Genomic DNA, 72089 nt, shown 5'->3' with positions numbered 1-72089 from the left:
CTATGCTTCCATTTGATCCAACCGAAAAGGTGTATGTGGTATCAAAATCAATCGATTCGACGAGACGAATACAATTCGGGTAGAATATTTTCTCATATGAGGCCGTGTTAGAGGTTTAATCGTATGAACAGTACTCTGAATATAAAATCTTATTACTTTGAGCGCAGTTTCGGCCTTCGAGTTGACATCGGAGAGTGATGATCAATACTTCAAAGATGTTCACGCTAACACTACAGAATTTTTTCATGTAGAGAACTTCTTCATTTGAAGCCATCTTAACAATGTTTTTTCCATGATAAAATCAGGTGTCAACACACTAAACATGTTGTTGGCCGGGTGAGAAGTGAGAAACCGTCTATGCTTCCAATTTTCGGTGCTGGATCTAACTGGAAAGGTGTATGTGGTATTCAAGATTGATGCTCCCATGAGCACATGTTTTGAGAATACAAACTAAGTTATAAGCGTAAAAAAATTCAGGGTGTGTTTGGATGCTAAGTTTTGGATACCAAGTTATGTGTCATACTATAGTTTTTTTACGGTATCTAAAGAAAGGTCGGGGCCTCTTTTTTCTAAACCAAACTGAGAGAACCCATTGCCCCGTCTACGTCCAAAGATGATCAAACGTGATTGTCAGCGCCGATTATTCTATCAATTGTCTTTTCAAGAAAGTGCTTCTGATTATGAAGCGTTTCAGGTCTGGTCGTTAGTTTGTCTGCAGAGACGACGCACATGTTACGTTCTTCTCACGATCTTGCAAGCTCCTGTCTGATCACTAGCTGCAAAAGACATGAGTAGCGCAGGAGTCAAACAAACTTGCTCATGGAGTATATCGATTGCTCGTTGGAGCACTCGTACGCAGCAGGCTAGGAGTATATCAAACAAACTTTCTCAGGAACGGTGCTGCCATTTTACCCACAACTTACGTAAGGAACGTATTGGCAGGAGTCATCAACGAATCCTGAACTTTATATAAGTCGATGGAACTTACATTATTGCCACAATTAAAGTCATAGATCGTACAATAATAAATGCAGAGAATCAATAGGTAGCTGAAAATGTTAAAGGCATAGATCGGCCTTACAGAGAGAAGCTGATATATATAAGCTAGCTAGCAAAGGAGCACCGATCCATTTTGTGGCCAGTACACTAGAAGGCGCACACAATTTTTTGGTCGGCACCATTTTATGGTTTTGCATGTCCATCTTAAGAGCTTGTACCATCCTAATATCAAGAGAACCGGGATAGGGTAGGATTTGGAGACATTAGGAATGGCAACTTTACTGGAAGAGAAATCCGACCGCATGGAACAAGCTGTGGCAACTTTACTGGAAGAGAAATCCAACACGGGCAGCAGCTCCTCTGAAAGACACGGGCACCGCGAACTACTCGACACGTTCTTGCATTGAACGGTTGCGGCATGTCGGAGTATCTGTGTGACGAATACAAGCTGAACCTGCCTTGGTGTTACTGCTCCATGACGAATACAAGCTGAACCACTTGACCAGCCTTGGAGCCCGGCCTAGTCGCGTCGTGACGAAGTAGATAGTGTTGGTTGGGCGAGGACTGAGACGCGATGCCTCCCGTTCCGGAAGAGAGCAGGAAAGAGCAGCTATACCTGTTACTGCTCCATGTTTGTGTTCCAGCAGAAAGACGACCGGCCAGGGATAGGAGCGAGACCCGCATCTCGATGCCATGCCCGTTCGTCAAACCATGTTGTGTACACACCATGCCACCATCATACTTGTCTCTCTATTTTTATGCCCGTTCGTCAAACCATGTTGTGTACACACCAGGCCACCACCATACTTGTCTCTCTATTTTTCTCTGTTTTGTCATGTATTACTAGTCCGGTTACACGGTACTACATCGTGCTTTGCGACTAACAATAGCTGTTGTGCTCTTATATTATAACTAAACATTACATGCAGCTACCATCCAACCGATTTTTTTTTCAGTTTTATAGTTTATTTACGACGATTTAACGAGAATCGCGTTTTGGAGCTCGGCCTCCATGGAGACCGAAATTTTAAAAATTTAGTTCCAAATAATCTGAAAAACAAATATAGAACTAAACAAGGATGTGATCCACGTGTGCGTAAAATTTCTGGTCGTAATACTTTAAAACGACACCTGTACAACAAAGATAAATTTCTGGTCGTAGACGCCGACGGCCGGCTGCTACGCCGACGGACAAAGGTCGGGGCCGTCGGTGTAGGCCCGTTTCTAGCCCAGCCCACGAGCCGGCTGTGGGGGTAGGTTGGGCCGTCGGCATAGCGGGAACTGGGCCGAGAGCAGCCGTCAGTGTAGCGGTTGCGGTCAGCGTAGGCGTAGGTGGGACATCCGCGTAGCTCGGCAGCAGAAGACGGAGCGGGCACGGCGCGAATGACGTTAGTCCAGCAGAGGCTACGCCGACGGCATTGCCGTCGGCATTGCCGTCGGCGTAGCAGGCCGTTCGGTGGGCCAAAATGGCCCACGCCCGTGTGTCCTCTCCGACCACTCCCTCATTCTCCATCCGCCTTCCGGATGCGTCGCCGACGCTCGCCGCCCTCCCCTCGTGCCGCCAGCGCTCGCCGCCCTCCTCACGCGCTCCCGCCGGTCGCCGCCCTCCCGGCCCTCTGTCGCTCGTCGCCTGCCCTTGTCCCGACCCGCCACCGTCGTGCCCCCGTCCTCTCCCTGCGCCATCTCCCGAGGAGGAGCTGTCGTCCCGCATCGCCGCCGCCGTCCCCACCCGCCAGCGCCGCCGCCCTCCCCGGCGAGCCACCGTGGTGCCCCAGAACCACCATGGCTACCCCAGGGAGGAGTTGTTATGCCCTTTTTTTTTTCCTTTTTTCCTATTTCTTGCAGTAGATTTTAGGTTTTAATTCACACACTATTGGAAAGATCGCTATCATTTTTATATACTTGTAAAAATTGTTGTAAAAAAATTGTTATAATAGATTTGTATAGATTATGTATGGATTCTGATGGATAGCTATCATTATGTATGCAGGGCCGTTGAGGGACGCCGAGGACCATCGAGGTCCATTGAGGGCCACTCGTTGGAGGCACTGCTGTCTCGGAGCCCCCGCCATCCTCCTCCTCTTCTAGCATCGTCGTTTCGGAGCCCTCGTCGTCTGACTACTTCCTCTACCCGCCGAGGATGAGCTAGAACTCTGTATCCACCCTGGCATTTTGCTATGTCACTAGATTCCATTTTGCACGTCAAGTCGCGTAACCTAGGTGTCACTTCCCGTCCGCAGGGACGGATTCAAGGGGGGCGAGGGGGGGCGAGACCCCCCTCAACGATCGTGTTTTGCTTCGATGGCGTTCAGTTAATCGCTATTTTTTTGGATTCGCTAAGTGTACATAACGTACTTCGCCCCCCTATTGCAATTAACATGAAACATCAGCCTCCTAGCCCATGTATGGCCCAATCCTTTTTCTAAAAGCACAAAATAAGGTAAAGGATTGTCTCACAAAAGAGGTAAAAGAAAATAACAACCCATCGTGGGAGGCTGTTAGTTGCGGGCTTGCCGCACATAGCCACGACCTGGAGAGTTGGACTACTCACGCACATATCGCTAGATGCCAGTCTTCCGTTCATGTCGGTTCTATGATTGTAACAGACGCCTGCAAGTGCTAGTTGCTGATCGGATCTCTCAATCGCGCCTCCAGCGAGAAGGGGCGAAGGGAAGGGAATTCGGGGACAGGCAGGCGCCCATCCACGGAAAATTGACGCCTTGACGGCAGACCGGACGGCAGATGCAGCGATGAGCTCAAGCCTAGGGCAGTTCCGGAAGGAGAAAACTGGGACTGAATCGACGAGGTTGCCACCAAAATCGATCGCCATCGACGGCGATGTGACGATGCGTTCCAAGACGATGGAACGACATAAGGATATTGTCTGGTTAGTCTACTTCGCTGATGTATATTATGCAATGTTGATTCGTATACTGTTAACTGTTTTTTTAGAAGACAAAGTTTCCGTGTTTAGATGAAATTAGCTTATCTGCATAGAATTGTTTTACCATCAGTAGACCCCTGATGCACTGATGATATACTTTTGACCAAATGAATTATAAATTGTGTATGTATAGTCATGAATAGAAACTAATTTATGCATTATATGGCGGAGCTGATTTTACAAACTGAATCTGACCGTATGAGTGTAAGTTCCTATCACAATCAATGAGAACTAGTGAAAGAGTAGCATCGATTCTAATCCAAAAAATGACCACACTTGATCTTGGTGACGGTTGGAGATGCAAGGCTAAGGTTTAGATAGCCATACGGTATGTCTATCTTTTTGGCTTATTGTCTTTCGCCCCCCTATGTTTAAATCCGGGCTTCGTCCCTGCCCGTTCGCGAGCGTTACGCGGATAATATGCATTAGCGGTCAGCATATTATGAAGCGTAACTCTTGCGGCATTTACGGGACAGTCGTCAGATCCGTAGATTGGACACGTTTTCCATGTTTTCCTCCGGTCCGAGTTATGATTTCATCAGCGCCTCCCGTTGTTCTTCGGATGCACATCCTCTCGGCTTTTTATCAAGACATGTATCGAGAGAGCAGTGGGAAGGTGCTACTGAAATTTTGTCTTGGACCGGGATAAACCATGCAGAACGTACTCAATCTCCGGATCCGGCGGCTGCTAGGACCCTCTATACCTATTAGAGATGTAGGTTCATGCATGCGTTTTGCCCGGTAGAAAAATTAAAATGTGATGCATTTTGTTTCATGTTATTATTTACTATGAAATGCTATGTTTGTTGTTTGGCTCTCAATAAAGCAGAGGATGGCTGATAATGGGTGGATGTACAGTCGTCGTACTAGTGTTGTTGATAGAACAGATGAGTGGGCATGGAAAACCGATATGGTAGTGCATGAGTTAGGGCATGGTTCAAATCACTTGATCCCCGTTGCCCTTGCGCCCGTTGCAGGAACCGTCAGCGCGCTAAAAAGGAGGTTCTGAGATAACACCTTTGGTTATCTGCGTATATGCCGGGCTTTGCCACGACGGTTGACTTTACTCAGAACGACCACGACAAAGGTGACGTGATGCGGCAGCGGATCGATGGCAAAGAGTACGATGGGATGCGAAACTTGATGGAGGATTTCCGTGATGCCATGCCGGAATCGCCACCTTCTCGTGAACCAGAGGAGTCAATTCAGTTCCGCGATATCGGGCAAGTCGTCGCCGAAGAAAGAGAATGTCAAGTCATGCTCGACGATGAGCGAGGAAAAGTACGACGAGGTAAGTAAATTGTCGATGAGATTCTATGTTGATGCTAAGTTGCAATTGCATCATCTATTCTTCACATGAAAATTGATTTTTCAGGTTAGGCCCGATTGGGTCTATGGCAAGGAGGAGGCATGGAGGGCGTTGACTGCGAGGTGCCGCAAGGAAGACGACGAATGGAACGCCTTGAGGAGCGGAACAAGGCGAACCGCAGCAGCGGGGGGACACATCGGGCGGGAAACTGTTGGGGAACGTTGTATGGCGAACAAAAAAATTCCTATGCGTACGAACGCCTATCATGATGATGTTCATCCACGAGAGGGAGATCAGATCCACATACCCTTGTAGATCGTTAAGCGGAAAGCGTTAAGAAACACGGTTGATCTAGTGGAACAGCTTCGTGATTCAAATCACCGTCGTCCCACGATCCGTCCCGATCTAGCACCGAACCGACAGCACCACCGCGTTCAGCACACGTACAGCTCGATGACGATCCACACATGCATTATCAGTCGGACGGGGAAATAGATGAGTTCTCCGGCAGCGTGACGGCGCGTCGGTGATGATGATGATCTATTCCTGCAGGGCTCCGCCCGAACTCCGCAGAAAACGATCTAGAAGAAGAACTACGAAGTAGAGGTTTATGGTTGCACGTTGCAAAAGTTGTGTCTCAAAAACCCTAAAACCTCTAGTATATATAGGAGGAGGGGTGTGGCTAGCCTTGGGGCTCAAGGGAGCCCCTAGGGCGTCGGCCGAAAGGAGGAGGAGGGACTCCCACTCCAATTCGGTTTGGGAAGGAGGAGTCCCTTCCTTCGTTCCCATCTCCCTCTTTTTGTTTTCTTTTCTCCTTTGATTTTTTCCTTAGCCGAAATAGCCCTATTGGGCTGATCTCACCAGCCCACCAAGGGCTGGTGCGTCACCCATGGGCTATTAGGTTCTCTCCCGGGTGGGTGGCCCCTCCAAGTAAAACCAGGAACCCATTCGTCACTCCCGGTACACTGTCGGCAATGCCCAAAATCTTTCAGGAGGACAAATGAAACAATCCTATATATCAATCTTCGTTTCCGGACCATTCCGGAAACCCTCGTGATGTCTGTGATCTCATCCGGGACTCCGAACAAACCTTCGTTCACTAACACATATAACTCAACTATATTGAAACGTCACCGAACCTTAAGTGTGCAGACCCTGCGGGTTCGAGAACTATGCAGACATGACCCGAGACACTCCCCAGTCAATATCCAATAGCGGGACCTAGATGTCCATATTGGATCCTACATATTCTACGAAGATCTTATCGGTTGAACCTCTGTGCCAAGGATTCATATAATCTCGTATACCATTCCCTTTGTCCTTCGGTATGTTACTTACCCGAGATTCGATCGTCGGCATCCCTATACCTATTTCAATCTCGTTACCAGCAAGTCTCTTTACTCGTTCCGTCATACAAGATCCCGTGACTAACACTTTAGTCACATTGCTTGAAAGGCTTGTATCTGATGTTGTATTACCGAGTGGGCCCCGAGATACCTCTCCGTCACACGGAGTGACAAATTCCAGTCTTGATCCATGCTAACTCAACGGACACCTTTGGAGATACCTATAGAGCACCTTTATAGTCACCCAGAAATGTTGCGACGTTTGATACACACAAGGTATTCTTCTGATGTCACTGAGTTACATGATCTCATGGTCATAGGAATGAATACTTGACATGCAGAAAACAATAGCAACAAAATGACACGGTCACATGCTACGTTTATAGTTTGGGTCTTGTCCATCACATCATTCTCCCAATGATGTGATCCAGTCATCAAGTGACAACACTTGCATATGGTTAGAAAACCTTAACCATCCTTGATCAACTGTCTTGTCAACTAGAGACTTACTAGGGACATAGTTTTGTCTATATATCCACACATGCATTTATGTTTTCATTCAATACAATTATAGCATGGATAATTAACGATTATCTTGAAATAGGAAAAAGAATAATAACTATTTTATCATTGCCTCTAGGGCATATTTGCAGAAGTCTCCCACTTGCACTAGAACAATAATCTAGACTCATATTGCTATGCGATTTACATTGGAATGAATCTAACACCCATACAGTTCTGGTGTTGATCATGCTTCGCTCATGGAAGAGGTTTAGTCAGCAGATCTGCAACATTCAGATCCGTGTGCACTTTGTAAATATTTACGTCCTGTCCTTCGACATAGTCGCGGATGAGGTTGAAGCATCGTTCGATGTGTGTGGTCTTCTTGTGAAACCTTGGTTTCTTAGCTAGAGCAATGGCACCACTGTTGTCACAGAACAGAGTTATTGGATTTAGTGCGCTCGGCACAACTCCAAGATCCGTCATGAACTGCTTCATCTAGACACCCTCCTTAGCCGCCTCCGAGGCAGCCATATACTCCGCTTCACATGTAGAATCTTCTACGACGTTTTGGTTGGAACTGCACCAGCTTACCGCTCCCCCATTAAGAATAAATATGTATCCGATTTGAGAGTTAGAGTCATCCGGACCAGTGTCAAAGCTTGCATCGATGTAACCCTTTACGACGAGCTCTTCGTCACCTCCATAAACGAGAAACATTTCCTTAGTCCTTCTCAGGTACTTCAGAATATTCTTGACCGCCGCCCAGTGTTCCACTCTTGGATCACTTTGAAATCTGCTTGCCACACTTATGGCCAGGCAACGTCCGGTCTAGTGCACAGCATTGCATACATGATAGACCCTATGGCTGAAGCATAGGGGATGGTACTCATGTTTTCTCTATCTTCTGCAGTCATTGGACACTGAACCTTACTCAACTTTATACCTTGTAACACTGACAAGAACCCCTTCTTGGATTGCTCCATTTTGAACTTCTTCAAAATTTATCAAGGTATGTGTTTTGTGAAAGTCCTATTAGGCGCCTCAATCTATCTCTATAGATCTTAATACCTAATATGTAAGCATCTTCTCCTAGGTCTTTCATTGAAAAACATTTGTTCAAGTAATCTTTTATGCTCTCGAAAAACTCCACATTGTTTCCAATTAGCAATATGTCATCCACATATAATATTAGAAACGCTACAGAGCTCCCACTCACTTTCTTGTATATACAAGATTCTCCAACAACTTGTATAAACCCAAACGCCTTGATCACCTCATCAAAGCGCTTATTCCAACGGCGAGATGTTTGCACCAGTCCATAAATGGATCGCTGGAGCTTGCATACTTTGTTAGCATTCTTTGGATCGCCAAAACCTTCGGGTAGCATCATGTACCATTAAGGAACGCCGATTTGACATCCATCTGCCAGATTTCATAATCGAAAAATGCAGCTATTGCTAACATGATTCGGACGGACTTAAGCATCGCTACCGGCAAGAATGTCTCATAGTAGTCAACTCCTTGAAATTGTGAAAAACCCTTTTCCACAAGGCGAGCTTTATAAACGGTCACATTGCCGTCCGTGTCCGTCTTCTTCTTAAAGATCCATTTGTTCCGAATAGCCTTGCGACCTTCAGCTAATACTTTTAAAGTCCACACTTTGTTTTCATACATAGATCCTATCTCGGATTTCATGGCCTCTAACCATTTGTTGGAATCCGGGCCCACCATTGCTTCTTCATAATTCGCAGGCTCATTGTTGTCTAACAACATGATAGATTACACAGGATTCCTGTACCACTCAGGAGGAGTACGTGATCTTCTCGACCTGCGAGGTCCGATAGTAACTTGATCTGAAGCTTCATGATCATCATCATTAGCTTCCTCCTCAACTGGTGTTGTCTCGACAGAGATTTCTCTCTGCCCTGCACCATCCTGTTGGAACAGAGGTTCCACAACCTCATCAAGTTCTATCTTCCTCCCACTCAATTCTTTCAAGAGAAACTCTTTCTCGAGAAAAGCTCTATTTTTAGCAACAAACACTTTGCCCTCGTATCTGAAATAGAAGGTGTACCCAACTGTCTCTTTTGGGTAACCTATGAAGACACACTTTTCCACTTTGGGTTCCAGCTTTTTAGGCTGAAGCTTTTTGACATAAGCATCGCATCCCCAAACTTTAAGAAACGACAACTTTGGCCTCTTGCCATGCCATAGCTCATATGGTGTCGTCTCAACAGATTTTGATAGTGCCCTATTTAAAGTGAATGCAGCTGTCTCTAATGCATAACCCCAATAGGATAATGGCAAATCGGTAAGAGACATCACAGATTGCACCATATCTAACAAAGTACGATTACGACGTTCGGACACACCATTACGTTGTGGTGTTCCAGGCGGTGGCAGCTGTGAAACAATTCCACATTGTCTTAAGTGAGTACCAAACTTGAAACTCAGATATTCGCCCCCTCGATCAGATCATAGGAACTTGATCTTCTTGTTACGATGATTTTCAACTTCACTCTGAAATTGTTTGAACTTTTCAAACATTTCAGACTTGTGCTTCCTCAAGTAGATATATCCATACCTACTCAGATCATCAGTGAAGGTGAGAAAATAACGATATCCGCCGCATGCCTCCACACTCATTGGCCCACACACATCAGTGTGTATGATTTCCAACAAGTCACTTGCACGCTCCATTGTTCCAGAGAACAGAGTCTTAGTCATCTTGCCCATGAGGCATGGTTCGCACGTGTCACGTGCTTCAAAATCAAGTGACTCCAAAAGCACATCAGCATGGAGTTTCTTCATGCGCTTTACACAAATATGACCTAAGCGGCAGTGCGACAAAAAGGTGGCGCTATCATTGTTAACTCCACATCTTTTGGTCTCAATGTTATGGATATGTGTGTCATCACAATCAAGATTCAATATGAACAAACCCCTCACATTGGATGCATGACCATAAAAGATATTACTCATAAAAATGGAACAACCATTAATGTCGCAATAAACAAGATGTAGATATAATACTCATTCTTAACGCAGGCACTAAATAAGAATTACTTAAGTTCATAACTAATCCCGATGGTAATTGAAGTGAGACTGTGCCGACAGCGATTGCATCAACCTTGGAACCATTTCCCACGCGCATCGTCACTTCATCCTTCGCGAGCCTTCATTTATTCCATAGTTCCTGCTTTGAGTTGCAAATGTGAGCAACATAACCGGTATCAAATACCCAGACACTACTACGAGAGTTGGTTAGGTACACATCAATAATATGTATATCACATATACCTGGTTTGGCATTGGCCGCCTTCTTATGAGCTAAATACTTGGGGCAGTTGCGCTTCTAGTGACCCATCCCCTTCTTATCAGCTAAATACTTGGGGCTAAATACTACATCGTGCTTTGCGACTAACAATAGCTGTCGTGCTCTTATATTATAACTAAACATTACATGCAGCTACCATCCAACCGATTTTTTTTTTCAGTTTTATAGTTTATTTACGACGATTTAACGAGAATCGCGTTTTGGAGCTCGGCCTCCATGGAGACCGAAATTTTAAAAAATGAAAATTTAGAAATTTAGTTTCAAATAATCTGAAAAAAACAAATATAGAACTAAACAAGGATGTGATCCGCGTGTGCGTAAAATTTCTGGTCGAAATACTTTGAAATGCAACGTGTACAACAAAGACAAATTCATGGTATGAAATGATGGATAGTAACATGTGTTAAAAAGTTTCAGATTTGTCTTTTTTCCACACCCCTCATTTCGACGTATTTTGTTCTGAAAATTTACACACTTGTGTTGTATACCTTCATGTATCTATGTACTTTTTCAGAATTTGAAAAAAAATTAAAATATGAATTTTCACGAAATTTGAAGTTTGAATTTAAAGGCGTCACTACGGGACTGAGCACAGACGCCGACGGCCGGCAGCTACGCCGACAGACAAAGGTCGGGGCCGTCGGCGTAGGCCCGGTTCCAGCCCAGCCCACGAGCCGGCTGTCGGGGTAGGTTGGGCCATCGGCATAGCAGGAACTGGGCTGAGAGCAGCCGTTAGTGTAGCGGTTGTCGTCAGCGTAGGCGTAGGTGGGCCATCGGCGTAGCTGGGCCGCAGAAGACGGAGCGGGCACGGCGCGAACGACATTAGTCCAGCAGAGGCTACGCCGACGGCATTGCCGTTTGCAGAGCTGGGCCGTCGGCGTAGCAGGCCGTTCAGGTGGGCCAAAAGGGCTCACGCCCGTGTGTCCTCTGCGACCACTCCCTCATTCTCTATCCGCCTTCCGGATGCTTCGCCGACGCTCGCCGCCCTCCCCTCATGCCGCCAACGCTCGCCGCCCTCCCCTCATGCCGCCAACGCTCGCCGCCCTCCCCATGCGCTGCCGCCGGTCGCCGCCCTCCCGGCCCTCCGCCGCTTGTCGCCTGCCCTTGTCCCGACCCGCCACCGCCGTGCCACCGTCCTCTCCCTGTGCCATCTCCCGAGGAGGAGCTGTCGTCCCGCGTCGCCGTACAGCATCGCCGCCGCCCTCCCCACCCACCAGCGCCGCCGCCCTCCCCGACCAGCCACCATTGTGCCCCCGAACCACCATGGCTACCCCAAGGAGGAGTTGTTAAGCCCTTTTTTTCCTTTTTTCCTATTTCTTGCAGTAGATTCTAGGTTCTAATTCACACACTATTGGAAAGATCGCTATCATTTTTATATACTTGTAGAAATTTTTGTAATAAAATGTTATTATGGATTTCTATATATTTGATACGTCTCCAACGTATCTATAATTTTTGATGGTTTCATGCTATTATCTTGTCAAACTATGGATTTTTTGTATGCCTTTTATAACTTTTTTGGGACTAACTTATTAACTCAGTGCCAAGTGCGAGTTTGTGTTTTTTCCATGTTTTTGACCCTTTTCAGAGGAGGATTTTAAACGGAGTCCAAATGGAACGAAACTTCCAAAAAGGTTCTTTCCAAAATAGAAGAAGATCGAGAAGCTTGAGAACCAACGCAGGGGGTCTCCAGGGACCCCACAAGCCCCCTAGCCGCGGCCAGCGGGGCCCGCACCTCCCAGGCTTGTGGGCTCCCTGGGCCTCCCCTGCCCTAGGTCTTTCGCCTATATATTCCCAAAAATTCCAGAAAAAAATCAAGAGATCATCGAAAGTACTTTTCCGCCGCCGCAAGCTTCTTTCTCCGCAAGATCCCATCTGGGGCACGTTCTGGTGCCCTGTCGGAGGGGGATTAGGATACCGAGGGCTTCTTCATCAACACCATGACCTCTCCGATGATACGTGAGTACTTCACCATAGACCTACGGGTCCATAGCTAGTAGCTAGATGGCTTCTTTTCTCTCTTGGATCTTCAATACAAAGTTCTCCATGATCTTCATGGAGATCTATCCGATGTAATTTTATTTTGCGGTGTGTTTGTCGAGATCCGATGAATTATGGATTTATGATCATATTATCTATGAATCTTATTTGAATTTCTTCTGATATCTCTTATGCATGATTTCATATCCTTGTAATTCTCTTCGAGTTATGGGTTCTGTTTGGCCAGCTAGATCTATGATTCTTGCAATGGGAAAAGTGCTTGGTTTTGGGTACATACCGTGCGGTGACCTCACCCAGTGCCAGAAGGGGTAGAGAGGCACGCATCGTGTGTTGCCATCAAGGGTAAAAAGATGGTCATTGGTTTAAGATTATCCCTCTACATCATGTCATCTCACTTAAAGCGTTACTCTGTTTGTCATGAACTCAATACACTAGATGCATACTGGATAGCGGTCGATGTGTGGAGTAATAGTAGTAGATGCATAAAGTATCGGTCTACTTGTCTCGGACGTGATGCCTATGTGTATGATCACTACCTTAGATATCGTCATGACTTTGCGCGGTTCTATCAATTGCTCGACAGTAATTTGTTCAACCACCATAATATTTGCTATTTTGAGAGAAGCCTCTAGCGAACACTATGGCCCCCAGGTTTACTCCACACCATATTTTCAACCTTACTCTTTTACTTCGTTGCACTTTGCAATCAATCTTGAAGGGATTGACAACCCCTTTATAGCGTTGGGTGCAAGCTCGTTTGTGTTTGCGTAGGTACTCTGGACTTGACGAGATTCTCCTACTGGATTGATACCATGGTTCTCAAACTGAGGGAAATACTTACTGCTCCTGTGCTGCACCACCCTTTCCTCTTCAAGGGAAAAACCAACGCAAGCCCAGCCTCCCTCAACGTGTCAATCTCTGGCACTGTTGTCTGCTACCGCAGCAAGATTATGTATGGATAGCTATCATTATGTATGCAGGGTCGTGGAGGGACGCCCAGGACCATCAGGTCCATTGAGGGCCACTCGTTGGAGCCACTGCTGTCTCGGAGTCCCCGCCGTCGTCCTCCTCTTCCAGCACCGTCGTCTCGGAGCCCTCGTCGTCCGACTACTTCCTCTACCCGCCGTGGGTGAGCTAGAAATATGTATCCACCCTAGCATTTTTCTATGTCACTAGATTCCATTTTGTACGTCAAGTCACGTAACCTTGGTGTCACTTCCCGTTCGCGAGCGTTATGCGGATAATATGCATTAGCGGTCAGCATATTATGAAGCGTAACTCTTGCGGCATTTATGGGACAGTTGTCAGATCCGTAGATTGGGCACGTTATCCAAGTTTTCCTCCGGCCCGAGTGAGGATTTCGTCAGCGCATCCCCGTTGTTCTTCGGATGCACATCCTCTCGGCTTTTTGCCGGGACATGTATCGAGAGGGCAGTGGGGAGGTGCTACCGAAATTTTGTCTTGGACCGGGGTAGAGCATGCAGAACGTACTCAATCTCCGGATCCGGCGGCTGCTAGGACTCTCTATACCTATTAGAGATGTAGGTTCATGCATGCGTTTTTCCCGATAGAAAAATTAAAATATGATGCATTTTGTTTCATGCTATTATTTGATATGAAATGTTATGTTTGTTGTTCGGCTCTCAATAAAGCAGAGGATGGATGATAATGGGTGGATGTATAGTTGTCGTACTAGTGTTGTTGACAGAACAGATGAGTGGGCATGGAAGACAGATATGGTAGTGCATGAGTTAGGGCGTGGTTCAAATCACTTGATCCCCGGTGCCCTTGCGCCCGTTGCAGGAACCGTCAGCGCGCTAAAAAGGAGGTTCTAGGACAACACCTTTCGTTATCTGCGTATATGCCGGGCTTCGTCACGACGGTTGACTTTACTCAGAATGACCACGACAGAGGTGACGTGATGCAACAGTGGATCGATGGCGAAGTGTACGATGGGATGCGAAACTTGATGGAGGATTTCCGTGATGCCATGCCGGAATCGCCACCTTCTCGTGAACCAGAGGAGTCAATTCAGTTTCGCGATATCGGGCAAGTCGTCGCCGAAGAAAGAGAATGTCAAGTCATGCTCGACGATGAGCGAGGAAAAGTACGACGAGGTAAGTAAATTGTCGATGAGATTCTATGTTGATGCTAAGTTGCAATTGCATCATCTATTCTTCACATGAAAATTGATTTTTCAGGTTAGGCCCGATTGGGTCTATGGCAAGGAGGAGGCATGGAGGGCGTTGACTGCGAGGTGCCACAAGGAAGACGACGAATGGAACGCCTTGAGGAGCGGAACAAGGCGAACCGCAGCAGCGGGGGGACACATCGGGCGGGAAACTGTTGGGGAACGTTGTATGGCGAACAAAAAAATTCCTATGCGTACGAACGCCTATCATGATGATGTTCATCCACGAGAGGGAGATCAGATCCACATACCCTTGTAGATCGTTAAGCGGAAAGCGTTAAGAAACACGGTTGATCTAGTGGAACAGCTTCGTGATTCAAATCACCGTCGTCCCACGATCCGTCCCGATCTAGCACCGAACCGACAGCACCACCGCGTTCAGCACACGTACAGCTCGATGACGATCCACACATGCATTATCAGTCGGACGGGGAAATAGATGAGTTCTCCGGCAGCGTGACGGCGCGTCGGTGATGATGATGATCTATTCCTGCAGGGCTCCGCCCGAACTCCGCAGAAAACGATCTAGAAGAAGAACTACGAAGTAGAGGTTTATGGTTGCACGTTGCAAAAGTTGTGTCTCAAAAACCCTAAAACCTCTAGTATATATAGGAGGAGGGGTGTGGCTAGCCTTGGGGCTCAAGGGAGCCCCTAGGGCGTCGGCCGAAAGGAGGAGGAGGGACTCCCACTCCAATTCGGTTTGGGAAGGAGGAGTCCCTTCCTTCGTTCCCATCTCCCTCTTTTTGTTTTCTTTTCTCCTTTGATTTTTTCCTTAGCCGAAATAGCCCTATTGGGCTGATCTCACCAGCCCACCAAGGGCTGGTGCGTCACCCATGGGCTATTAGGTTCTCTCCCGGGTGGGTGGCCCCTCCAAGTAAAACCAGGAACCCATTCGTCACTCCCGGTACACTGTCGGCAATGCCCAAAATCTTTCAGGAGGACAAATGAAACAATCCTATATATCAATCTTCGTTTCCGGACCATTCCGGAAACCCTCGTGATGTCTGTGATCTCATCCGGGACTCCGAACAAACCTTCGTTCACTAACACATATAACTCAACTATATTGAAACGTCACCGAACCTTAAGTGTGCAGACCCTGCGGGTTCGAGAACTATGCAGACATGACCCGAGACACTCCCCAGTCAATATCCAACAGCGGGACCTAGATGTCCATATTGGATCCTACATATTCTACGAAGATCTTATCGGTTGAACCTCTGTGCCAAGGATTCATATAATCTCGTATACCATTCCCTTTGTCCTTCGGTATGTTACTTACCCAAGATTCGATCGTCGGCATCCCTATACCTATTTCAATCTCGTTACCAGCAAGTCTCTTTACTCGTTCCGTCATACAAGATCCCGTGACTAACACTTTAGTCACATTGCTTGAAAGGCTTGTATCTGATGTTGTATTACCGAGTGGGCCCCGAGATACCTCTCCGTCACACGGAGTGACAAATTCCAGTCTTGATCCATGCTAACTCAACGGACACCTTTGGAGATACCTATAGAGCACCTTTATAGTCACCCAGAAATGTTGCGAGGTTTGATACACACAAGGTATTCTTCTGATGTCACTGAGTTACATGATCTCATGGTCATAGGAATGAATACTTGACATGCAGAAAACAATAGCAACAAAAAGACACGGTCACATGCTACGTTTATAGTTTGTGTCTTGTCCATCACATCATTCTCCCAATGATGTGATCCAGTCATCAAGTGACAACACTTGCATATGGTTAGAAAACCTTAACCATCCTTGATCAACTGTCTTGTCAACTAGAGACTTACTAGGGACATAGTTTTGTCTATATATCCACACATGCATTTATGTTTTCATTCAATACAATTATAGCATGGATAATTAACGATTATCTTGAAATAGGAAAAAGAATAATAACTATTTTATCATTGCCTCTAGGGCATATTTGCAGAAGTCTCCCACTTGCACTAGAACAATAATCTAGACTCATATTGCTATGCGATTTACATTGGAATGAATCTAACACCCATACAGTTCTGGTGTTGATCATGCTTCGCTCATTGAAGAGGTTTAGTCAGCAGATCTGCAACATTCAGATCCGTGTGCACTTTGTAAATATTTACGTCCTGTCCTTCGACATAGTCGCGGATGAGGTTGAAGCATCGTTCGATGTGTGTGGTCTTCTTGTGAAACCTTGGTTTCTTAGCTAGAGCAATGGCACCACTGTTGTCACAGAACAGAGTTATTGGATTTAGTGCGCTCGGCACAACTCCAAGATCCGTCATGAACTGCTTCATCCAGACACCCTCCTTAGCCGCCTCCGAGGCAGCCATATACTCCACTTCACATGTAGAATCTTCTACGATGTTTTGGTTGGAACTGCACCAGCTTACCGCTCCCCCATTAAGAATAAATATGTATCCGATTTGAGAGTTAGAGTCATCCGGACCAGTGTCAAAGCTTGCATCGATGTAACCCTTTACGACGAGCTCTTCGTCACCTCCATAAACGAGAAACATTTCCTTAGTCCTTTTCAGGTACTTCAGAATATTCTTGACCGCCGCCCAGTGTTCCACTCTTGGATCACTTTGAAATCTGCTTGCCACACTTATGGCCAGGCAACGTCCGGTCTAGTGCACAGCATTGCATACATGATAGACCCTATGGCTGAAGCATAGGGGATGGTACTCATCTTTTCTCTATCTTCTGCAGTCATTGGACACTGAATCTTACTCAACTTTATACCTTGTAACACTGACAAGAACCCCTTCTTGGATTGCTCCATTTTGAACTTCTTCAAAATTTATCAAGGTATGTGTTTTGTGAAAGTCCTATTAGGCGCCTCAATCTATCTCTATAGATCTTAATACCTAATATGTAAGCATCTTCTCCTAGGTCTTTCATTGAAAAACATTTGTTCAAGTAATCTTTTATGCTCTCTAAAAACTCCACATTGTTTCCAATTAGCAATATGTCATCCACATATAATATTAGAAACGCTACAGAGCTCCCACTCACTTTCTTGTATATACAAGATTCTCCAACAACTTGTATAAACCCAAACGCCTTGATCACCCCATCAAAGCGCTTATTCCAACCGCGAGATGCTTGCACCAGTCCATAAATGGATCCCTGGAGCTTGCATACTTTGTTAGCATTCTTTGGATCGACAAAACCTTCGGGCTACATCATATACAACTCTTCCTTAAGAAAACCATTAAGGAACGCCATTTTGACATCCATCTGCCACATTTCATAATCGAAAAATGCAGCTATTGCTAACATGATTCGGACGGACTTAAGCATCGCTACCGGCAAGAATGTCTCATCGTAGTCAACTCATTGAACTTGTGAAAAACCCTTTTCCACAAGTCGAGCTTTATAAATGGTTGATACGTCCATTTTGCATCATGTTTTCATGTTGATATTTATCTCTTCTTTGGCTGTTATTTCACTTCACGGTACTATTCTTATGCCTTTTCTTTCTTACTTTGCAAGGTTTACATGAAGAGGGAGAATGCCGGCAACTGGAATTCTGGCCTGAAAGTGGGGCAAAGTTGAGATACCTATTCTGCGCAACTCCAAACGCCGTAAAAATCAACGAGGATTTTATTCCCGATTTATCAAAAATACTTGGCCGAAGAAGTGCCAGAGGGGCGCCAGGGGTGGCCACAAGCCTGCACGGAGCGGCCACCCCCTCAGTCCGCGCCATGGGGGCTTGTGGGCACCCTGCTGGCCCACTAGCCCCACTCTTTGGCTATATGAAGGGTTTCGTCCAGGGAAAAAAATCAGGGAGGAGCTTTTTCATGGATTCGCCGTCGCCACGAGGCGGAACTTGAGCAGAACCAATCTATAGCTCTGGCAGGACGATCCTGGCAGGGAAACTTCCCTCCCGGAGGGGGAAATAGTCGCCATCATCATCACCAACACTCCTCTCATCGGAGGGGACTCGTCACCATCAACATCTTCATCCTCACCATCTCATCTCCGAACCCTAGTTCATCACTTGTAACAAATCTCCGTCTCGCGACTCTGATTGGTACTTGTAAGGTTGCTAGTAGTGTTGATTACTCTTTGTAGTTGATGCTAGTTAAATTATTTGGTGGAAGAGTTTATGTTCAGATCCTTGATGCTACTCATTACCTCTCTGGTCATGAAGATTATTATGCTTTGTGAGTAGTTACTTTTGTTCCTGAGGACATGGGATAAGTCATGCTAATAGTAGTCATGTGAATTTGGTATTCGTTCGGTATTTTGATATGTTGTATGTTGTTTTTCCTCTAGTGGTGTTATGTGAATGTCGACTACATAGAACTTCACCATTATTTGGTCCTAGCAGAAGGCATTGGGAAGTAGTAAGTAGATCATGGGTTGCTAGAGTGACAGAAGCTTAAACCCTAGTTTATGCGTTGCTTCGTAAGGGGCTGATTTGGATCCACTAGTTTAATGCTATGGTTATACTTTGTCTTAATTCTTCTTTCGTAGTTGCGGATGCTTGCGAGAGGGTTTAATCATAAGTGGGTTGCTTGTCCAAGTAAGGGCAGTACCCAAGCGCCGGTCCACCCACATATCAAACTATCAAAGTAACGAACGCGAATCATATGAACATGATGAAACTAGCATGACAGAAATTCCCGTGTGTCCTTGGGAGCATTTTTCCTCCTATAAGACTTTGTCCAGGCTCGTCCCTTGCTTCAAAAGGGATTGGGCCACTTTGCTGCACCGTTGCTACTTTTATTACTTTTTGCTCGCTACGAATCATCTCACCACACAATCACTTGTTACCCACAATTTCAGTACTTGCAGATATTTCCTTGCTGAAAACCACTTGTCAGATCCTTCTGCTCCTCGTTGCGTTCGACACTCTTACTTATCGAAAGGACTACGATTGATCCCCTATACTTGTGGGTCATCAAGACTCTTTTCTGGCGCCGTTGCCGGGGAGTGAAGCGCCTTTGGTAACTGGAACTTGGTAAGGAAACATTAATATAGTGTGCTGAAATTTATTGTCACTTGTCACTATGGGTACTAATCCTTTGAGGGGCTTGTTCAGGGTATCTTCACCTCGAACGGAAGCACAAAGAGTTGCTCCTCAACCTGCTCCATCTATTGGAAATATTTGCTTTGAATTTCCTTCGGGTATGCTTGAGAAACTGCTGGCTAATCCTTTTACAGGACATGGAAGATCACATCCAGACTTGCATCTAATCTATGTAGATGAAGTTTGTGGTTTATTTAAGCTTGCAGGTGTGCTCGAGGATGAGGTCAATAAGAAGGTCTTTCCTTAACTTTGAAGGATAAGGCATTGACATGGTATAGGCTATGTGATGATACTGGATCATGGGACTACAATCGGTTGAAATTGGAATTTCATCAGAAGTTTTATCCTATGCATTTAGTACATTGTGATCGGAATTATATTTACAAATTTTGGCCTCACGACAGAGAAACCATCGCTCAATCTTGGGGGAGGCTTAAATCAATGCTATATTCATGCCCCAATCATGAGCTCTCGAGAGAAATTATCATTCAGAACTTCTATGCTCTGCTTTCTCATGATGATCGCACCATGCTTGACACTTCTTGTACCGGTTCTTTTATGAAGAGAGATATTGACTTCAAATGGAATTTATTGGAGATTATTAAACGCAACTCTGAAGATTTGGAGCTTGAAGAAGGTAAGGAGTGAGGTATGAATTTCATGTTTGATTGTGTTAAATCCTTTGTTGAGACAAATACCTTTAGTGACTTTAGCGCTAAGTATGGACTTGACTATGAGATAGTAGCTTCATTGTGTGAATCCTTTGCTGCTCATATTGATCTCCCCAAAGAGAAGTGGTTTAAATATCATCCTCCTTTAGAAGTCAATGTAGTTAAACCCACTCTGGTTGAAGAGAAAGTCATTGCTTATAATGATCCTGTGGTTTCGAGTGCTTACATTGAGAAACCACCTTTCCCTGTTAGGATAAAGGATCATTCTAAAGCTTCAACTGTGATACTTAGAGGCTACATTAGAACACCTACACCCCCTGAGCAAATTAGAGTTTAACCTAGCATTGCTATTATCAAAGATCTTCTGTCTAAAGAAGTTGAGGGACATAATATTCACTTCTGTGAAGATGCCGCTAGAATTGCTAAACCTCACGTTAGAGATAAACATAGGCTTGTTGTTGGCATGCCTGTGGTTTCTGTTAAGATAGGAGGTCATTGTTATCATGGTTTATGTGATGTGGGTGCTAGTGTTAGTGCAATACCTCAATCCTTATATAATGAAATCAAAGACGAGATTGCACCTGTTGAGATAGAGCCTATTGATGTCACTATTCAGCTCGCCAATAGAGATACTATCTGTCCTGTGGGAATTGTTAGGGATGTTGAAGTCTTGTGTGGTAAAACGAAGTATCCTGCTGATTTCCTCGTTCTTGCTACCGCACAAGATAGCTTTTGTCCCATCATATTTGGTAGGCCTTTTCTGGATACTGTCAATGCTCATATTGATTGTGAGAAGCAAATTGTCACTGTTGGCTTTGAAGGTGTGTCACATGAGTTCAATTTCTCTAAGTTTGGTGGACAACCTAATGAAAAGGAGTTGCCTAGTAGGGATGAAACTATTGCCTTAGCCTCTATTGCCGTGCCTCCTACTGATCCCTAAGAGAAATACTTGCTTGAGCATGAAAATGATATGCATATGGATGAAAGGGATGAAATAGATAGAGTTGTCTTAGAACAATATCCTATCCTTAAATAACTTGCATGTTGAACTGCTTGGGGATCCACCCCCACCAAAGGGTAATCCTGTATTCGAGCTTAAACAGTTGCCTGATACTCTTAAGTATTCCTGTCTTGATGAAAAAGAGATATATCATGTCATAATTAGTGCTAGCCTCTCAGAGCATGAAGAAAAGAAGTTACTAAAAACTCTGAGAAAGCACCGTGCTGCTATTGGATATACTCTTGATGATCTTAAGGGCATTAGTCCTACCCTATGCCAGCACAAGATTAAAATTGATCCTGATTTCAAACCAGTTGTTGATCATCAAAGGAGATTGAATCCTAAGATGAAAGAAGTAGTGAGAAAATAAATACTAAAGCTCCTAGAAGCGGGTATTATCTATCCTATAGCTCCTAGCAATTGGGTGAGTCCGGTGCATTGCATCCCTAAGAAGGGAGGCATTACCGTTGTCCCTAATGATAAGGATGAATTGATCCCACAGAGGATTATTACTGGCTATAGGTTGGTGATCGATTTTAGGAAATTGAATAAAGCCACTAGGAAAGATCATTACCCTTTGCCTTTTATCGACCAAATGCTAGAAAGGCTGTCTAAACATACACACTTCTGCTTTCTAGACGGTTATTCTGGTTTTTCCCAAATACCAGTTGCACAATCTGATCAGGAGAAAACCATCTTCACGTGCCCTTTCAGTACTTTTGCTTATAGACGTATGCCTTTTGGCTTATGTAATGCACCTGCCACCTTTCAAAGATGTATGATGGATATATTCTCTGACTTTCGTGAACGATTGTTGAGGTTTTCATGGAAGACTTCTTTGTTTACAGGTCTTCCTTTGATGATTGCCTCAGCAACCTTGATCGAGTCTTACAGAGATGTAAAGACACCAATCTTGTCTTGAATTTGGAGAAGTTCCACTTTATGGTTAATGAAGGCATGATCTTAGGGCATAAAATTTCTAAAAGAGGTATTGAAGTCGATAAGGCTAAGGTTGATGCAATCGAGAAAATGCCATACCCCACAGATATCAAAGGTATAAGAAGTTTCCTTGGTCATGCTGGTTTCTATAGAAGGTTCATTAAAGATTTCTCTAAGGTTTCTAGGCCTCTTACCAATCTCTTGCAAAAGGATATTCCTTTTGTTTTTGACGATGATTGTGAGGAAGCCTTCGAAATACTTAAGAGGGCTTTGATAACTGCACCTATTGTTCAACCACCTGATTGGAACTTACCTTTTGAGATCATGTGTGACGCTAGTGATTATGCTGTTGGTGCTGTCCTAGGGCAAAGAGTTGACAAGAAGCTGAATGTTATTCACTACGCTAGTAAAACTCTAGACAGTGCCCAGAGAAACTATGCTACTACGGACAAGGAATTTTTAGCAGTCGTGTTTGCATGTGAAAAGTTCAGGTCTTACATAGTTGATTCCAAAGTCAGTATTCACACAGATCATGCTGCTATCAAGTACCTCATGGAGAAGAAGGACGCTAAACCTAGACTTATCAGATGGGTTCTCTTGCTACAAGAATTTGATTTGCACGTTGTCGACAGAAAGGGTGTTGATAACCCAGTAGCAGATAACTTGTCTAGGTTGGAGAACGTTCTTGATGACCCAGAACCTATTGATGATAGCTTTCCCGATGAGCAATTGAATGTCATCAATGCTTCACGTAGAGCACCGTGGTATGCTGATTATGCAAACTATATCGTTGCCAAATATATACCACCTAGTTTCTCGTACCAGCAAAAGAAGAAATTCTTCTTTGACTTGAGACACTACTTTTGGGACGATCCTCACCTTTATAAGGAAGGAGTAGATGGTGTTATTAGATGTTGTGTACCTGAACATGAAGAGGGACAGATCCTACAGAAGTGTCACTCCAAGGCATACAGAGGACACCATGCGGGAGATAGAACTGCACACAAGGTATTGCAATCAGGTTTCTATTGGCCCACTCTCTTCAAGGATGCCCGTAAGTTTGTCTTGTCTTGTGACAAATGTCAAAGAATAGGTAATATTATCAAACGTCAGGAAATGCCTATGAACTATTCACTTTTCATTGAACCATTTGATGTTTGGGGCTTTGATTATATGGGACCTTTTCCAAAATCCAATGGGTATACTCATATCCTAGTTGTTGTTGATTACGTCACTAAGTGGGTAGAAGCTATCCCCACTATAGTGCTGATCACAACACCTCTATCAGGATGCTGAAAGAAGTTATCTTCCCTAGATTTGGAGTCCCTAGATATCTAATGACCGGCGGTGGTTCACACTTCATTCATGGTGCTTTCCGTAAAACGCTTGCTAAGTATGATGTCAACCATAGAATTGCATTTCCCTATCACCCTCACTCCAGTGGTCAAGTAGAGCTAAGTAATAGAGAGATTAAACTGATTTTGCAAAAGACTGTCAACAGGTCTAGAAATAATTGGTCTAAGAAGCTCGATGATGCACTGTCGGCTTATAGAACTGCCTATAAGAATCCCATGGGCATGTCTCCATACAAAATGGTGTATGGGAAAGCATGTCACTTACCTCCTGAGCTAGAGCATAAAGCTTATTGGGCAATCAAAGATCTCAACTTTGATTTCAAACTTGCCGGTGAGAAGAGGTTATTTGATATTAGCTCGCTTGATGAATGGAGGACTCAGGCATATGAGAATGCCAAGCTGTTCAAAGAGAAGGTTAAGAGGTGGCATGATAAGAGGATACAAAAGCGTGAGTTCAATGTAGGTGATTATGTCTTGCTATATAAATCTCGTTTAAGATTCTTTGTAGGCAAGCTTCTCTCTAAATGGGAAGGTCCCTATGTCGTTCAAGAAGTATATCGTGTCGGTGCTATCAAGATCAACAACACGGAAGGTAATTGTCCGAGAGTGGTAAATGGGCAGAGAATCAATCATTATATCTCAGGTACTCCCATAAATGTTGAAAGCAATATCATCAATACCATAACTCCGGAAGAATACCTAAGGGATATTTATCAGCCTGTTTCAGACTCCGAAAACGAAGAGGTATGTGACTCGGTAAGAAAACAGAGTCCAAAACTTTTCCAGTAGGAAATTTTCTCCGTTTTGGAATATTTGAAAAAAATACAAAAATTGGAAGCAGTCCGGAAAGTGCGCGAGGAGGCGACAAGCCTGCACGGCGCGGGCCCACCCCTTGGTCGCGCCGTGAGGGCTTGTGGCCACCTCGTGCGCCTCCCAGACTTCGTTTTCGTGCAGGGTACTCCTTCTGGTCTAGAAAAAATCATTATATATACTTCTGTTTGGTGTGACCCTGTATCACGCAGATTTCCTCTGTTTTTTGTTTCGAGCCTGTTTTCTGTCGCAGATCTAGGTCAAGCTGTCTTCTCAGGATTCAGAGGGGGAGAGCTATGTGGATGATTACCTTGCTAACCCCAAGGTCTATGGGTTCTTGGATCCTTATGGCTAGACCACTGATGAGGAAGAAGATTATGATCCGAAGGGGAAGGAACAAACAAGTTCCGATGAAGACGAGGTTCTTCTACCTCAACCTGGACACACTCATGTGGAGTTCAAGAAGTAGAGCCTCCTTGACTCAAGAAGAAGACTAAGACCTTGTATATCCCTTCTCGTTTCTTACAGGAGAGTAAGCAGGAATTATGCAAAAGGGTGTTGAAGCTTGAAGAAGAAAATGATGATCTCAGGGAGCAGAATTTTATGCTCAAGTGGAAATTAAACAAGCTCAAGACCTCTTCAACAACTCCACCACCATCACCACCAAAGGAAGACAACTGAGCATTGGTATGGACAATCCCCTTGGCTTGTGCCAAGCTTGGGGGAGTTGCCCCGGTATCGTATCACCATCACATATTTTGCCTTTACCTTTGTTTTAGTTTTCCTTTTCATTTTTCTTTTTCTCTAGTTTTAAAAGTCTTAGTGTTTTAGTCTTGAGTTTTTCTTTGTGTCACCCCCGATGTATTCTTGCTCATGAGCCATATAATAAAGAGTGTCTTAGTTGAAGGGCTTTGCCTCTTGCCATGATCAAAAGAGTGAGAATAGAACAAAAGCACGAAAGATCATGTAATGATCTTATGGTAAGTGATGGCTTCACGTATAAAAAGAATGAGGATTGAAACTTGTTGAGGGTAGGCAAACGTAGACCTTGGTCATCGCTGCAACTAATAGGAAGTGATAAGGAAGGAGAGGTTCACATATAAATATATCATCTCTGACACCATCTATGATTGTGTACACTCACTAAACTATTGAATGCCTAGAAGTAGATGTTGGGCAAGGAAGACAACATAATGAATTGTGTTTGCTTGGCTCTGAACAATGTTATATGATTAGAGATCCTTTAGCATGTGACGATTGCTTCCACCTCATAATAGCCAAAACTCCCGCACCAAGTAGAGATACTACTTGTGCATCCATAAACCATCCACCCAGTTTTGCCATGAGTGTCCACCATACCTACCTATGGATTGAATAATATCCCTAAGGTAAGTTGTCATCGGTGCAAGAAATAAAAATTCCTCTCTAATATGTATGATCTATTAGTGTGTGGAAAATAAGCTTTGTACGAACCTGTGATGAGGAAGACATAAAAGCGACAGACTGCATAATAAAGTTCTTTATCACAGGAGGCAATATAAAGTGACATTCCTCCGCACTAAGAGGACACACATCCGAACCTCAAAAGCGCATGACAACCTCTGCTTCCCTCTGCGAAGGGCCTATCTTGTACTTTTACTTTTTGCCCTTGAAAGAGTCATGGTTATCTTCACCAATTCCTTATTTCGCCTTTATCTTGGCTAACGTCATATGCTTGGGAAAGATCTATATTCATATGTCAACTTGGAGGTAAGCATTCATGAATTATTATTGTTGACATTACCCTTGAGGTAAGCAGTTGGGAGGCAAAACTGTAAGCCCCTATCTTTCTGTGTGTCCAGCTGAAACTTTGATCTCATGAGTACCACGTGAGTTGTAGCAATTGTAAAGAACGAAAGAATGATTGAGTATGTGGATTTGTTTTATAAGCTCTTATTTGACTCTTTCTGATGTTTTGATAAACTACAATTTCTTCAATGACTAAAGGCTATCGGTTGTTACTTCTCGGTAAGGTTCTTGATCCATGCTTTACTTTGTGGAGGAATTATCACTTTAGCATGAGAGATTATATGTTGGTATTGCTGTTCTGATCATGATCATGATGCATGCATGTTCGTATCTTGTTTTGTCGACACCTCTCTCCCTAAACATGTGGACATATTTATTGAGCTAGGCTTTCGCTTGAGGACAAGCGAGGTCTAAGCTTGGGGGAGTTGATACGTCCATTTTGCATCATGTTTTCATGATGATATTTATCGCTTCTTTGGCTGTTATTTCACCTCACGGTACTATTCTTATGCCTTTTCTCTCTTATTTTGCAAGGTATACATGAAGAGGTAGAATTTCGGCAACTGGAATTCTGGCCTGAAAGTGGAGCAAAGTTGAGATACCTATTCTGCGCAACTCCAATCGCCGTAAAAATCAACGACGATTTTTTCCCGATTTATCAAAAATACTGGGCCGAAGAAGTGCTAGAGGGGCGCCAGGGGGTGGCCACAAGCCTGCACGGCGTGGCCACCCCCCAGGCTGCGCCATGGGGGCTTGTGGGCACCCTGCTGGCCCACTAGCCCCCCTCTTTTGCTATACGAAGGGTTTCGTCCAGGAAAAAAAATCATGGAGGAGCTTTTTCGTGGATTCGCCGCTGCCACGAGGCAGAACTTGAGCATAACCAATCTAGAGCTCTGGCAGGACGATCCTACCTGGTAAACTTCCCTCCCGGACGGGGAAATATTCGCCATCGTCATCACCAACACTCCTCTCATCGGAGGGGATTCGTCACCATCAACATCTTCATCAGCACCATCTCATCTCCAAACCCTAGTTCATCACTTGTAACCAATCTCCGTCTCGCGACTCCGATTGGTACTTGTAAGGTTGCCAGTAGTTTTGATTACTCTTTGTAGTTGATGCTAGTTGGATTATTTGGTGGAAGAGTTTATGTTCAGATCCTTGATTCTACTCATTACCTCTCTGGTCATGAATATGTTTATGCTTTGTGAGTAGTTACTTTAGTTCCTGAGGACATGGGATAAGTCATGCTAATAGTAGTCATGTGAATTTGGTATTCGTTCGGTATTTTGATATGTTGTATGTTGTTTTTCCTCTAGTGGTGTTATGTGACGTCGACTACATAACACTTCACCATTATTTAGGCCTAGAGTAAGGCATTGGGAAGTAGTAAGTAGATGATGGGTTGCTAGAGTGACAGAAGCTTAAACCCTAGTTTATGCGTTGCTTCGTAAGGGGCTGATTTGGATCCACTAGTTTAATGCTATGGTTAGACTTTGTCTTAATTCTTCTTTCGTAGTTGCGGATGCTTGCGAGAGGGGTTAATCATAAGTGGGATGCTTGTCCAAGTAAGGGCTGTACCGAAGCGCCGGTCCACCCACATATCAAACTATCAAAGTAACGAACGCGAATCATATGAACATGATGAAACGAGCATTACAGAAATTCTCGTGTGACCTCGGGAGCGTTTTTCCTCCTATAAGACTTTGTCCAGGCTTGTCCCTTGATACAAAAGGGATTGGGCCACTTTGCTGCACCTTTGCTACTTTTGCTACTTGTTGCTCGCTACAAATCATCTCGCCACACAATCACTTGTTACCGACAATTTCAGTGCTTGCAGATATTTCCTTGCTGAAACCCACTTGTCAGATCCTTCTGCTCCTCATTGGGTTCGACACTCTTACTTATCAAAAGGACTAGGATTGATCCCCTATACTTGTGGGTCATCAACGGTCACTTTGTCATCCGTGACCGTCTTCTTCTTAAGGATCCATTTGTTCCGAATAGCCTTGCAACCTTCAGGTAATACTTCCAAAGTCCACACTTTGTTTTCATACACAGATCCTATCTCGGATTTCATGGCCTCTAACCATTTGTTGGAATTCGGGCCCACCATTGCTTCCTCCTAATTCACACGCTCATTGTTGTCTAACAACATGATAGATAACACAGGATTCCTGTACCACTTAGGAGCAGTACGTGATCTTGTCGACCTAAGAGGTCTGATAGTAACTTGATCTGAAGCTTCATGATCATCATCATTAGCTTCCTCCTCCACTGGTGTTGCCTCGAAGGAGATTTCTCTCTATCGTGCGCCACCATCCTGTTGGAGCAGAGGTTCCACAACCTCATCAAGTTCTATCTTCCTCCCACTCAATTCTTTCGAGAGAAACTCTTTCTCAAGAAAAGCTTTGTTCTTAGCAACAAACACTTTGCCCTCGGATCTGAGATAGAAGGTGTACCCAACTGTCTCTTTTGGGTAACCTATGAAGACGCACTTTTCCACTTTGGGTTCCAGCTTTTCAGGCTGAAGCTTTTTGACATAAGCTTCGCATGCCCAAACTTTAAGAAACGACAACTTTGGCCTCTTGCCATGCCATAGCTCATATGGTGTCGTCTCAACGGAATTTGATGGTGCCCCATTTAAAGTGAATGCAACTGTCTCTAATTCATGACCCCAATATGATAATGGCAAATCGGTAAGAGACATCACGGATCGCACCATATCTAACAAAGTACGATTACGACGTTCGGACACACCATTACGGTGTGGTGTTCCAGGCGGTGTCAACTGTGAAAGAATTCCACATTGTCTTAAGTGAGTACCAAACTCGAAACTCAGATATTCGCCCCCTCGATCAGATCGTAGGAACTTGATCTTCTTGTTACGATGATTTTCAGATTCACTGTGAAATTGTTTGAACTTTTCAAACATTTTAGACTTGTGCTTCATCAAGTAGATATATCCATACCTACTCAAATCATCAGTGAAGGTGAGAAAATAACTATATCCTCCGCATGCCTCCACACTCATTGGCCCACACACATCAGTATGTATGAATTCCAACAAGTCACTTGCTTGCTCCATTGTTCCAGAGAACGGAGTCTTAGTCATCTTGCCCATGAGGCTTGGTTCGCACGTGTCAAGTGATTCAAAATCAAGTGACTCCAAAAGCCCATCAACCTGGTGTTTCTTCATGCGCTTTACGCCAAAATGACCTAAGCGGCAGTGCCACAAAAAGGTGGCGCTATCATTGTTAACTCCACATCTTTTGGTCTCAATGTTATGGATATGTGTGTCATCACAATCAAGATTCAATATGAACAAACCCCTCACATTGGGTGCATGACCATGAAATATAGTACTCATAAAAATGGATCAACCATTATTCTCTGACTTAAATGAGTAACCGCCTCGCAATAAACAAGATCCAGATATAATGTTCATGCTTAACACATGCACTAAATAACAATTACTTAAGTTCATAACTAATCCCGATGGTAACTGAAGTGAGACTATGCCGACGGCGATTGCATCAACATTGGAACCATTTCCCACACGCATCGTCACTTCATCCTTCACCAGCCTTCGTTTATTTTGCAGTTCCTGCTTCGAGTTGCAAATGTGAGCAACATAACCGGTATCAAATACCCAGGCACTACTATGAGAGTTGGTTAGGTACACATCAATAACATGTATATCACATATACCTGGTTTGTTGTTGGCCGCCTTCTTATCACCCAAATACTTGGGACAGTTGCGCTTCCAGTGACCCATCCCCTTGCACTAATAGCACTATGTTTCCGGCTTAGGTCTAGCCTTGGGTTTCTTCGTCGGAGGGGCAACAATTTTGCCGCTCTTCTTGGAGTTACCCTTCTTGCCTTTGTTGTTTCTCTTGAAACCAGTGGTCTTATTGACCATCAACACTTGATGTTCATTCCATAGTTCTGACTCTGCGACTTTCAGCATCGCAAATAACTCGATGGGTGACTTGTTCATCCCTTGCATGTTATAATTCAACACAAAGCTCTTGTAGCTAGGTTGTAGTGATTGAAGAATTCTGACAGTGATAGCCTCTTGCGGGAGTTCAACTCCCAGCTCAGCTAGACGGTTTGAGTACCCAGATATTTTGAGCACATGTTCACTGAGAGACGAATTCTCCTCCATTTTGCAAGCATAGAATTTATCGGAGGTCTCATACCTCTCGATCCGGGAATTCTTCTAAAAGATAAACTTCAACTCCTGGAACATCTCATATGATCCATGACGTTCAAAGCGTCGTTTAAGTCCCGGTTCTAAGCCATACAAGACTGCACATTGAACTACTGAGTAGTCCTCCTTACGTGCTTGCCAAGCTTTCAAAACATCTTGTTCAGACGTAGAGGGTGGTTCATCTCCTAGCGCTGCATCAAGGACATAATTATTTTTGCCACCTTGTAGGATAAGCCTCAGATTATGAGCCCAGTCTACAAAGTTGCTACCATCATCTTTCAGCTTAGCTTTCTCTAGGAACGTATTGAAATTCAGGGTTGCTACTGCGTGAGCCATTGATCTACAACATAAAAATATTGCAAAGTGTACTTCGACTATGTTCAAGACAATTAGAGTTTAGCTAATCATATTACTAACAAACTCCCACTCAAATAGACATCCCTCTAGTTATTTGAGTGTGGCATGATCCAAATTCATTAACTCAAGTCCGATCATAACGTGAGTTGAGTGTAGTTTTAGTGGTAAACATCTCTATGTTAATCATATCGACCATACGATTCATGCTCGACCTTTCGGTTTCTTGTGTTCCGAGGCCATGTCTGTACATGCTAGACTCATCAAGTTTAACCCGAGTGTTCCGCGTGTGCAACTGTTTGCACCCGTTGTATGTGAACGTTGAGTCTATCACACCCGATCATCACGTGGTGTCTCAAAACGACAAACTGTCGCAACGGTGCATAGTCGGGGAGAACACAATTTTATCTTGAAATTTAGTGAGGGGTCACCTTATCATGCTACCGTCGTTCTAGGCAAGATAAGGTGCATAAAAGGATTAACATCACATGCAATTCATAAGTGACATGATATGGCCACGATCTTGTGCTTCTTGATCTCCATCACCAAAGCACCGGCATGATCTTCATCATCACCGGCGCCACAGCATGATCTCCATCATCATGTCGTGATACGTCCATTTTGCATCATGCTTTTATGTTGATATTTATCGCTTTATGGGCTGCTATTACACTTTACGGTACCAGCCTTATGCCTTTTCTCTCTTATTTTATAAGGTTTACATGAAGAGGGAGAATGCTGGCAGCTGGAATTCTAGTCTGAAAAAGGAGCAAGTTTGAGGCACGACCTACCACCCTGGCTCCATCATCAACGAGGATTTATTTTGGATTTTATAAAAAATACTGGGCGGAAGAAGTACCGGAGGGGAGCCACCAAGAGGCCACAATCCTGCGAGGCACGACCTACCACCCTGGCCACGCCTGGGTAGCTTGTGGGCCCCCGGTTGCCCCTCTGGCTCCCATCTTTTGCTATAAGGAGGGTTTTGTTCCAGAAAAAATCAAGAGGAGGCTTTCGGGAGGACTTTCCGCCGCCACGAGGCGAAACTTGAGCAGAACCAATCTAGAGCTCCGGCAGGGCCGTCCTGCCGGGGAAACTTCCCTCCCGGAGGGGGAATCCTCGCCATCATCATCACCAACACTCCTCTCATCGGAGGGGACTCATCACCATCAACATATTCATCAGCACCATCTCATCTCCGAAACCTAGTTCATCTCTGGTAACCAATATCCGTCTCGCGACTCCGATTGGTACTTGTAAGGTTGCTAGTAGTGTTAATTAGTCTTTGTAGTTGATGCTAGTTGGATTACTCGGTGGAAGATGATATGTTCAGATCTCAAATGCTATTCAATACCTCTCTGGTCATGAACATAATTATGCTTGGTGAGTAGTCACTTTTGTTCCTGAGGACATGGGATAAGTCTTCCTATAAGTAGTCATGTGAATTTGGCATTCGTTCCTATAAGTAGTCTTTCCTCTACTGGTGTTATGTGAACGTCGAATACATGAAACTTCGCCGTTATTTGGGCCTAGAAGACGGCATTGGGAAGTAATAAGTAGATGATGGGTTGCTAGAGTGACAGAAGCTTAAACCCTAGTTTATGCGTTGCTTCGTAAGGGGCTGATTTGGATCCACTAGTTTAATGCTATGATTCGACTTTGTTTTAATTCTTATTTCGTAGTTGCGGATGCCTGCGAGAGGGGTTAATCATAAGTGTAATGTTTGTCCAAGTAAGGGAAGCACCCAAGCTCCGGTCCACCCACATATCAAAGTATCAAAGTAGCGAACGCAAATCATATGAACATGATGAAAACTAGCTTGACAGAAATTCCTATGTGTCCTCGGGAGCGTTACATGCTACTCGCTACGAATCATCTTATCACACAACTATCTGTTACCGATGATTTCAGTGCCTGCAGAGAATACCTTGCTGGAAACCACTTGTGAGTTCCTTCTGCTCCTTGTTGGGTTTGACACTCTTACTTATGGAAAGGTGTAGCGACCCGACCTGAAACGGCCAAGTCTCTGGTGTTTCCGTACCATCCCAAGATCATGCTGGTACACACACAGTACGTCAATGTATATATCGAGAGTTCAATCACACAACTTTATTAATCGAAATCTCATATCGAGTACTTTATTACAATAATGAATTACAATAAAGTGGTTGAAGCCATCTCATGAGATAACTAACGAAGACTAGCGAAAGCTTCAAAGGTAGACGAGTCCATCCGACTCCAGGGCATATCACCGAGCGTAGATCGTAGCATCACTCCTGGTCGGAAAAGTACTCTGCAACATGATACGTTGCAGCCGTGTAGGACAACATATGGAATATGCCGACAAGTCATCAAAGAGAGGTGGTGAAATAATAATCATCTATTCTACATGCATATAAGGCAGGTGGGGCTATAAGTTTTTAGCGAAAAGCAAGTTTTCTCCTACATCAAGAGAGGGTTAAAAGCAAAATATTACTACATTGTTTGTTGTTAACGAGATGGTTCCGCCAACCAATTCTCGTACCTGAGTTGTCAATAATTCCCACATCATTATTAAATTGTGTTCAGAGTTCAGGAAAATTTCAATGCCTTCGGCTCAAGTTGTCCATGACCGTGGACACGGCTAATCGATTAGGTTTGGGTACTCTGCAGAGTTTTGCACATGTTCCCCACAAGATTTGATCGCCTCCGGGTAGGTCCTCGCACTTCAGGGTGTTTAAAGACCGGATGATCAAAACATGGTCTTTCAACGGGTCCCTCTGATCCCCTGTCGGTGCCCATCCAATCCTACTGTTCTTCTACATCTGCTAGCACCGCATGTCCAAAGTCGTCGTGTTGTCCAACCAAGCCAGAGCCCATAATGACTTGTGGCTGTGCAGGTATGCCTTGGGTCTTGAAGCCTCCGTCCATCTCTTCGAGCCTGGGTGAAGCTTTCCGCAAGATGTCATGGCACTTCCCCATGCATCCCGGGTCGTCCACTGGTTTCTCCAGGGAGCCCATCTAAATTGTCCTTCACCCAGAGTTGCATTGCATCAGGAGGTCTTGAAAAGTCTTGTCTTAACCGGTCTTGGTTATTAAATTGTTCTCGCATCACTCGTGATAAACTCTCAACCCGATCCCCATCTACTCAAGCATAGTAAAATAGAATTTGTCGTCCCGGGCCAAGTAACGGGGTTGTTGGGTGCCTACCACATGATACTACAACAAGTAACCAAATTTCCAAGTACCTACTCAGCATGCAATTGGGTGTAGAAGGGTAGAACTACAATGCATAAAACATAGGTAATACATGATCAAAAGACTTGCCTTGCTGATAGTTGTCGTTATTAAGCGCTTCTAAGTAGCACGCTTCACACTCCGGGTGATCTATCGATACAAACAAAATACACACAATAAGTATTACAATCACTAAGAAACAAAATAACATCATTAACATATAAACACCATTGCATAAAGTGAAGAAAATCACTTAACATAAGCAGAAAAGAATCTGTTTTTGATAAAACCCCAACTAAAATATTTTAAAAAAAATTTAAACTTACACTACTGAAAGATATGATCACTAGGAAGCAGCAGAAAAAAGAATAAAATTGAAAGCTATTTTTAAACTCCTGGAATAAGCAAAACAAGATTTAAGCTAAATCTGATCTAATTCAAATTTTGAAATTTCAAACATAGGCAAATAATATGTTTTCGAATACTACAAGAAAATTTTGATATACTGGAAAAATAATCAACTCCATTGGACGTCTAGATCAAAAGTTATAAAGAAAACAAACTTGAAACTCTCTCTGTTTTCAAACTAAAACTGAAAAAAGAAAAAAAACTACTAGTGAACAGGGGGGTATGTGGCAACTCCTGATTGGCTCTGGAGTTGTGTGATGCGGTGCTAAACAGCGGACGACCGCAAACTGAACATACCGCGTCGGCTAACTAATTAAATAAAAAGAACCGCCGGTTCTTTTAAAAGAACCGAGGGGGTATCCTGCTTCTAATCTTACGCGTTCGTTTTAGATTCAACGGTTACGGGAAGGAGATGGGGTGCTCACAGGGGGGCTGCCGGCGATGGACTTTCTCCTGTGAAGCAGGGAAGGTGGCGGTGCTCGGGGAGGTTCTCCGGCGGGTCCTGGCGGTGTCCGAGGGGGCGGGGAGGTGGTGGCGGGGCTCCTTTGTCCTCTGGAAGCGATGGCGAGGCGAGTGGGGCATCGGGGCGAGCAGGGGGAAGCTCGGGAGCTTCGGCTACGAGCCGAACTCCGGCGATGTGGCAGCGGTTGCGTGGGGCGAGGGGCTTCGGGTCTGGGGAGGGAAACGGGGTGCGGAGGGGTAGGGGGGCTTTTATAGGGGGGGAGGAGAGTCGGGAAAAGGAAGGAGAGGGAGATCGAGGGAGGGTATCAGGCTCCGGCGAGGTAAGGTAAAAGGAGGGGCTCGGGAAGGAAAGAAGGGAGCGAGAGGAAGGGGGTGACCGGGGATTTGGCGGTTCGGCCAGTGGGGCCCAGGCGCAGGGAGAGAAAAGGGAGGTGCGAGGGGATCGGGCGCCGATCCGAAGGGATTTCGGTCCCGGGTCTGATGAGATCTAGGCCGATCCTAATCCAACGCCCGCTGACGCTTCCCAAAAAAAAGATTTTTTCCATTTTTTCAAAAACAGGAAATAAAAAAAATAAATGGGCAAGTAAATAAAATCAAAAAATAGGGGTATTATATACCAAAATTTTCAGAAAACAAATCTCTACACATTTAACATTTTTCCAAGGCCAAAATAAAAACTTTAAACAATGTTTTTTCTGAAAAACCCTAAAAGCTTTATTTTCTTTTGCAAATATTTTCTCAACAAAGTTTTGGTTTTGTTGGGTCAAAATATATCACAGGTGCCCCTGGTTTTGGAGGGTCATATTCGTTCTCTCTTTCTTGCTTGCAAGAAATTATTTCCCGACACTTCTTGCACGAAGAAAAAATAGAATTGCAAAGAGGAAAAAAATTGAAAGAAATCCAATGCCAACTTTATTTCAACCGATATGCATAGATGCTTAGCTACAATTGTAAAACATTCCAAATTAGGAAATTTGGGATGTTACAAAGCTACCCACCTTAAGATGAATCTCATCCTCGAGATTCGGGTTGGCTAGCAAATAGGTGTGGGTGGTCTCGACGAAGATCTTCTTCTCGTTCCCAGGTGGCTTCTTCCTCGGTGTGGTGACTCCTTAAAACCTTGCAAAACTTGATGATCTTGCTGCGAGTAACTCTGTTGGCTGTCTCCAGAATCCTGACGGGTTTCTCCTCAAACGTGAGATCACTGTCAAGCTGTATGGCGTCTAGGGGCACTCTATCTCTTAACGGAACATCAACCATCTCAGCATGGCATTTCTTCAACTGGGAAACATGGAAGACATCATGAACTCCGGACAATCCTTCCGGCAATTCTAGTTTGTATGCAACCTCGCCTCTACGTTCGAGAATTTTGTAGGGGCCAATGAATCGGGGTGCTAACTTTCCTTTCACACCAAATCTCTTGATTCCTCGAAGTGGAGACACCCGAAGGTATGCTCGGTCTCCCACTTCGTATGTTACTTCCTTGCGTTTGATGTCAGCATAACTCTTCTGTCTGGACTGAGCTATCTTGTGTCGGTCATGAATCAGCTTGACCGTCTCTTCAGAATCTCGGGTAAGGTCGGGACCAAAAAGTTGTCGGTCTCCAACACTATCCCACATCAACGGTGTTCTGCACCTCCTTCCGTATAGGGCTTCGAAAGGGGCCATCTTCAGACTGGTCTGATAGCTGTTGTTGTATGAGAACTCGGCATAAGGCAAATTGTCGTCCCAGCTAGACCCATAGTCTAGTGCGCAAGCTCTCAACATGTCCTCCAGAATCTGATTGACTCTCTCGGTTTGTCCGTCGGTCTGAGGGTGAAAAACTGTACTGAACTCCAATCTTGTTCCCAAGGTTTCGTGTAGCTGGTGCCAGAATTTTGACGTGAACTGAGTTCCTCTATCTGACACAATACTCTTCGGTACTCCATGTAGACATATGATCCTGGTCATATAGATCTTGGCCAGCTTAGCACTCGTGTAAGTAGTCTTCACGGGAATGAAGTGAGCTACCTTGGTCAAACGATCGACCACAACCCAGATAGAATCATAACCAGAACGGGTCCTGGGTAATCCTGTGATGAAGTCCATACCAAGTTTCTCCCATTTCCACTTGGTTATCGGTAGAGGTTGAAGCAATCATGCTGGCTTCTGATTCTCGGCCTTTACTCGCTGACAAACATCGCATATTGCTACAAACTTGGCAATGTCCTTCTTCATCCCTGTTTTATCTCAAGTGCCTGAGTTCGGGATCATTGGGCACATAGATGCGATCCTCAAACCATAAAGTTCCGTGTTCATCCTCACAAAAACCTTTAGCCTTCCCGTCATTCATTCTCTGCTTTATCTCAGCTATCTCCTTGTCTGATTCTATGCTTCGCGGATCTTTTCGGTCAAGGTGGACTGAATTTCCAGCATTGCTACAAATCCTACTGGAACTATCTCCAATTTGAGCTCTCTGAGATAATCGGCTAACTCCTGGGGTAATCCTCCCACTATGAGTGTGTTCACATAACTCTTATGGCTCAAGGCATCTGCTACCACATTTTCCTTCCCTAGGTGATAATGCAATCTCATGTCATAGTCCTTGATCAACTCTAGACATCTCCTCTGTCTGAGGTTCAACTCCTTCTGCGTGAAGATATATTTCAGGGTTTTGTGATCAGTGTAAACATGACAACTATTTCCGATCAGGAAATGTCTCCAGGTCTTGAGAGCGTGCACTACGGCTGCTAGTTCCAAGTCATGTGTGGCATAACTCAACTCATGGGTTCTGAGCTGTCTCGATGCATAGGCTACCACTTTTCCTTCTTGCATGAGCACTCCTCCAAGTCCTTGTCAAGAAGCGTCACAATAAACCTGGAAATCCTTCCGAATGTTCGGCAATATCAGCACTGGGGCTGTAACCAGACGTTTCTTCAACTCTTGTAAACTGGCTTCATATTCCTCGGTCCAAACATACTTGGACTCCTTCTTCAACAACTCTGTCATGGGATTGGCGATATTTGAGAAATTCTCAATGAACCTGCGGATCTCCTTAACTGAAGTGGGTGCTACCCATTCGGTGACTGCTGCAACCTTGGCAGGATCCACTGCTATTCCTTCTCCTGAAATGACGTGTCCGAGGAATCCGACTTCCTTCAACCAAAATTAACATTTGCTGAACTTCGCATATAGCTGATGCTCTCAAAGTTTCTCCAAAACCAGACGTAAGTGTTCCTTGTGTTCCTCCTCATTCTTGGAGAATATAAGTATGTCATCGATGAACACCACGACAAACTTGTCCAAGTATTCCGTAAATACCTTGTTCATCAGATTCATAAAATATGCCAGAGAATTAGTCAGTCCAAATGACATGACCGTGTACTCATACAGACCATACCGGGTGGTGAAGGCTGTCTTGGGTATATCTTGTTCGCGAATTTTCAGCTGATGATACCCGGATCGAAGATCGATCTTGGAGAACACTCGGGCTCCAACTAACTGGTCAAACAGATCGTTGATCATCGGCAAGGGATACTTGTTCTTGATGGTCGCCTCGTTCAATGCACGATAATCCACTACCATTCTCAAGGACTTATCCTTCGTTTCAACCAAGAGCACTAGGGCTCCCCAAGGTGAAGAACTTGGGCGAATATACTCTTTGTCCAACAACTCCTTAATTTGCTTCTTGATCTCTACTAAATCATTTGCGGGCTTCCGATAGGGTCTCTTGGATATCGGGGCTGTTCCGGGTAATAGCTCAATCAGGAACTCAATCTCTCTATCCGGTAGCATGCCCGGCAATTCCTTCGGAAATACATCTGGGTATTCTTGCACAATCGGTACTTCCTCCTGGGCTACTCCCGTGAGAGAGTTTACCCGATTACTCCGTGTCGGGCGCTGGGATACGTACTTAATGTGCTTTTGCTCGAGGGTGGTGAGAAAAATAGACTTAAGGTCACAATCAATATTCCCTTCGTACTTGGCCAACCAATCCATGCCTAGGATTACATCCAATCCCTGAGACTCTAATATGATGAGGTCAGTGGGAAACTTATGGTTCCCGATGTTGAGACTCAAAGCATGGCATCCTATCCCGGTTGTCATCATGCCTCCTGGGGAACTGACCTTAATAGGCTGGCTGAGGATTCTAGTTGGCAAACTATACTTTTCCACAACTACCCTTGATATGAATGAATGCGTTGCACCAGAATCAAAAAGTACCAATACTGGACGTGAATTTAGAAAAAACTTACCAACCACAGTATCGGGGTGATCATAGACCTCTTCAACATAATTGTGGTTCACCTGAGCTCAGGGAAAAGGATTGGGCTTTTTTGCTGCTGAGTTGTTGTTGCCGTTTCGATTTCCCTGCTTGTTCTGGGGACGTTCAGTGGTATAGTGTCCCGTCTTCTGACACTTGAAGCAGGTGATGTGGTTCGGATCCTTCTGAGCTGGAGCGGAATGATGCTGAGTGCCGGTACCGCCATTCTTGAAGTTGTTGTTGCGGTGGTTCCCATTTCCTCCATGGTTGTGGCCTCCATCGGTGTGCACTGGGTGGTTATGCTGGACGTGTCCTCCAAACTTACCGGATCCAGTCCCGGTATTCCCTCAATAGGGGGTGTAGCGAGGCTTCTGCTGAGTGCCGGAGTTGAACTTCCCATTTCCATACTTCCACTTGCGGTTCTCCATCTGTTGATGTTTTCCTCCAAGATGAGGGCCTTATCTACCAGCTCCTGGTAGTTGTTGAAGTTGGCTACAGTCAGCTGAATGCTCAGCCCATCATTGAGTCCCTCCAAGAACTTTTCCTACTTGGCCGCATCATCGGCCACATCTCCAGGTGCATAGCGAGCGAGCATGCTGAATTCGTCAACATATTGGGCCACAGAGCGGTTTCCCAGGCGTAAGTTGCGAAACTCACGCTTCTTCAGACTCATGGCCCCAGCTGAGACATGAGCGGTGCAGAAGGCTTGCTTGAACTGCTCCCAAGTGACTCCAGCAATGGGGTATGTGGTGGTGTAGTTCTCCCACCATGCAGCTGCAGGGCCTTCAAGTTGATGCACGGCAAAGCGCACCTTCTCAGCTTCAGTACATCCAGCAGTGATTAGTTCGCGCTCCATCTTGTGGAGCCAATCATCTGTCACAATGGGCTCAATGCTAGTGGAGAATGTCGGAGGGTTCAACCTCAGGAAACGGGTGAGATTGTCGGCCTGGGGTGGATGATGGTTGTTGTTATTGTTCTGGTTCTGAATGATCAGCTGCATCAGGGTATTCTGTTGCTGAATCAACTGTGTGAGTTTCGGCGGGAAGTTGGAAGCAGGGTCACGTCTCGGAGGCATCTGATGTTTGTAGAGGGGTGGGATTAGCATAGAACAATGGTCTATAGAGTAATTACACTACCCATATGAAGATGCAACAAACAAGTATCACACCACACATTTTATTCAATATCATCACAAAAGGTTCGCACACACGGATACAAGTTTTGATAACCTAAACATCGGCCTAAGCGTTTAACGATAATATAAATTGGTGGACTAGTCTAAGCGTCCTCCTCAGAAAAGCATGGTGGTGGGTCCTTCCGTGGAGCTTGCTTCGTAGTCCTCATCATTGCTGATCAAGGGGGCTACGTCTCTGTCACGCCCAAGATGCGACCCAATCCTCAATTTCGCACGGGGGCCTCGTCAGGGATAGAAGCGCAGCTCGTCATGTCGCAAGAATGGATATCGTTACAAGTACGTGTACTGAAAAGAAGTTATATATATATATATATAGATAATTGGCTTACACTCGCCACAAGCTACATCAGAGTCACATCAGTACATTACATAATCATCAAGAGTAAGAGTAGAGTCCGACTACGGACAAAAACAAACGAGAAAAGAAGAACGACGTCCATCCTTGCTATCACAGGCTGCCAGCCTGGAGCCCATCCTAGATCGATGAAGAAGAAGAAGAAGAAGCAACTCCAGATGAACAATCAATGCGCTCGCGTCAAGTAACCTTTACCTATACCTGCAACTGGTGTTGTAGTAATCTGTGAGCCACAGGGGACTCAGCAATCTCATTTCCAAAGGTATCAAGACTAGAAAAGCTTACTGGGTGAGGCATGGTTAAGTGGTGAGGTTGCAACAACGCCTAAGCATATATTTGGTGGCTAAACTTACGAGTACAAGAAATAAGAGGGGGAAGATCTACGCATAGCGGACTTGAACTACTGATGATTAAATGAATGATCCTGAACACCTACCTACGTCAGACATAACCCCACCGCGTCCTCAATCGGAGAAGGAACTCACGAAAGAGAAGGTCACGGTTACGCACACAGTTGGCATATTTTAATTAACTTAATTTCAAGTTATCTAGAACCAGTGTTAAACAAAGCTTCCATGTTGCCACATAACCACGGGCACGACTTTCCGGAAAGAGTTAACCCTGCACGTGTGCTCCAACTAGTCCATCACAAATTACCACAAGCCGCATAGAAATCCTCAATCACGAAGCTCACGATCTCGTCGGATTACCTAGTGGAAAACCTCAACTCTGAGATTACCCAAAGCATCACCGGAATCCCGATGCACAAGATATCTCGTCAAAGGTAAAACTAATCCAGCAAGGCCGCCCGGCGTGTCGACAATCCCGATAAGAGCCGTGTATCTCGTTCTCAGGACACGACGGATAAGCTACGCGTACGAGTGCCAAACTTCGAGTTTCCTCGCAGTGTCCCCGCACAGTGCTCTGTTTCGGACCAGCACTGGCCCTCCCTGTATTATGTGAAATTACCCCTTGGGTTCATGACGCCCTATGCTTTCAGTATTAACAAAGTTATTATGTAGGGAAAATGTAGTACCAATGTTGGGCCTTGCCAGACCAGCTTTAATCGGAAACGAATTATCAAGGGGGTCCCCATAACAACCCCGATCGTGTTAGGAGCGCTCATTTATGGAACATAACACCGGGAGCCGAAACTAAGGGGGCAAAGGTGGAACAAAACAACAGGCTAGAAACGCCGACCTTCCACCTTTTACCAAGTATATAGGTGCATTAAATTAAATAGCATTAAATATGGTGATATGACAAGGAACCCATGTTAACACATGGAAGCAACTTCACCTCCAACTAGCAACGCTAACAACATGGTTAAGCAAGCGGTAACATAGCCAATCAGTGGTTTGCTAGGTTGAACAAGTTGAAGGTTTCATGGCATTGTTGAGAGGCTTATATTTAACATGTGGTAGGCAACGAGACATAAACGATAGAAGCGATAAAACGAGCATGGCAATGATAGTAATGGTATCTAGGGAAATGGTCATCTTGCGTGAGATCCCGCTTGGAAGAAGAACAACTCGGTGTAGTCAGCGAACCAATGTAGTCGAACGGGTCCTCACATTCCGACATGCTGCGGAACTCTATCGAGACGGAGGAAACCCGAAACAAGCATCAACACAAATATTCACCACACGATGCACAACATGATGCACAACCTAATATGATGCATGATCAGTTCAATGATGCAAGGGATGGCATGGCAATTCACCTCACGCAAGCACTACACATTAAGTGAAGCTCGATATGCAACGAGTTGCATATCGACGAAACTCCACTATTAATTAATTTATTCACTCCCGATTATTTTACACGGCAATCTTAAGTTGTTTGTTAACATGGCAAGGGCGTAGCGATGATCCTACATGACATCCTAGTCGCTTAACACCCGAGACATAGAACGGGCGCTACGGCACAAGAAACACGCAACACAATATATATGCCATGAATGCTTCATGCATGCAAGTTACAACATCACGGGCAAGAGGAGAAAGAAACATATATTGCCACGGCGAACGAAAGGGAACCATGGCGGCAAAACGGAAACGATGCCACGACAACGCTCCTATCCCGTTAACTCGTCGAGATATCGTGCCAACGTACTGGGAATGTGTGCGGGAACTCTAAATAAAGAATGGGGTGATCCCGTATATCGGGTTCCCATGTGTCGAGGGCACAACGAAAGAGGAACGCAACGTGCCACAGGCAACATACGGTGCAACATACATTCAACTCATACATCACATGCACGCGGTCACGACAACGTCTCATCGGTATACCTTCGACGCGTGCGAATCGGAGGGGTTCGGTCGAAGCGGACGTCGTGGAGGTTGTGGTCTTCGTGGAAGTAGCCGTTCCCGCGCCGATAGTTGAAGTAGTGGTACACGGTCTACGGCGACGGTTACGGTCTTCACCTGAGTAGTTGAACACGGGTCTTCAGCGACATCGAGGAAGTCGAACTCGTTTCCGGGGTCGTCGAGGACGACGTTGAACTCGTCAAACTTGTCGACGGGCCACGGTGGCGGGGATGGTGCACATGGCAAAGGCAGGCTACACATGACAACATCTAGCAGCAACGACGGAATAGCAACATAGCACGCTACGGCAACTAGCAATGCTAGCAACCTACAAGACCTAACAACCAACAGCAAAACCATTCGTGCAAGCCTGCAACTAGCAATAGCAAGCAACACAAACGACAGCAACTAGCTATCGCAGCAGGAACAGAAAAACGGCATCTACAGCACAAGCAGCAACTAAGCATCTAGCCTAGCATGCATTGCAGCAGCATCTCACGGCAACAACAGCTAGCAACTACAGCGGCTAAGAACTGCAAAAGGCACGGCAACGCAAGCTGGCAGCAACAACTACAACCGGCAGCAGCAGCTAGCAGCAAAGCAAAATGCAACAGCAGGGGTGCTCCAAGGCGGCTCGGTAGGACGGCGGCGCGCAGAGGACCAAGGCAAGCAGCAAGCATGAATCGCAAGCAGGGCAGTGAAGGCATCATCAAAACACAGTAGCAACAGTACAACTAGGGCGGCGCCGGAGAGCAGCAAGCAGGAGGCCGGGCTTGGAGGGGCGGCTCGGTGCGCGGCTGGCACGGGAGGAAGTAGGGGCGACGCCATGGCGTGGTTGCGCGGGGACGGGGCTGCCGGAGGCGGCGCGCTGCTGGTTGCGTGGGGCTGGAGGCGAGCAGGCGGGCGAGGGGAGAGGAAGGCGGTGACCGGCGGAGCCTGGACGGGAGGAACCGGCAGGAGAGAGGAGGTCCAAGGCGGCGGCCGAGGTGAGGGGCGAGGCCGAGGGGAGCTGCCACGGCGGCACGGCGAGGAGAGGCGGCGAGGTCATGGGCACGCACAGAGGGAGGAAGGAGCACGGGGAGGACGAGGGGTGGACGAGGGGTGACAGCGCTGGAGGAAACGGGAGGAGAACGAGAGGGGATCGAGCCTGGCTCTCCCTGGCGCTAGGGCACGGGTCTGCTGGGCCTTGGCCCAAGTGGGCGTCTCCCTCTTTTGATTTTTTTTTATTTTTCTTTTAAAAACCTTTAGATCAGAATTTTTTAAACAAAGAAAGCTTTTAACAAAGATAAAATAAAAATACAGGCTTTTGACTCCTTTGAAAGAAAAAAAAATATATTCCCAGCTATAATGAATAGTTGGGCATTTTTAAAAGAAATAAAATAAAACCTTTGAAGGATTAAAATTAAAACCCGTTTGCAAAAGAATAAAAAATCAAACTCCTTTTGAAGAATTAAATAAACCTCTTTATTTAAAGAATAATATAAAAGCCCTTTAAAAGAGAAAAGGAAATGAGAGGGTTTTAAAATAACACAAAAGGAGAAAATAAATAAAACCCAAGGGGTTGCCCCCACATTTAATAAAAGGACATTTTAAAAGAAGACGAATTTTTTAAAAGGGGTTAAAACGGAACTTTAGCGAAACCACAAAATGAAACAAGAGGAGAGAGAGGGGGAACTACTATCGCTCTACGTCTCGGTGATCACTCGAAGCACAACACTCAATACACCACATGTGAGAGACGATGCAAGATGCCATCCATGATGCGACGACGCAAACTAAATGACGATGCAACAAATAAAACTAATCAAACGACGTAAACGGAAATAAAAGGGGTAATCTTCTGGAACGTCGGCATCGGGCTATCACAACTCTCCTACACTACAAGAGGATCTCGCCCCGAGATCCAAGAATGAAAGGGGGGGTAGGGTGAGAAAGAACAAGAGGTAAAAACTTAGTCGCTTCTTTCACAAAAGAGTGCAACCAACGATCCTTGAAGGTTGCAAAGAGATGAGGACTGATATGAGAAGGAAGCAAGAATTCACGGAAAATTTCGGCAGCACTTCGGTAGGAAAATGGGACAAAAAATTCGATAAGATGGGAGAATTACACAATATTCATAACAAACAACTAAATAGAGCAAGGGACACTATGATCTTGATAGAACAACATAATAGACCCAAAAGAGCAACATCACAAAGCCTCCAAAACAATAGAATAGGAACTAGGTCATACGGAAGAAGAGAATGAAGAAAGAATGCGAACTATCATCACAATTGAATTGAAGAGCCTCCGGACAGAGAATTGACATAGTAGTTGAAAAACCAACAACAAAAAGAACAAGATAGTAGTGGGCTTATGAAAATCATCTCAACAAATATGAGGTGACAACCAACCACTAAAAGAAACAAGGATAGATTGGGAGCAACAAGAAATCAAAACTTCTTACACCAAGAGGGTGCATTGAGAACTGGGATCAATGATAAACACCATAATAGCCACAATCCCTAGGAAAATCTTTAGGTGAAATCCAAACCAAGATAGCTCAAAGAAGAAATCATAGGTTGAAATATCTCATGACCACATAATTGGTGGGTTTAATAATCTCATTCTTGAAAGGAAAACTCTTCGAGGCTCCTACACTAACAAGAATGCCATAATACCACCTCAAAGAATAAAGGAAGAACAAATGCACTTGGAAATGCGAGAGAAGAAAACTTGAGGTACTCCAACAAGAATCTTGAAGAACCACCATGACGAGGCTCCTTAAACAATTGAATGATGCCATGATATGAAGGTAGAAATGAATAAGATTATGACCTTGCCAAGATTTGGATGAAGTCTCACAAAGAGATACTTAAAAGAACTTGGAACTCCGGAAAAGAAACATAAGCACATGGGGAAGAATTGATATCATGAGCCACTCCAGAAGAAGAATTCAGATTACTATGAATAAGAATAAGAATTACGTTATGCTTATCCTTCATGAAGTATAATTAATGACAGGCAACGAATTAAGCATACAACTTATTCCTCTTGAAAGAATCTTGAAGAGATAGAGAGATAAGCATCACTTGAGGCATAATTGACGGACGCACCGGTAAGAATTCACCAAAAAATGGGAACACCACGAATTAATGGAGATACAAGAGAATGAAGAGATCATAAGCCACATGAGAGAAGAATTTTGAACAAGGCACCGGATAAACGAGAGACGAACGAAGAGACAACAATGGAGAAGAATTGAGGATGAAGGCTGAAAGCTGTGAACGAAGAATCTTCTCAAATGATGCCTTCGGAGGAACGAGAAATAAGAACAACTTAGAGAAGCCCCTGATAGCACGAAATGGATTACTCATGATTGGAACAAATAAGATAATGCCACAAAGTTGAAATGATGAATCTCCAAGAGAATGGACCAAGATTCAAGAGAAACACTCCTTTGGTCTTGAAAGAAGAGAATGATGAGAAGAACACCACCAAGAATTAATGAGACACTCCGGAATAAAGAAGAATGAAATGTTGAGCCAATATGAGAATTAATTCAAATAGATCTTGAAGAAGTAATATGACTGATGAAATCCATACTTACGTCATAGCTAGAAAGAATTAATGATCTCCGGGAAAAGATAAAAAAGCCAGGAATGATCCTGGGAAAGAACCTGTGGGTTATGGGCCCACTCGAAGAAACCACCGTTGAAAAGGTTGCTAGAACGAGAGATATTGCACCGGTATAAGAAAACTAGATGAGGTTAGCACCTCGAAATAACTGATGGATTGAAAACCAGATCTCTGAGATATCTTCAACACCCCGGATAGAAAAAAAAAGATGGAAGAAAAACAGGATAGGCTGATAAGAATCTCCAACATGGGAAAGAATTTAAGGATAAAAAGGATATGATTAACACGGATAACTGAACTAAATTCACCAGAAAAGATAACAAGATTGAATAAGGATGAACACGAAGCTCCTGAGAATCTTCACAAAGAATCACACGCTACAAAAAGGAAGAAGAGATAGTGGAAGCATCACTGAATAAGAAGGCACTTGGATGAAATCCAAACACTGTAGAAAAGGGCGGGAGGGCGGGGAAAAACAAAGACAACTTGGGACAGATGAGATGAACTCCGGAATAAAGGGAGAATGATCTTGCAAAATTAGATAAGATTGAATTCAGTGAAGAGAAGCACACGGTTGAGAAGAATTAACATGACAGCTCCGGTTGACAAGGAATTGATATGACAATCTGATTTGAGAAAAAAGATTTGCATTCTCACATAAAAATATGAGAACACCTCTTAGGAAAGATCTGAAATCACCACTTGACCTCGAAGCAACTTGAATTACCATAGTTCAACAAAACAAAGGGTGAGGATTTGTTGTAAGATTGTACTATAAGCAACTACTTGAATTCCCACCTATGAATTCCCGAAATATCTGGTCATGCAATCTGGTACACGGATACAAGGAGTAATATCACACAACTCCTATACTAACACGTCACTTGTATCACATCCGTCAACACACAACCAGAATCTCGGACCTTCATCTACAACAGACCCTCGTGATCACAACTATACAAAGTACGGTGGTACTCCCGAACAATCTGCACGAGTACTTGGGACATCGGGGTTATCTCGCCACTACTAGTATTGAAGCAATTGCGAACATCCTTCATTCTGAGACATTAAGAAATCTGAATGATAACGATGTGCTCGAGAATCCCCTAGAGCTCAACTCCCCTGGAACTCAAAGAAGATAGGAGGCACCAAGACAGAACTCCATCACATAGGCATTATATAGATTCCAAAAATATCCGTGTGATCCTAAAAAAATTTTGAGTGAGAAAAGGAGTAGAATTAAATTATTACGTCAAGATTTCTCACCAGAGCATAGAAGAGGAAAAAAAGAATCCTACTCTCCGATATATAACTAGACTCAAAGAAGTTTTTCACTAGACTCGACTCGGCCAAGTTCGATCAATCAAGGGGGCTCCTAGGTCGGTACTGCTCTGATACCAACTTGCCACGCCCAAGATGCGACCCTATCCTCAATTTGGCACGGGGGCCTCGTTAGGGAAAGAAGCGCATCTCGTCGTGTCGCAAGAATGGATATCGTTACAAGTACATGTACTGAAAAGAAGATATATATATATATATATATATATATAGATAATTGGCATACACTCGCCACAAGCTACATCAGAGTCACATCAGTACATTACATAATCATCAAGAGTAAGAGCAGAGTCCGACTAAGGACGAAAACAAACGAGAAAAGAAGAACGACGTCCGTCCTTGCTATCCCAGGCTGCCGGCGAGGAGCCCATCCTAGATCGATGAAGAAGAATAAGAAGAAGCAACTCCAAAGGAACAATCAACATGCTCGCGTCAAGTAACCTTTACCTGTACCTGCAACTGGTGTTGTAGTAATCTGTGAGCCACAGGGGACTCAGCAATCTCATTTCCAAAGGTATCAAGACTAGCAAAGCTTACTGGGTGAGGCATGGTTAAGTGGTGAGGTTGCAGCAGCGCCTAAGCATATATTTGGTTGCTAAACTTACGAGTACAAGAAATAGGAGGGGGAAGATCTACGCATAGCGGACGTGAACTACTCATGATCAAATGAATGATCCTGAACACCTACCTACGTCCGACATAACCCCACCGTGTCCTCGATCGGAGAAGGAACTCACGGAAGAGACAGTCACGGTTACGCACACAGTTGGCATATTTTAATTAAGTTAACTTCAAGTTATCTAGAACCAGTGTTAAACAAAGCTTCCACGTTGCCACATAACCGCGGGCACGACTTTCCGAAAAGATTTAACCCTGCAGGGGTGCTCCAACTAGTCCATCACAAATTACCACAAGCTGCATAGAAATCCTCAATCACGAAGCTCGTGATCTCGTCGGATTCCCTAGTGGAAAACCTCAACTCTGAGATTACCCAAAGCATCACCGGAATCCCGATGCACAAGATATCTCGTCAAAGGAAAAAACTAATCCAGCAAGGCCGCCCGGCGTGTCGACGATCCCGATAGGAGCCGCGTATCTCGTTCTCAGGACACGATGGATAAGCTACGCGTACGAGTACCAAACCTCGAGTGTCCTCGCGGTGGTCCCGCACAGTGCTCTATTTTGGACCAGCACCATCAGCACTGGCCCTCCGTGTATTATGTGAAATTACTCCTCGGGTTCATGACGCCCTATGCTTTCAGTATTAACAAAGTTATTATGTTGGGCAAATGTAGTACCAATGTTGGGCCTTGCCAGACCAGCTTTAATCTAAAACGAATTATCAAGGGGGTCCCCATAACAACCCCGATCATGTTAGGAGCGCTCATTTATGGAACATAACACCGGAAGCCGAAACTAAGGGGGCAAAGGTGGAACAAAACACCAGGCTAGAAAGGCCGAGCCTTCCACCTTTTACCAAGTATATAGGTGCATTAAATTAAACAACATTAAATATGGTGATATGACAAGGAACCCATGTTAACACATGGAAGTAACTTCACCTGCAACTAGCAACGCTAACAACATGGTTAAGCAAGCGATAACATAACCAATCAGTGGTTTCCTAGGTTGAACAGGTTGAAGGTTTCAGGGCATTGTTGAGAGGCTGATATTTAACATGTGGTAGGCAACGAGACATAAACGATAGAAGCGATAAAACTAGCCTGGCAATGATAGTAATGGTATCTAGGGAAATGGTCATCTTGCCTGAGATCCCGCTTGGAAGAAGAACAACTCGGTGTAGTCGACGAACAAATGTAGTCGAACGGGTCCTCACATTCCGACACGCTTGCGGAACTCTATCGAGACGGAGGAAACCGGAAACAAGCATCAACAAAAATATTCACCACATGATGCACAACATGATGCACAACCTAATATGATGCATGATCAGTTCAATGATGCAAGGGATGGCATGGCAATTCACCTCACGCAAACACTACACATTAAGTGAAGCTCGATATGCAACGAGTTGCATATCGACGAAACTCCACGATTAATTATTTTATTCACTCCCGATTATTTTACACGGCAATCTTAAGTTGTTTGTTAACATGGCAAGGGCGTAGCGATGATCCTACATGACATCCTAGTCGCTTAACACACAAGACTTAGAACGGGCGCTACGGCACAAGAAACACACAACAGAATATATATGCCATGAATGCTTCATGCATGCAAGTTACAACATCACAGGCAAGAGGAGAAAGAAACATATGTTGCCACGGCGAACGAAAGGGAACCATGGCGGCAAAACGGAAACGATGCCACGGCAACGCTCCTATCCCGATAACTCGTCGGGATATCGTGCCAACGTACTGGGAATGTGTGCGGGAACGCTAAATAACGAATGGGGTGATCCCGTATATCGGGTTCCCATGTGTCGAGGGCACAACGAAAGAGGAGCACAACGTGCCACGGGCAACATACGGTGCAACATACATTCAACTCATACATCACATGCACGCGGTCACGACAACGTCTCATCAGTATACCTTCGACGCGTGCGAATCGGAGGTGTTCGGTCGAAGCGGAAGTCATGGAGGTTGTGGTCGTCATGGAAGTAGTCGTTCCCGCGCCGGTAGTTGAAGTAGTGGTACACGGTCTTCGGCGACGGTTACGGTCTTCACCTCAGTAGTCGAACACGGGTCTTCGGCGACGTCGAGGAAGTCGAACTCGTTTCCGGGGTCGTCGAGGACGACGTTGAACTCGTCAAACTTGTCGACGGGCCACGGTGGCGGGAACGGTGCACATGGCAACGGCAGGCTACACACGGCAACATCTTGGAGCAATGACGGAATAGCAACATAGCACGCTATGACAACTAGCAATGCTAGCAACCTACAACGCCTAACAACCAGCAGAAAAAGCATCCGTGCAAGCCTGCAACTAGCAATAGCAAGCAGCACAAACGACAACAACTAGCTATAGCAGCAGGAACAGCAAAACGACATCTACATCACAAGGAGCAACTAAGCATCTAGCCTAGCATGCACGGCAGCAGCATCTCGCGGCAACAGCAGCTAGCAACTACAGCGGCTAAGCAACTGCAAAAGGCACGACAACGCAAGCTGGCAGCAACAACTACAACCAGCAGCAGCAGCAAAGCAAAGAAAAATGCAACGACAGGGATGCTCCAAGGTGGCTCGGTAGGACGGCGGCGCGTAGAGGACCAAGGCGAGCAGCAAGCATGAATTGCAAGTAGGGCAGCAAAGGCATCAGCAAAACGCAGCAGCAACAGCACAGCTAGGGCGGCGCCGGCGAGCAGCAAGCAGGAGGCCGGGCTTGGAGGGGCGGCTCGGTGCGCGGCTGGCACGGGAGGAAGCAGGGGCGACGCAATGGCGCAGTTGCGCGGGGACGGGGCTGCCGGAGGCGGCGCGCTGCTGGTCGCACGGGGCTGGAGGCGAGCAGGCGGGCGAGGGGCGAGGAAGGCGGCGACCGGCGGAGCCTGGAGGGGAGGAACCGGCAGGAGAGAGGGGATCCAAGGCGGCGGCCGAGGTGAGGGGCGAGGCCGAGGGGAGCTGCACGGCGGCGCGACGAGGAGAGGCGGCGAGGCCATGGGCACGCACCAAGGGAGGAAGGAGCATGGGGAGGATGAGGGGTGGACGAGGGGTGACGGCGCTGGAGGAAACGGGAGGAGAACGAGAGGGGATCGAGCCTCGCTCTCCGTGGCGCTAGGGCAGGTGTCTGCTGGGCCTTGGCCCAAGTGGGCCTCTCCCTCTTTTGATTTTTTTTCTTTTTCTTTTAAAAACCTTTAAATCAGAAATTTTTAAAAGAAATAAAATAGAAACCTTTAAACCTTGAAAAAAAAAATTCCCAGCTATAATAAATAGTTGGGAATTTTTAAAAGAAATAAAATAAAACCTTTGAAGGATTAAAATTAAAACCCGTTTGCAAAAGAATAAAAAATCAAACTCTTTTTGAAGAATTAAATAAAACCTCTTTATTTAAAGAATAAAATAAAAGCCCTTTAAAAGAGAAAAGGAAATGAGAGGGTTTTAAAATAGCACAAAAGGAGAAAATAAAGAAAACCCAAGGGGTTCCCCCACATTTAATAAAAGGACATTTTAAAAGAATTCGAATTTTTTAAAAGGGGTTAAAACGGAACATTAGCAAAACCACAGAATGAAACAAGAGGAGAGAGAGGGGGAACTACTATCGCTCTACGTCTCGGTGATCACTCGAAGCACAACACTCAATACACCACATGTGACAGACGATGCAAGATGCCATCTATGATGCGACGATGCAAACTAAATGACGATGCAACAAATAAAACTACTCACTCGATGAAAACAGAAATAAAAGGGGGAATCTTCTGGAACGTCGGCATCGGGCTGTCACAGTCTCCTTGAGGATGAAGGTTCTCGCCCATGTCCAGTTCTTCCTCCAGATATGCGATACGAGCCTTCAGCTTCTCGATCCTCTCCAAGTAGTCCTTCACCTCCAATTCGTGGTCATAGTGGGCTTTCCGGGCTGCATCTTCGAGTTCGAGTTCGCGGAGCGACAATTGCTTGATCTTCCTGGCGTCTTTCATTGAAAAACATTTGTTCAACTAATCTTTTATGCTCTCTAAAAAATCCACATTGTTTCAAATTACCAATATGTCATCCACATATAATATTAGAAACACTACAGAGCTCTCACTCACTTTCGTGTATATACGAGATTCGGCTTGCATCTCGTATATATGGATCGTTGGAGCTTGCATACTTTGTTAGCATTCTTTGGATCGACAAAACCTTCGGCTTGCATCATATACAACTCTTCCTTAAGAAAACCATTAAGGAACGCCATTTTGACATCCATCTGCCAGATTTCATAATCGAAAAATGCAGCTATTGCTAACATGATTCGGACGGACTTAAGCATCGCTACCGGCGAGAATGTCTCATCGTAGTCAACTCCTTGAACTTGTGAAAAACCGTTTTCCACAAGTCGAGCTTTATAAATGGTTGATACGTCCATTTTGCATCATGTTTTCATGTTGATATTTATCGCTTCTTTGGCTGTTATTTCACTTCAGGGTACTATTCTTATGCATTTTCTCTCTTATTTTGCAAGGTTTACATGAAGAGGGAGAATGCCGTCAACTGGAATTCTGGCCTGAAAGTGGAGCAAAGTTGAGATACCTATTCTGCCCAAATCCAAACGCCGTAAAAATCAACGAGGATTTTTTTCATGATTTATCAAAAATACTGGGCCGACGAAGTGCCAGAGGGGCGCCAGGGGGTGGCCACAAGCCTGCACGACGCGGCCACCCCCTCAGGCCGCGCCATGGGGGCTTGTGGGCACCCTGCTGGCCCACTAGCCCCCCTCTTTTGCTATATAAAGGATTTCGTCCAGGAAAAAAGTCAGGGAGGAGCTTTTTCATGGATTCGCCGCCGCCACGAGGCGGAACTTGAGCAGAACCAATCTAGAGCTCTGGCAGGACGATCCTGCCGGGGAAACTTCCCTCCCGGAGGGGGAAATAGTCACCATCATCATCACCAACACTCCTCTCATCGGAGGAGACTCGTCACCATTATCATGTTCGCACGGGCTATATATTATAAAATAAATTATTTAGATTTTTTATTAATTTTTAGTAAACTGAGATTGAAGAAGAAACAAATATACAATGGTAGCATTATCCACATGCAGATGATGAAGATACACAAACATTGCAACACAGTGGTTAACTCCAAAACATGCAATTTGGATAGAGTAAATGGTGGCAGCACATTATATGGTGAAAAAATAAGTATAACAATTAAATTTCTTATAATGGTACTTGAGCTATTACATGCACATCAGCACATGTAAGTCCATGAAAGACATCTTCACGTAATTTTATCTGCCATCCTTGACCGGTTGACCCTGAAACCCATGGCAACATATTTGATCAGTTCCCATGTCGTTCAAATATGTACGTTATAAATAGACTGAGATTCAAGTACCGTGATTAATTAACAGAGTTTCTTAATTCAAGTTCAGTGAGTAATGAATGCCTATAGTACCAACAAAGTGATTGGGATAAAGAAAAACAAATCACTGCCAGATTGATCAAAGAGGGCCATTAATTCATGTCTAGCAGCGGAGTTGGTAGAAACATCTTCAATTGGACTGCCACCAGCACATAAAAAAGAATCAGAGATGCTAGGCAGGATCAAAGCTAAAAGATTCGATCATATGTAGACTGTAGCGAACATTTGTTAGTTAGTAGGTATTAAAATATATTATACTAAAAGAACAAAATTTCTGTCCAAACTTAGAGATAAAATAATTATAATAGAATACCTAGATTTGCAATAATTATTTGCTGCCATTTTTATTATTATATGTGAATCGTTGTCTACAGGCTTATTTATGCATTAGTATTTGATGCTCTATCATGTTAGTTTCTTTGGTCTGCTTTGTGAGCCTTGCCATCATTTTCTTCTTGCAGGCGGCAATGGTAGGAGTGGCAGATTGTCTAGAGTAAGAGGATGAGAAGAAAGTTGTGCTTTTCATGCAATCTTTGTAGAACTCTCTTGCTGTGCGATTGTGCAGTTGTTGGGTCCTCTTTCTCTGCACTTGCACTTGTAGAAGTATTCTTTTATGCACTTGTAAAATTATTTTGATGTGCACTTGTTAGGCCTTGAACCTTGATGTGTAGAGAGTCGTGGATGATGTACTGTAAGTCATGTGATGTGCTACTGAAATAAAATATACAATTTATTTACAATCTTTTATTCTGTTGTACTTGTTTTTATTTAATGGGCCTATCCTGAGATATCTGTGCTTCTGGCAAAATAATGTATCAACCCAAACAAATCAGACATTTTCAATAGTAAAATAGGTATTGGCGCAGGCCCATGTAGGCTAAATTGGTGGGCTAGGCTGTGAAATTTATGATGATTTCATTTGGTCACTAGCAATGCCACGTCAGCTTGGCCACGTGACATCCTACGTGGCTCACACAAATGGGTAGTGACCAAACCAAATTTTTGGTCAATAGAGATCTACGACCAAATTTTTAGAAAGGTCAAGTTTGTTCATTCTTGACGGCCAACTGTTGACCTTGTAAATTTGGTCAAAAAAGGTCAATAAACGTGAACAATGACAAATCAACGACCAATATAGGTAGTCATAATTGACCTTATTTCTTGTAGTGACCTTTGTTTTAGTTTTCCTTTTCAGTTTTCTTTTTCTCTAGTTTTAAAAGTCTTAGTGTTTTAGTCTTGTGTTTTTCTTTGTGTCACCCCTGATGTATTCTTGCTCGTGAGCCATATAATAAAGAGTGTCTTAGTTGAAGGGCTTTGCCTCTTGCCATGATGAAAAGAGTGAGAATAGAACAAAAGCACAAAAGATCATGTAATGATCTTATGGGAAGTGATGGCTTCACACATAAAAAGAATGAGGATTCAAACTTGTTGAGGGTAGGCAAACGTAGACCTTGGTCATTGTTGCAACTTATAGGAAGTGATAAGGAAGGAGAGGTTCACATATAAATATATCATCTCTGACACCATGTATGATTGTGAACACTCACTAAACTATTGCATGCCTAGAAGTAGATGTTGGACAAGGAAGACAACATAATGAATTGTGTTTGCTTGGCTCTGAACAATGTTATATGATTAGAGATCCCTTAGCATGTGACGATTTCTTCCACCTCATAATATCCAAAACTCCCGCACCAAGTAGAGATACTACTTGTGCATCCATAAACCATCAACCCAGTTTTGCCATGAGTGTCCACCATACCTACCTATGGATTGAATAAGATCCCTCAAGTAAGTTGTCATCGGTGCAAGCAATAAAAATTCCTCTCTAATACGTTTGATCTATTAGTGTGTGGAAAATAAGTTGTGTACGAACCTGTGATGAGGAAGACATAAAAGCGACAGACTGCATAATAAAGTTCTGTATCACAGGAGGCAATATAAAGTGACGTTCCTCCGCACTAAGAGGACACGCATCCAAACCTCAAAAGCACATGACAACCTCTGCTTCCCTCTGCGAAGGCCCTATCTTGTACCTTTAGTTTTTGCCCTTGAAAGAGTCATGGTGATCTTCACCAATTCCTTATTTCGCCTTTACCTTGGCTAACGTCATATGCTTGGGAAAGATCTATATTCATATGTCAACTTGGAGGTATGCATTCATGAATTATTATTGTTGACATTACCCTTGAGGTAAGCAGTTGGGAGGCAAAACTGTAAGCCCCTATGTTTCTCTGTGTCCAGCTGAAACTTTGATCTCATGAGTACCACGTGAGTTGTAGCAATTGTAGAGAATGAAAGAATGATTGAGTATGTGGATTCGCTTTATAAGCTCTTATTTGACTCTTTCTGATGTTGTTTTAAATTGCAATTGCTTCAATGACTAAAGGCTATTGGTTGTTACTTATCAGTAAGGTTCTTGATCCATGCTTTACTTTCTGAAGGAGTTATCACTTTAGCATGAGAGATTATATGTTGGTATTGTTGTTCTGATCATGATCATGATGCATACATGTTCGTATCTTGTTTTGTCGACACCACTCTCCCTAAACATGTGGACATATTTATTGAGCTAGGCTTTCGCTTGAGGACAAGCGAGGTATAAGCTTGGGGGAGTTGATACGTCCATTTTGCATCATGTTTTCATGTTCATATTTATCGCTTCTTTGGCTGTTATTTCACCTCACGGTAATATTCTTATGCCTTTTTGCTCTTATTTTGCAAGGTTTACATGAAGAGGGAGAATGTCAGCAACTGGAATTCTGGCATGAAAGTGGAGCAAAGTTGGGATACGTATTCTGCGCAACTCCAATCGCCGTAAAAATCAATGAGGCTTTTTTCCGATTTATCAAAATTACCGGGCCGAAAAAGTGCCAAAGGGGCGCCAGGTGGTGGCCACAAGCCTGCACGGCGCGACCACCCCCCAGGCCACGCCATGGGGGCTTATGGGCACCCCGCTAGCCCACTAGCCCCCTCTTTTGCTATATGAAGGGTTTCGTCCAGGAAAAAATCAGGGATGAGCTTTTTCATGGATTCGCCGCCGGCACGAGGCGGAACTTGAGCAGAACCAATCTAGAGCTCTGGCAGGACGATCCTGCCGGGGAAACATCCCTCCGGGAAGGGGAAATATTCTCCATCGTCATCACCAACAATCCTCTCATCGTCATCTTCTGGAACGTCGGCATCGGGCAGTCATAGTCTCCTTCAGGATGAAGGTTCTCGCCCATGTCCAGTTCTTCCTCCAGATATGCGAGACGAGCCTTCAGCTTCACGATCCTCTCCAAGAAGTCCTTCACCTCCAATTCGTGCTCATAGTGGGCTTCCCGGGCTGCTTCTTCGAGTTCGAGTTCGCGGAGTGACAGTTGCTTGATCTTCCCGGCGTCTTTCATTGAAAAACATTTGTTTATGTAATCTTTTATGCTCTCTAAAAACTCCACATTGTTTCCAATTAGCAATATGTCATGGACATATAATATTAGAAACACTACAGAGCTCCCACTCACTTTCTTGTATATACAAGATTCTCCAACAACTTGTATAAACCCAAACGCCTTGATCACCTCATCAAAGCGCTTATTCCAACCGCGAGATGCTTGCACCAGTCCATAAATGGATCGCTGGAGCTTGCATACTTTGTTAGCATTCTTTGGATCGACAAAACCTTCGGCTTGCATCATATACAACTCTTCCTTAAGAAAACCATTAAGGAACGCCGTTTTGACATCCATCTCCCAGATTTCATAATCGAGAAATGCAGCTATTGCTAACATGATTCGGACGGACTTAAGCATCGCTACCGGCGAGAATGTCTCATCGTAGTCAACTCCTTGAAATTGTGAAAAACCCTTTTCCACAAGTCGAGCTTTATAAATGGTTGATACGTCCATTTTGCATCATGTTTTCATGTTGATAGTTATCGCTTCTTTGGCTGTTATTTCACTTCACGGTACTATTCTTATGCATTTTCTCTCTTATTTTGCAAGGTTTACATGAAGAGGGAGAATGCCATCAACTGGAATTCTGGCCTGAAAGTGGAGCAAAGTTGAGATACCTATTCTGTGCAACTCCAAACGCCGTAAAAATCAACGAGGATTTTTTCCCGATTTATCAAAAATACTGGGCCGAAGAAGTAGCAGAGGGGCGCCAGGGGGTGGCCACAAGCCTGCACGGCACGACCACCCCCTCAGGCCGCGCCATGGGGGCTTGTGGGCACCCTGATAGCCCACTAGCCCCCCTATTTTTCTATATGAAGGGTTTCGTCGAGGAAAAAAATTAGGGAGGAGCTTTTTCATGGATACGCCACCGCCACGAGGCAGAACTTGAGCAGAACCAATCTAGAGCTTTGGCAGGACGATCCTGTCGGGGAAACTTCCCTCCCGGAGGGGGAAATAGTCTCCATCATCATCACCAACACTACTCTCATCGGAGGAGACTCGTCACCATCAACATCTTCATCATCACCATCTCATCTCCAAACCCTAGTTCATCACTTGTAACCAATCGCCGTCTCGCGACTCCGATTGGTACTTGTAAGGTTGCTAGTAGTGTTGATTACTCTTTGTAGTTGATGCTAGTTGGATTATTTTGTGGAAGAGTTTATGTTCAGATCCTTGATGCTACTCATTACCTCTCTGGTCATGAATATGATTATGCTTTGTGAGTAGTTACTTTTGTTCCTGAGGACATGGGATAAGTCATGCTAATAGTAGTCATGTGAATTTGGTATTCGTTCGGTATTTTGATAGGTTGTATGTTGTTTTTCTTCTAGTGGTGTTATGTGAACGTCGACTACATAACACGTCACCATTATTTGGTCCTAGAGGAAGGCATTGGGAAGTAGTAAGTAGATGATGGGTTGCTAGAGTGACAAAAGCTTAAACCCTAGTTTGTGCGTTGCTTCGTAAGGGGCTGATTTGGTCCACTAGTTTAATGCTATGGTTAGACTTTGTCTTAATTTTTGTTTCGTAGTTGCGGATGCTTGCGAGAGGGCTTTATCATAAGTGGGATGCTTGTCCAAGTAAGGGCAGTACCCAAGCGCCGGTCCACCCACATATCAAACTATCAAAGTAACTAACGCGAATCATATGAACATGATGAAACTAGCATGAAAGAAATTCTCGTGTGACCTCGGGAGAGTTTTTCCTCCTATAAGACTTTGTCTAGGCTTGTCCCTTGATACAAAAGGGATTGGGCCACTTTGCTGCACTGTTGCTACTAGATCTGAAGCTTCATGATCATCATCATTAGCTTCCTCCTCAACTGGTGTTGCCTCGACAGAGATTTCTCTCTGTCCTGCGCGACCATCCTGTTGGAGCAGACGTTCCACAACCTCATCAAGTTCTATCTTCCTCCCACTCAATTCTTTCGAGAGAAACTCTTTCTCAAGAAAAGCTTTGTTCTTAGCAACAAACACTTTGCCCTCGGATCTGAGATAGAAGGTGTACCCAACTGTCTCTTTTGGGTAACCTATGAAGATGCACTTTTGACATAAGCTTCGCATCCCCAAACTTTAAGAAACGACAACTTTGGCCTCTTGCCATGCCATAGCTCATATGGTATCGTCTCAACGGAATTTGATGGTGCCCTATTTAAAGTGAATGCAGCTGTCTCTAATGCATAACCCCAATATGATAATGGCAAATCGGTAAGAGACATCACAGATCACACCTTATCTAACAAAGTACGATTACGACGTTCGGACACGCCATTACGGTGTGGTGTTCCAGGCGGTGTCAACTGTGAAACAATTCCACATTGTCTTAAGTGAGTACCAAACTCGAAACTCAGATATTCGCCGCCTCGATCAGATCGTAGGAACTTGATCTTCTTGTTATGATGATTTTCAACTTCACTCTGAAATTGTTTGAACTTTTCAAACATTTCAGACTTGTGCTTCATGAAGTAGATATACCCATACCTACACAAATCATCAGTGAAGGTGAGAAAATAATGATATCCTTCGCATACCTCCACACTCATTGGCCCACACACATCAGTATGTATGATTTCCAACAAGTCACTTGCGTGCTCCGTTTTTCCAGAGAATATAGTCTTAGTCATCGGGCCCATGAGGCATGGTTCGCATGTGTCAAGTGATTCAAAATCAAGTGACTCCAAAAGCCCATCAGCATGGCGTTTCTTTATACGCTTTACGCCAATATGACCTAAGCGGCAGTGCCACAAAAAGATGGCGCTATCATTGTTTACTCTACATCTTTTGGTCTCAATGTTATGGATATGTGTGTCATCACAATCAAGATTCAATATGAACAATCCCCTCACATTGGGTGCAAGACCATAAAATATATTACTCATAAAAATGGAACAACCATTATTCCCTGAATTAAATGAGTAACCGCCTCGCAATAAACAAGATCCAGATATAATGTTCATGCTTAACGCAGGCACTAAATAACAATTACTTAAGTTCATAACTAATCCCGATGGTAACTGAAGTCAGACTGTGCCGACGGCGATTGCATCAACCTTGGAACCATTTCCCACGCGCATCGTCACTTCATCCTTTGCCAGCCTACGCTAATTCCGTAGTTCCTGCTTCGAGTTAAAAATGTGAGCAACATAACCGGTATCAAATACCCAGGCACTACTATGAGAGTTGGTTAGGTACACATCAATAACATGTATATCACATATACCTGGTTTGGCGTTGGCCGCCTTCTTATCAGCCAAATACTTGGTGCAGTTGCGCTTCCAGTGACCCATCCCTTGCAATAATAGCACTATGTTTCCGGCTTAGGTCCAGCCTTGGGTTTCTTCGTCGGTGGGGCAACAGTTTTGCCGCTCTTCTTGGAGTTACCCTTCTTGCCTTTGCTGTTTCTCTTGAAACCAGTGTTCTTATTGACCATCAACACTTGATGTTTTTTCCGGAGTTCTGACTCTGCGATTTTCAGCATCGCAAAAAACTCGCTGGGTGACTTGTTCATCCCTTGCATGTTATAATTCAACACAAAGCTCTTGTAGCTAGGTGGTAGTGATTGAAGAATTCTGTCAGTGATAGCCTCTTGCGGGAGTTCAACTCCCAACTTAGCTAAACGGTTTGAGTACCCAGATATTTTGAGCACATGTTCACTGACACACGGATTCTCCTCCATTTTGGAAGCATAGCATTTATCGGAGGTCTCATACCTCTCGATCCGGGCATTCTTCTGAAAGATAAACTTCAACTCCGGGAACTTCTCATATGATCCATGACGTTCAAAGTGTCGTTTAAGTCCTGGTTCTAAGCCATACAAGACTGCACATTGAACTACTGAGTAGTCCTCCTTACATGCTTGCCAAGCGTTCATAACATCTTGTTCAGACGTAGGGGGTGGTTCATCTCCTAGCGCTGCATCAAGGACATAATTCTTTTTGCCATCTTGTAGGATAAGCCTCAGATTACGAGCCCGGTCTACAAAGTTGCTACCATCATCTTTCAGCTTAGCTTTTTCTAGGAACGTACTGAAATTCAGGGTTGCTACTGCGTGAGCCATTGATCTACAACATAAAAATACTGCAAAGTGTACTTAGACTATGTTCAAGACAATTAGAGTTTAGCTAATCATATTACTAACAAACTCCCACTCAAATAGACATCACTCTAGTTATTTGAGTGTGGCATGATCCAAATTCATTAACTCAAGTCCGATCATCACGTGAGTTGAGTGTAGTTTCAGTGGTAAACATCTCTATGTTAATCATATCGACCATACGATTCATGCTCGACCTTTTGGTTTCTTGTGTTCCAAGGCCATGTCTGTACATGCTAGGCTCATCAAGTTTAACCCGAGTGTTCCGCGTGTGCAACTGTTTGCACCCGTTGTATGTGAACATTGAGTCTATCACACGCGATCATCACGTGGTGTCTCGAAACGACGAACTGTCCCAATGGTGCATAGTCGGGGAGAACAAAATTTTATCTTAAAATTTAGTGAGGGGTCACCTTATAATGCTACCGTCATTCTAAGAAAGGTAAGGTGCATAAAAGGATTAACATAACATGCAATTCATAAGTGACATGATATGGCCATGATCTTGTGCTTCTTGATCTCCATCACCAAAGCACCGGCATGATCTTCATCATCACCGGCGCCACAACATGATCTCCATCATCGTGTCGTGATACGTCCATTTTGAATCATGCTTTTATGTTGATATTTATCGCTTTATGGGCTGTTATTACACTTTACGGTACCATCCTTTTGCCTTTTCTCTCTTATTTTATAAGGTTTACATGAAGAGGGAGAATGCTGGGAGCTGGAATTCTGGTTTGAAAAAGGAGCAAGTTTGAGATACCTATTCTGCGCAACTCCAAAAGCCGTGAAAATCTACGAGGATTTATTTTGGATTTTATAAAAAATACTGGGCGGAAGAAGTACTAGAGGGGAGTCACCAAGAGGCCACAATGCATAAAACACTGGGCTGAAAAAGGGTAGAACTACAATGCATAAAACATATGTAATACATGATCAAATGACTTGCCTTGCTGATAGTTGTCGTTATCAGGCACTTCTAACTAGCACGCTTCACACTCTGGGTGATCTATCGATACAAACAAAATACACACAATAAGTATTACAATCACTAAGAAACAAAATAACATCACTAACATATAAACACCATTGCATAAAGTGAAGAAAATCACGTAACATAAGCAAAACAAAATCTGTTTTTGATAAAACCCCAACTAAAATATTTAAAAAAAAATTAAACTTGAACTACTGAAAGATATGATCACTAGGAAGCAGCAGCAAAAAGAATCAAATTAAAAGCTATTTTTAAACTCCTGGAATAAGAAAAACAAGATTTATGCTAAATCTGATCTAATTCAAAATTTGAAATTTCAAACATAGGCAAATAATATGTTTTCGAACACTACAAGAAAATTTTGATCTACTGGAAAAATAATCAACTCCATTGGACCTCTAGATCAAAATTTATAAAGAAAACAAACTTGAAACAATCTCTGTTTTCAAACTAAAACTGAAAAAAGAAAAATAACTACTAGTGAACAGGGGGGTATGTGGCAACTCCTGATTAGCTCTGGGGTTGTGCGCTGCGGTGCTAAACAGCGGATGACCGCAAACTAAACATACTGTGTCGGCTAACTAATTAAATAAAAAGAACCGCCGGTTCTTTTAAAAGAACAGAGGGGGTATCCTGCTTCTAATCTTACGCGTTCGTTTTAGATCCAACGGTTACGGGAAGGAGATGGGGTGCTCACAGGGGGGCTGCCGGTGATGGACTTTCTCTAGTCAAGCAGGGAAGGTGGCGGTCCTCGGGGAGGTTCTCCGGCGGGTCCCGACGGTGTCCGACGGGTCGGGGAGGTGGCGGCGGGGCTCCTTTGTCCTCCGGAAGCGACGGCGAGGCGAGTGGGGCGTCGGGGCGAGCAGGGGGAAGCTCGGGAGCTTCGGCTATGAGCCGAACTCCGGCGAGGTGGCAGCGGTGGCGTGGGGCGAGGGGCTTCGGGTCTGGGGAGGGGAACGGGGTGCGGAGGGGTAGGGGGTCTTTTATAGGGGGAGAGGAGGGTCGGGGGAAGGAAGGAGAGGGAGATCGAGGGAGGGGATCAGGCTCCGGCGATGTAACGAAAGAGGAGGGGCTCGGGAAGGAAAGAAGGGAGCGAGAGGAAGGGGGTGAGCAGGGATTTGGCGTTTTGGCGAGTGGGGCCCAGGCGCAGGGAGAGAGAAGGGAGGTGCGAGGAGATTGGGCGCCGATCCGAAGGGATTTCGGTCACGGGTCAGATGGGATCTAGGCCGATCCTAATCCAACGCCCGGTGGGGCTTTCCAAAAAAAAGATTTTTTCCATTTTTTCAAAAACAGGAAATAAAACAAATAAATGGGCAAGTAAATAAAATCCAAAAATAGGGGTATTATATACCGAATTTTTCAGAAAAAAAATCTCTACACGTTTAACATTTTTCCAAGGCCAAAATAAAAATTTTAAAATTGTTTTTTTCAGAAAAACCCTAAAAGCTTTATTTTCTTTTGCAAATATTTTCTCAACAAAGTTTTGGTTTTCTTGGCTCAAAATATATCACTGGTTCCCCTGGTTTTGGAGGGTCATATTCCATCTCTCTTTCTTGCTTGCAAGAAAATATTTCCCGACACTTCTTGCACGAAGAAAAAATAGAATTGCAAAGAGGAAAAAAATTGAAAGAAATCCAATGCCAGCTTTATTTCAACCAATATGCATAGATGCTTAGCTACAATTGTAAAACATTCCAAATTAGGAAATTTGGGTTGTTACAAACCTACCCACCTTAAGATGAATCTCGCCCTCGAGATTCGGGTTGGCTAGCAAATAGGTGTGGGTGGTCTCGACGAAGATCTTCTTCTCGTTCCCAGGTGGCTTATTCGTCGGTGTGGTGACTCCACAAAACCTTGCAAAACTTGATGATCTTGCTGCGGGTAACTCTGTTGGCTGTCTCGAGAATCCTGACGGGTTTCTCCTCATACGTCAGATCACTATCAAGCCGTATGGCCTCTAGGGGCACTGTATCTCTTAACGAAACATCAGCCATCTCAGCATGGCATTTCTTCAACTGGGAAACATGGAAGACATCATGAACTCCGGACAATCCTTCCGGCAATTCCAGTTTGTATGCAACCTCGCCTCTATGTTCGAGAATTTTGTAGGGGCAAATGAATTGGGGTGCTAACTTTCCTTTCACACCAAATCTCTTGATTCCTCGAAGTGGAGACACCCAAAGGTATGCTCGGTCTCCCACTTCGTATGTTACTTCCTTGCGTTTGATGTCAGCATAACTCTTCTGTCTGGACTGAGCTATCTTGAGTCGATCACGAATCAGCTTGACCTTCTCTTCAGAATTTCGGATAAGGTCGGGACCAAAAGGTTGTCGGTCTCCAACACCATCCCACGTCAACGGTGTTCTGCACCTTCTTCCGTATAGGGCTTCGAAAGGGGCCATCTTCAGACTGGTCTGATAGCTGTTGTTGGATGAGAACTCGGCATAAGGCAAATTGTCATCCAAGCTAGACCCATAGTCTAGTGCGCAAGCTCTCAACATGTCCTCCAGAATCTGATTGACTCTCTCGGTTTGTCCGTCGGTCTGAGGGTGAAAAACTGTACTGAACTCCAATCTTGTTCCCAAGGTTTCGTGTAGCTGGTGCCAGAATTTTGACGTGAACTGAGTTCCTCTATCTGACACAATACTCTTCGGTACTCCATGTAGACATATGATCCTGGTCATATAGATCTTGGCCAGCTTAGCACTCGTGTAAGTAGTCTTCACGGGAATGAAGTGAGCTACCTTGGTGAAACGATCGACCACAACCCAGATAGAATCATAACCAGAACGGGTCCTGGGTAATCCTGTGATGAAGTCCATACCAAGTTTCTCCCATTTCCACTTGGTTATCGGTAGAGGTTGAAGCAATCATGCTGGCTTCTGATTCTCGGCCTTTACTCGCTCACAAACATCGCATATTGCTACAAACTCGGCAATGTCCTTCTTCATTCCTGTCCACCAGAAACTTTCTTTCAAGTCCATATACATCTTTGTGTTGCCTGGATGTATCGAGTACGGGGAATCATGGGCCTCCTAAAGTATCAACTTCCTGAGTTCGGGATCATTGGGCACATAGATGCGATCCTCAAACCATAAAGTTCCGTGTTCATCCTCACGAAAACCTTTAGCCTTCCCGTCATTCATTCTCTGCTTTATCTCAGCTATCTCCTTGTCTGATTTCTATGCTTCGCGGATCTTTTCGGTCAAGGTGGACTGAATTTCCAGCGTTGCTACAAATCCTCTTGGAACTATCTCCAATTTGAGCTCTCTGAGATCATTGGCTAACTCCTGGGGTAATCCTCCCGCTATGAGTGTGTTCACATAACTCTTACGGCTCAAGGCATCTGCTACCACGTTTGCCTTTCCCAGGTGATAATGCAATCTCATGTCATAGTCCTTGATCAACTCTAGTCATCTCCTCTGTCTGAGGTTCAACTCCTTCTGCGTGAAGATATATTTCAGGCTTTTGTGATTAGTGTAAACATCACAACTATTTCCGATCAGGAAATGTCTCCAGGTCTTGAGAGCGTGCACTACGGCTGCTAGTTCCAAGTCATGTGTGGCATAATTCAACTCATGGGTTCTGAGCTGTCTCAATGCATAGGCTACCACTTTTCCTTCTTGCAGGAGCAGTCCTCCAAGGCCTTGACGAGAACCGTCACAATAAACCTGGAAATCCTTCCGAATGTTCGACAATATCAGCACTCGGGCTGTAACCAGACGTTTCTTCAACCCTTGGAAACTGGCTTCACATTCCTTGGTCCAAACATACTTGGACTCCTTCTTCAACAACTCTGTCATGGGCTTGGCGATCTTTGAGAAATTCTCAATGAACCTCCGGTAATATCCGGCAAGTCCGAGGAAACTGCGGATCTCCTTAACTGAAGTGGGTGCTACCCATTCGGTGACTGCTGCAACCTTGGCAGGATCCACTGCTATTCCTTCTCCTGAAATGATGTGTCCGAGGAATCCGACTTCCTTCCACCAAAATTCACATTTGCTGAACTTTGCATACAGCTGATGCTCTCAAAGTTTCTCCAAAACCAGACGTAAGTGTTCTTTGTGTTCCTCCTCATTCTTGGAGAATATCGGTATGTCATCGATGAACACCACGACAAACTTGTCCAAGTATTCCGTAAATACCTTGTTCATCGGATTCATAAAATATGCCGAAGAATTAGTCAATCCAAATGACATGATCGTGTACTCATACAGACCATACCGGGTGGTGAAGGCTGTCTTGGGTATATCTTGTTCGCGAATTTTCAGCTGATGATACCCGGATCGAAGATCGATCTTGGAGAACATTCGGGCTCCAACTAACTGGTCAAACAGATCGTTGATCATCGGCAAGGGATACTTGTTCTTGATGTCGCCTCGTTCAATGCACGATAATCGACTACCATTCTCACGGACTTATCCTTCTTTTCAACCAAGAGCATTGGGGCTCCCCAAGGTGAAGAACTTGGGCGAATATACCCTTTGTCCAACAGCTCCTTAATTTGCTTCTTGATCTCTACTAAATTATTTGCGGGCATCCGATAGGGTCTCTTGGATATCGGGGTTGTTCCGGGTAATAGCTCAATTAGGAACTCAACCTGTCTATCCGGTAGCATGCCCGGCAATTCCTTCGGAAATACATCTGGGTATTCTTGCACAATCGGTACTTCCTCTTGTACTACTCTCGTGAGAGAGTTTACCCGATTACTCCGTGTCGGGCACTGGGATACGTACTTAATCCGCTTTTGCTCGAGGGTGGTGAGCAAAATAGACTTAAGGGCACAATCAATATTCCCTTCGTACTTGGCCAACCAATCCATGCCTAGGATTACATCCAATCCCTGAGACTCTAATATAATGAGGTCGGTGGGAAACTTATGGTTCCCGATGTTGAGACTCAAAGCATGGCATCCTATCCCGGCTGTCATCATGCCTCCTGGGGAACTGACCTTAATAGGCTGGCTGAGGGTTCTAGTTGGCAAACTATACTTTTCCACAACTACCCTTGATATGAATGAATGCGTTGCACCAGAATCAAAACGTTCGAATACTGGACGTGAATTTAGAAAAAACTTACCAACCATAGTATCGGGGTGATCATAGACCTCTTCAACATCATTGTGGTTCACCTAAGCTCGGGGAAAAGGATTGGGCTTTTTTGCTACTGATTTGTTGTTGCCGTTTCCATTTCCCTGCTTGTTCTGGGGACATTCAGTGGCATAGTGTCCCATCTTCTGACACTTGAAGCAGGTGATGTGGTTCGGATCCTTCTGAGCTGGAGCAGAATGATGCTGAGTGCCGGTACCACCATTCTTGAACTTGTTGTTGTTGCGGTGGTTCCCATTTCGTCCATGGTTGTGGCCCCCATCGGTGTGCACTGGGTGGTTATGCTGGACGTGTCCTCCAAACTTACCGGATCCAGTCCCGGTATTCCCTGAATAGGGGGTGTAGCGAGGCTTCTGCTGGGTGTTGGAGTTGAACTTCCCATTTCCATACTTCCGCTTGAGGTTCTCCATCTGCTGATGTTTCCCCTCCAAGATGAGGGCCTTATCTACCAGCTCCTGGTAGTTGTTGAAGTTGGCTACAGTCAGCTGAATGCTCAGCTCATCATTGAGTCCATCCAATAACTTTTCCTGCTTGGCCGCATGATCGGCCACATCTCCAGGTGCATAGCGAGCGAGCATGTTGAATTCATCAACATACTGAGCCACAAAGCGGTTTCCCTGGCGTAAGTTGCGAAACTCATGCTTCTTCAGACTCATGGCCTCAGCTGAGACATGAGCGGTGCAGAAGGCTTGCTTGAACTGCTCCCAAGTGACTCCTGCAATGGGGTATGTGGTGGTGTAGTTCTCCCACGATGCAGCTGCAAGGCCTTCAAGTTGATGCGCGGCAAAGTGCTCCTTCTCCGATTCAGTACATCCAGCAGTGATTAGTTCCCGCTCCATCTTGTGGAGCCAATCATCTGCCACAATGGGATCAATGCTAGTGGAGAAAGTCGGAGGGTTCAACCTTAGGAAACGGGTGAGATAGTTCTCCCACCATGCAGCTGCAGGGCCTGGGGTGGACGATGGTTGTTGTTATTGCTCTGGTTCTGAATGATCAGCTGCATCAGGGTATTCTGTTGCTGAATCAACTGTGTGAGTTCCGGCGGGAAGTTGGAAGCAGGGTCACGTCTCGGAGGCATCTGATGTTTGTAGAGGGGTGGGATTAGCATAGAACAATGGCCTAAAGAGTAATTACACTACCCATATGAAGATGCAACAAACTAGTATCACACCACACATTTTATTCAATATCATCACAAAAGGTTTGCACACAGGGATACAAGTTTTGATAACCTAAACATCGGCCTAAGCGTTTAACGATAATATAAATTGGTGGAATAGTCTAATTGTCCTCCTCAGAAAAGCATGGTGGTGGGTCCTTTGGTGGAGCTTGCTTCGTAGTCCTCATCATTGCTGATCAAGGGGGCTACATCTCTGTCACGCCCAAGATGCGACCCTATCCTCAATTTGGCACGGGGGCCTCGTCAGGGATAGAAGCGCATCTCGTCGTGTCGCAAGAATGGATATTGTTACAAGTACATGTACTGAAAAGAAGAGATATATATATATATAGATAATCGGCTTACACTCGCCACAAGCTACATCAGAGTCACATCAGTACAGTACATAATCATCATGAGTAAGAGCAGAGTCCGACTATGGACAAAAACAAACGAGAAAAGAAGAACGACGTCCATCCTTGCTATCCCAGGCTGCCGGCCTGGAGCCCATCCTAGATCGATGAAGAAGAAGAAGAAGCAACTCCAAATGAACAATCAATGCGCTCGCCTCAAGTAACCTTTACCTATACCTGCAACTGGTGTTGTAGTAATCTGTGAGCTACAGGGGACTCAGCAATCTCAATTCCAAAGGTATCAAGACTAGCAAAGCTTACTGGGTGAGGCATGGTTAAGTGGTGAGGTTGCAGCAGCGCCTAAGCATATATTTGGTGGCTAAACTCACGAGTACAAGAAATAAGAGGGGGAAGATCTACGCATAGCGGATGTTAACTACTGATGATCAAATGAATGATCCTGAACACCTACCTACGTCATACATAACCCCACCGTGCCCTCGATCGGAGAAGGAACTCACGAAAGAGACAGTCACGGTTACGCACACAGTTGGCATATTTTAATTAAGTTGACTTCAAGTTATCTAGAACCAGTGTTAAACAAAGCTTCCACGTTGCCACATAACCGCAGGCACGACTTTCCGAAAAGATTTAACCCTGCAGGTGTGCTCCAACTAGTCCATCACAAATTACCACAAGCCGCATAGAAATCATCAATCACGAAGCTCGCGATCTCGTCGGATTCCCTAGTGGAAAACCTCAACTCTGAGATTACCCAAAGCATCACCGAAATCCCGATGCAGAATATATCTCGTCAAAGGTAAAACTAATCCAGCAAGGCCGCCCGGCGTGTCGACGATCCCGATAGGACCCGCGTATCTCGTTCTTAGGACACGACGGATAAGCTACGCGTACGAGTGCCAAACCTCGAGTTTCCTCGCGGTGGCCCCGCACAGTGGTCTGTTTTGGACCAGCACCATCAGCACTGGCCCTCCCTGTATTATGTGAAATTACTCCTCGGGTTCATGACACCCTATGCTTTCAGTATTAACAAAGTTACTATGTTGGGAAAATGTAGTACCAATGTTGGGCCTTGCTAGACCAGCTTTAATCTGAAACAAATTATCAAGAGGATCCCCATAACAACCCCGTCGTGTTAGGAGCGCTCATTTATGGAACATAACACCGGTAGCCGAAACTAAGGGGGCAAAGGTGGAACAAAACACCAGGCTAGAAAGGCCGAGCCTTCCACCTTTTACCAAGTATATAGGTGCATTAAATTAAATAGCATTAAATATGGTGATATGACAAGGAACCCATGATAACACATGGAAGCAACTTCACCTGCAACTAGCAACGCTAACAACATGGTTAAGCAAGCGGTAACATAGCCAATCAGTGGTTTGCTAGGTTGAACAAGTTGAAGGTTTCATGGCATTGTTGAGAGGCTAATATTTAACATGTGGTAGGCAACGAGACATAAACGATAGAAACGATAAAACTAGCATGGCAACGGTAGTAATGGTATCTAGGGAAATGGTCATCTTGCCTGAGATCCCGCTTGGAAGAGGAACAACTCGGTGTACTTGGCGAACCAATGTAGTCGAACGGGTCCTCACATTCCAACACGCTGCGGAACTCTATCGAGACGGAGGAAACCAGAAACAAGCATCAACACGAATATTCACCACACGATGCACAACATGATGCACAACCTAATATGATGCATGATCAGTTCAATGATGCAAGGGATGGCACGGCAATTCACCTCACGCAAGCACTACACATTAAGTGAAGCTCGATATGCAACGAGTTGCATATCAACGAAACTCCACGATTAATTATTTTATTCACTCCCGATTATTTTACACGGCAATCTTAAGTTGTTTGTTAACATGGCAAGGGCGTAGCGATGATCCTACATGACATCCTAGTCGCTTAACACACGAGACTTAGAACGGGTGCTACGGCACAAGAAACACGCAACACAATATATATGCCATGAATGCTTCATGCATGCAAGTTACAACATCACGGGCAAGAGGAGAAAGAAACATATGTTGCCACGGCGAACGAAAGGGAACGATGGCGGCAAAACGGAAACGATGCCACGGCACCGCTCCTATCCCGATAACTCGTCGAGATATTGTGCCACCGTACTGGGAATGTGTGCGGGAACGCTAAATAAAGAATGGGGTGATCCCGTATATCGGGTTCCCATGTGTCGAGACCACAACAAAAGAGGAACACAACGTGCCACGGGCAACATACGGTGCAACATACATTCAACTCATACATGACATGCACGCGGTCACGACAACGTCTCATCGGTATACCTTCGACGCGTGCGAATCGGAGGTGTTCGGTCGACGCGGACGCCGTGGAGGTTGTGGTCGTCGTGGAAGTAGTCGTTCCCGCGCCGGTAGTTGAAATAGTGGTACACGGTCTTCCGCGACGGTTACGATCTTCACCTTAGTAGTCGGACACGGGTCTTAGGCGATGTCGAGGAAGTCGAACTCGTTTCCGGGGTCGTCGAGGACGACGTTGAACTCGTCAAACTTGTCGACGGGCCATGGTGGCGGGGATGGTGCACATGGCAACGGCAGGCTACACACGGCAACATCTAGCAGCAACGACGGAATAGTAACATAGCACGCTACGGCAACTAGCAATGCTAGCAACCTACAACGCCTAACAACCAGCAGCAAAAGCATCCGTGCAAGCCTGCAACTAGCAATAGCAAGTAGCACAAACGACAACAACTAGCTATAGAAGCAGGAACAACAAAACGGCATCTACAGCACAAGCAGCAACTAAGCATCAAGCCTAGAATGCACGGCAGCAGCATCTCGAGGCAACAACAGCTAGCAACTACAGCGGCTAAGAACTGCAAAAGGCACGACAACACAAGCTGGCAGCAACAACTAGAACCGGCAGCAGCAGCTAGCACCAAAGAAAAATGCAATAGCATGGGTCCTCCAA

This window comes from Hordeum vulgare, chromosome 6H (assembly GCF_904849725.1).
Source record: "Hordeum vulgare subsp. vulgare chromosome 6H, MorexV3_pseudomolecules_assembly, whole genome shotgun sequence".
NCBI classification, from domain to species: Eukaryota; Viridiplantae; Streptophyta; class Magnoliopsida; order Poales; family Poaceae; genus Hordeum; species Hordeum vulgare.
This window is presented reverse-complemented; position numbering follows the sequence as displayed.